Raw genomic sequence first — 72,089 nt, 5'->3', positions numbered from 1 at the left:
GGATCATTCGACATCATTCCCATGATACCCTAAATACAAGCACTATCTTTATCTGCATATTGTGGGATAATTATAAGCTGTGTTTGGCAACTATGTGGGGACTATGTTTAAGTTTCTTTATTTTGTTGCAGATTGCATCTATAAAGTTTGGTTTGTGGGATCGTATCTATTCTACCTCTCAAGCAAACAGTAAAGAGGGGCCATCAAATGCAAATTTGGGGACATGTGCACTTGATGGGAACACGGATGTTGATCCAGATGAAAAAGATGTTTTGGAGGGTAGTGTCTGTAAGTTACAAGCTTGTTTTTAGTATTAGTTTCCTAATATTATTATCCATTAAAAACTGGCTTTGTCTTACAAATTTTCATCCACTTCGTGTCTCAAAGGGGTGTATGGATGTACTTTTAATTGAAGTGATTATTAGAACTTGAAGTCACAATTTAAGGATTTGGTAAAAGTGATCATAATTATGTTCTTTCTAAATTAAGGGTCAAAATAATCAGGTAACAACTCCTTGTAAGAAAACTAAATATTGAGTTAAATGTGTAATCATGTACCTATCCCTAGCTTTAATAAACTGATTATGATTCTTCACGTTGATGTTCTTTCTTATATTCACTTTCCAGGCATTGCTCTTGAAGATGTTCTGAAGTATATCAAGGCATATTTTGTGTTCCCAGATCATGATCTAGACAAAGTAAGTTCTTATCCGAAGAAACAGTTGATCTTTCTAAGGGAGATCTGCAAACTAGAACGATGTTTAACTCAAAAGTTTTCCATCAAAGACTTTGAGATCCTTGGATTTGGACACATTTTCACTTTCTTAATGGATCACATTTCACTACTACCAACCACATGGCAAAATTGCTTCTTGATCACTGACAAAGATGAAAAGCCTTCAGTTAAAGTTTTCATGAGCCAACCTTATCTTCTTGAACTTTTATCTGAAGCTGCTAATAGCTTACAAGAAAATGAAACCTTAAGCACATTGATGGTTTCCAAGTTATTAAGAATGCAATACCCTTCTGCTGGTCTTACATTACTAGAAGATGATTTCACAGCAGATGTTTTGACTACTATGAGCAAGAATGGTCATAATGTGAGCTCAAATGTTGTGTTGTTTTCTTCAACTTTATCTACTTTTTGGGAAGATAAGGGTTTCTCAGCTTCCCATGTTGGCACGAAGGATACAGTTGAAGTTTTACTTAGGGCTCCAATGTTTGTAGATTTAGCCACATGGTCACACTGGGACATTAAGTATGCACCTTCTTTAGGTCCTCTTGTGGGTTGGTTGTTAAGTGAAGTAACCACCAAGGAGTTGCTTTGTTTATTGACTAGAGATGGGAAAGTTATACGAATTGATCATTCAGCTACTGTGGATTCATTCTTTGAAGCTTTCCTCCTTGGATCTGCTTTTGAAACTGCCCTAAAGCTGCTATCTTTGATTTGTTTATATGGTGGTGAACGAAATGCACCCCTTCCTCTTCTAAAACGATATGCAAAGAATGCATTTGAAGTCATTTCGGACAAAAATGACCCTAAAAAAGGCGCAAGGTTTTTCCTTGACTGTGTGGGGTTACTACCTAAAGAGTTCCAAAGTTTTGCAGCCGAGTTGTTGGTTTCTGCATTTCGTTCAACCATCAAAGATGCTCATCATGTGATCTTAAGTGAATGCAAATGTAAAGAGGATCATCTGATGATCCATGAGCTTGGATTACTTCTAGGCATAGTGGAATGGCTTGATGATTACTGTACATGTTCTTTTGAATCCAAAGAATCATCAAAGAGATTAGGTTCAGAAGATGAAGTTATTATTACGCCCCTTGAAATCAAACAGGCTACTGATGATTGTAAAAGAGATAAGATGAAGATTGATAGAGTGCAAAGTGGTGATGGGAGTTTCATACGGCCTATGTCAGACTCTGAGAGAGAGAATGATGCAGCTAATATTATCGAGTCCATTAGAATCCAAGAATTTGGTCTGGACCCAAAAATTTCAAGCTCAGAAAGTAGCATTTTGAAAAAGCAACACGCTCGCTTAGGAAGAGCACTTCATTGCCTATCACAAGAATTATATTCTCAAGACTCCCATTTTCTCTTAGAGCTTGTAAGTTTCCAGCTTTATATATCCACCACAACAAACTACTTTATTCTTTACGTTTTCCACATATTTACACACTTAAAATTTTATTTTGTAGATTCAGAATGCTGATGATAATGTCTACCCAAGAAACGTGGAGCCAACTTTGACATTCATTCTTGAGGATAAAAGTATTGTTGTCATGAATAATGAGAATGGTTTTTCTGGTGAGAACATCAGAGCACTTTGTGATGTTGGAAATTCTACCAAGAAGGCATCTAATGCTGGTTATATTGGCAAGAAAGGAATCGGATTCAAATCAGTATTTCGGGTAATGTCAAATGTCATGCTTCTTGATTAAAAACTTTTTCTGAACAAAATTTTCTCTTTTTGAGTAAAAAACCAAAGTCTTCAACTTCCTAGTGTCTGACAAATTCTTATTGCCCTCATTTTATCTTTGTTCATGTTTTTAACTGATTCGGGCTCAAGTCCTTTCATCATCTATAATTTTCTGAGACCATTACTTTGATGATTATGCAGGTTACTGATGCTCCAGAAATTCATTCTAATGGATTCCATATTAAGTTTGACATAACCGAGGGTCAAATTGGTTTTGTTTTGCCAACAATCGTGCCTCCTTGTGATATTGAGTTGTTTACAAACCTCGTTTCATTTGATACTACTGATCAAGTGAATATACACCAATGGAATACATGCATTGTGCTTCCCTTTAAGTCAAGCCTAACAGAAACTTCTGATTTTGATAACATCACATCAATGTTTTCCGATCTTCATCCATCTCTATTGCTCTTTCTTCATCGTCTACAATGTATCAAATTCAGAAACATGCTTACTGATTCATATATCACCATGAGGAAAGAAATCGTTGGAAATGGACTAATCAATGTTTCCCATGGGAACAAAACATTGACTTGGTTTGTAGAATCCCAGACATTGCATGCTAATGGAATCCGAGATGATGCCAAAACTACCGAAATCTCGATTGCTTTTCCACTGGAAGAATCAGAAGATGGTAATTACATTCCAAAGATGGATCAACAGTATGTTTTTGCGTTTCTTCCTCTTCGAACATATGGTTTCAAGTTTATTCTCCAAGCTGATTTTATCCTTCCATCTTCGAGAGAAGAAGTTGATGGAGACAGTCCATGGAATCAGTGGCTGCTATCAGAGTTTCCAAGCTTGTTTGTGAACTCTGAGAGATCTTTCTGCAACATTCCTGGTTTTCATGATTGTCTTGGAAAGGGTGTTTCTGCCTTTTTGAGCTATGTTCCCCTTGTTGGAGAAGTGCATGGTTTTTTTGCTTCACTTCCAAGAATGATCATATCAAAGTTATGCACGTCTAACTGTCTTCTTCTAGAAGGGGACAATGACAATTGGGTCCCACCATGTAGGGTTCTAAGAAACTGGAATGAAGAGGCCCGAGAACTTATGCCTGATAGCATGATTCAGAAGCATCTTGGCCTCGGGTACTTGAATAAAGATATAGTTATATCCGATTCACTCGCAAGGGCATTGGGGATCGAGAACTATGGACCTAAAATCTTGGTTCAAATGTTATCTTCTTTATGCCTTACGAAAGAAGGTCTAAGATCAATGGGGTTTAGTTGGCTATCATCTTGGCTTAATTCTTTCCATGAAATGTCCCTTCTTGGAGTTAGCTCTGATATCATGAATACCCTCAGAAGAACACCCTTCATTCCTCTTTTAAACGATTGTTTTAGTTCCATTGATGAGGGTATGATTTGGATGAATTTGGAGAAAACATCTGATAGATTGTTTGCTGATCTTCGAGTTGTTAATCCTGCACTTTTTGATTGTTCAAACACCGGGAACTTAACTCAAATTCTTTCTAAAGTTGGCGTCCAAAAGCTGTCTGCACATCAAGTAGTAAAATCACACGTCTTGCCAGCTATTTGTGACAAGAAGAATACAGTGAATAAAGATCTCATGACAGAATACTTATCGTCTATCATGGTTCACCTACAATCTTGCTGCTCAGATTGTCGTATGGAAAGGGAGCAAATAATTTCAGAGGTCTATAATAAGGCTTATATTTTGACAAATCATGGATTTGTTCTACCTTCTGAGGTGCCAATCCATTTCAATAATGATTTTGGAAATCATATTGATACGCGTAGGTTGACCAATGGCATTGATGTAAAATGGTACGAGGTTGATCAAATTTATTTGAAGTATCCAGTGGATAGTTCTATACTCAACTGGAGGAAATTTTTAAATGAACTACAAGTCACTGATTTTGTGCAAATCGTTCGAGTTGAGAAGACTGTTTCTGGATCAACAATTAGTGATTGGGAGTCTCCAGAGTTGGTTGATTTGCTGGCGAAAATTTCGGAGAGTGGTGATTGTAAAAAATGCAAACATTTATTGGAGATTCTTGATACGATATGGGATGATTATTTTGGTGATAAGGTTTTAGGTCTTTGCAATATGGATGGAGAAAGCAAGTCTTTTAGGTCTGCAGTTGTTACTGCTCTTAACAATGTTCCGTGGGTGGTTTCTAGCATGGATGAAGGGCTTTATTGTCCTAAAGATTTGTTTCATAATTGTGAGGCTGTGAGGTCGATTTTGGGTGATAACGCCCCTTATGCTGTCTCAAAGGTCAATTTGCTTACTCTATCAAACTTTTTGCTTCTTGATTGAAACCTTTTTGTTTAACTTACAACTTGTTGCATTCTTTGTATGCAACAGATTCAAAGTGAGAAGCTGATTACCAGCATTGGTTTTAAGGTTACTGTTACTCTTCATGACGCCTTATCTGTTCTTGAAGTCTGGAAAAGATCAGCCACATCTATGAAAGCGAGGTATGTTATTCTATATGGTAACTTACTTTTAGTCCTTTATCATCCATCCTTTTTAACAGATTAACGCTTTTCTTATCAGCATACCACAGATGTCCAGGTTTTACTCGTTCATATGGAATGAATTGGGTTCTTCAAATCAGAATAGCATGGTGAACTTAGGCAGTGATGAAGCGTTTATATTTGTTCCTTTTTCTTCTGATTCTTCAAGTGAAATTGTGCCTGGTGTGCTGTTATCCCCTCATGAGGTGTATTGGCATGATGGTTTTATCAATCCTCAGATCAAATTGAGTAAAATGTTAAGCAGCTTATATCCAACACTTCATGACTTTTTTGTTAACCAATGTGGCGTAAAGGAGAACCCTCCACTTTTAGATTACATTGCACTCTTACGTCATTTATCAACTGTAGATACTCCAACAAAGGCTGCTAAAAAGGTAAAAGTTAATCATGTGTTATTGTTTGACACAATGAATTGTCTAAAAACATCGATTTCTACAGGTTTTTGATGTTTTTGTGATGTGGGGCGATGGGATAAAATCTGGGCTACTGAGTTTGGAGGATGTTGAGATGTTAAAAAAGAATCTTGAAGAAAAGGATACAAAGGTGCTTCCCACCTCAAACGATAATTGGGTTTCATTACATCCATCATTTGGGCTAGTTTGTTGGTGTGATGATGAGAATCTTGCTAATGAATTTGAGGACATAAATAATATTGATTTTATTCGTATGTGTGAGCTCACTGATGAAGAAAAAGAAATGCTTCAAATGAAAGTTTCTGTTCTCATGAAAATGCTAGGAATCCCTTCTCTTTCAGAGGTTCTCTCTCCTTGTGTCATTTTTTTTTAGTTTTATAATTATATACATTATCTCTTGTAACTAAGCCAGTTATTATTATCAACTGCAGGTTGTTACTCGTGAAGCAGTATATTATGGACCAGTTGACAATAGCTATGAGACTTCTTTGCTGAAATGGGTTCTTCCATATGCTCAACGTTACATATGTAACATGTATCCTGAAAGATATCTCCAACTGAAGCTGTCTGGATTTGAAAAACTTAATCGACTGCAAATTATTGTTGTAGAAAAGCTATTCTATAAGAACGTTATAAAAAGATCAAAGTTGGCGTCCAAGAAGAGACATGATAGTAGCTGTCTCTTTCAGGATGCGATCTTGTATGCAACGCCTGATTCGGATTCTCATTTGATATTCATGGAGCTTTCTCATTTTCTGATGAACGGGAATCCGGAATTGCACTTGGCAAATTTCCTTCACATGATCACAACCATGACTGAATCAGGTTCCACTGAACAACAAATAGAAACTTTTGTGTTGAATAGCCAGAAGGTGCCAAAACTCCCAGATGACGAACCAGTATGGTCAATTCAACCGACAGAATGGAATCTGGAGACATTCTCCACAACACGTGTCGCAAAAAGAATCAACAACCCCACCACACCATCTTCTCAAAGCAACAGAAACTGGCCACCGGCCACCTGGAAAACCGCCCCCAAATTCAATTTGAATGATCTCAAGATCAAAGATGTTGCTAAGCAAATTGAAAATTCGAACCATAAGGATGATGGTGGAACCGGAGGTGGTGACTGTGTTGATGGGGAACCTGATTTGGTTGACCTAGATCCTCCGGCGAGTTTTAGCGAAAGGGATCAGCTTTCACATGGGACAACGAATGTTCAGCAGGCGGCTGTTACAGGGAGACGTGGGGAGGAAGTGGCGTTCAAGTACTACATGAGGGAAGCGGGTAAGAATGTAGTGAAATGGGTGAATGAAGGTGGTGAGACTGGGCTTCCGTATGATATTGAAGTTTGTGATGAGGAAAACCGGAAGGAATATATCGAAGTCAAAACAACTGATTCTGCAAATAAGGACTGGTTTGAGATATCGGTTAGAGAGTGGCAGTTTGCAGTTGAAGAAGGTGAATGTTTTAGCATAGCAAGGGTTGTTTTGTCTGGTGGTGATAAAACAGGTCGAGTTACTGTGTTCAAGAATCCGGCGAGGCTTTGCCGACTTGGCCACCTGAAACTGGCTGTTTTGATGTCGAAGCAGCACAAGGAAGAGTTTGATACGGTGAACTAGTTGGAGTGATGGTTTCATCTCTTTCTATCTTTTATCAACCATATTATTGTAAATTATCTCTAGATTTCTTTCTGTTTAAACAAAAACTATTTTAATATTATATTGATATGGAAATCAAACGGGCAACAAGCTGTGTCGCTTCCCTTTCTGGTTATTTTAGAGGTGGTAATGTGGTTTGGTCCTGTCTCCCGTCCAAGAGCCGGTTATGACAGTCGTTGCATGATAATCTTGGTCGATCATGCACAATGAAGGACTTCATTGTTCAAAGCCCCTCTTCATCATACCACACCAACATCTTTATCTTTTATATTTTGTAGAGTATGGTGCTAAATGTATCCTTTTGACTTTTGAGAGTTTCATGTACAAAACACCTATTTTTCCATGCACATCACTACATATCAAATTATTAACTATTTAATTAAATATAACAAGTCAATAAAACAAATATTATAGTTTGATAATTTTTTTGGAAAAGCAATTGCTTATTTTTTTGGGATAAAGAAACGACTCATAATATTTTATTGTTAGGATTTTATCAAGTTCATATTTTGAAGCATTTTGGAAGAGATGAACGTTAACCTTTATGGATCAAGTGCTCTGCCTCGAAAACCACGACGCAATCATGGATAGGATATTTTTGATGTTGGTGGTTGTTGAGTGGATGTCATAGGGGTTATACATAGTTTGAGTTGTATAGCATTAGAACTCGGTATGACCTTATTGTATGGTTCTTGTTTGATTAATTGTTTTCGGATTATCTGTTGGATTGTCTATCTTACTTCCAGGTTATGTATGATTATGCAATCATAAAGCGACCGTCAAAATTATAGTAATAGCTTTTGTATGATTGTATGGTGTGTTGATTTGTATGTTTGAGGAGTTGATGGTGGATCGACACTAGAGTCAAGAGCCTAGAATACTTGTGTTGATGACTAGACATATACTAGAGTCGTTAGTCGTTGTTGATGACTTGACATGCAGTAGAGTCGTTAGTTGTTGTTGATGACTAGACATGCACCAGGTTGTCGTTGATTAGGTGCATCGACACTAGAGTCGAGAGCCTTTGTCTGCCTGTATGTATTGTATGTATGGTGAGATATGTGGTATACTGGGGAACTCACTAAGATTTATATTTATGTTGTTAAGTTTAATGTTTTTTTTTCAGGGTGATCGAATGTGATGAAGGCTCAGGGGTGACTGTACATCGCATCGGTGTCAAATCGTTATCTTGACTTCCACATGCTTTATAGAAAAACTCTGGTTATACTTTATGAATTTCATTCAAATCAAAGCTAAGATATGTTTTCAAAGAATGGCCCTTTGAATGCTTAATACAAATTTAAATGAAAATTTTGGTTTGAAATTTGGGACGTTACAGTTAATTCGTAAATTGTTCAAATGACCATAAGAACAAAATGGGAAATTTTAACATTTTGAAGCGTTAACTTTATGACTCAATAGATTAAGTTATGTAAGCATTTAGTCAAAAGCGACTTTATGGATTTGTTAAGCTCTTTCCCATCTTTAAGTGGATATAAAATTCCTAAAATTAGACTTAAAATTAGTAAGTCGTGACTAGTTGAAGTTGGAATAGAAAATAGCCATAATCTGGAATGCAATGCAACAAGGAATATGATAAAGCAAGTTACACGGCACGTATATGCTTGTTATGCACCGCGTAAAGGTATTTTTATGTAACACGGTAATGTATATTGTTATTTGGGAGAGAGCATCATACTATGTCTGAATGCGACGTGTAACATGCACTTGATGCGATGCATAGAAAGTATGTTGTTGTAGACACGAGGTCACTTAAACATATGCATCTGATACATATGATCTACACGGCGCGTAGATGCCGACTCTATATATGTATGAGTTGTGTAGATCATATCAGTTGGGGTTATTTCTTTTAACCTCGAACCAGAGCATGACTATGGCAATTTTTAGCTGGAGAAAAGAAATCCTTCATGTAAGAACAAGGAGATACAAGAACTAAGCTACTAAGTGAGTTAAGGTATCCCCTCTCCTTGTTATTAAGCTTATGTGCTCAATTAAAGTAAAGCTTGAAAGAGTTGTTAGGACTCAAATTGAAGCTTGAATTCATGATATGATATTACTAGTAATGCGAGGAACATGATTATAGGTTTAGTTGATGAATTCCACATTTGAATTTTGTTAGGTAAGTGTGAAGATTTGAACAATCTCAAGTCAAATATGGCATGTTATTCAATAGTCGAATGGATTGTCAAGACTCATAAACGCTTGTTATGTTTATGGATTTGAAAATCACTAGATGAAGACTTTTGGTGAAGGAAAGTCAAAAATATGATTTAATCTTCACGTCTCCCTTTCTTGTCTTTTCAAAGCTACAGTGCAGGTTGTCATAATAATTATGTGTATGTGTATGTGTGTGTGTGTATATATATATATATATATATATATATATATATATATATATATATAGAGAGAGAGAGAGAGAAAAGATCAAATGAGAACCAAAAAAATTAGGAACCTTTTAATAACCATTTTCATTAAGGGTATTATTGTCATTCTAACATTAACACTATCAAAACACACAAACAATTCATTTTTACAATCAGGTCTATTATTTAGATTTTAAAACACTCTCAAACTCTCCAACCATTTGTAAGAACACACAAACTCTAATACCACAACCACTAGCTCCAACTGTCAACACCATTGTCACCAGCAGGGCACCACCAACGACACCATTGTCACCTTCAGAGCACCATCACCGGAAGACTGTTGTCGCTTCCCTCCATTGTCGTTCTATGATAAGTGTATTTTATGCACCTATTTTGCACGTCTATTTATACATTTTCATTGCATTTTACTTCATAATTCTTGCATTTAGTTAATTATTTAGGCACTTGCATGCTTTATTCGGAATGCCTGGTATTTCATTATTTTTGATTGATTTTGTAGGAATTATGGAGCTTGGAGCATTGGAACTTTAAAGGAGAGCTTGGAGTTTGGATCTTGGAACTTGGAGCATTATTAGAGCATGAAGAGAAGATGGACTGGTCATGCCATGGAAGAAAACATGAAGGCATAACCCGAGTCGTTGCATATAATCATAACAAAGGGCTACATTTGAAACACGATTCGTGTCACACCGACACAGGTCGTGTTTGTCCTTTTTCATCTTATATTTTTTAGCAACATGATTCTGGGTAAAGCTAGACCAAATACAGAGTAAAGTTTGAATATTTTTTAGTTTTTGCAAGAAGCACAACCATGCCAAAAACACATGGTCAAAATAAATGGCCATGCTAAAAACACACAGGCAAAAGGCATGTCCATGCCAAAAACGCATGGTCTTATGGCAAGCACGTGAGCAGTTAGTTATGAAGCTAAATTGGAGGAAATCGTCATTTTACAATCAGGAACGGTTTTGGGGAGAAAGATCTGGCGATTTTGGGTAATTTTTAAGACTTTTGAAGATATCTAATCATTGCAAACACTTTTGATTTCTATTTGTAAGCATTAAACATTTCCAATTCCATCTTTTTGTTGGTTGATTTGTTCTTAGCTACGTGTGGCTAAGAAACCTTAGTTTCTAGTTCTTGTTCAAAACATGTTGATTACTTGACTTGAAGCATACGACTTGATATTAGATTTATGATTATATTCTAGTGATTATGTTCTTGTTTAAACTAGAATCCTTGAATTTGATTTACGTTTGAATGACCACTTATATGAATTGAATTCTTGTGTAGTTAATTAACTTTTAGGGCACCTAATCGTTCTATAAAGTTAATGATTGGTAACAAATAATAGGTTTTTTTACTGTACAACATATATCACATGTTTTCACACTTCTGATAGTTTGAGAAAAAATGAACATTGTTGGGAAGCTTGTACAAAACTTAATGCAGTTTTTCAATACAATTTAAGAGCGTGTTTAGGTTGAATTAGTGAAGCTAGGTCTAGTCAAAGAGCATGTTTTGGTTAGATAATTTGGAAATATAGAGGTATTAGAGCGTGTTAATATCTTTCAGTACCAACTTAGAATAACAATCATGAATTGCATCAACTCATAATCAAGTTAAATGATAACATTAAGAACTAGAACTAGAATCATTCCAACAAATTGTTTACAAATCTATTTCCTTTTCTGCATGTTTTCAAAGTAGATTGTTATATTTATTATTTAACTTTTGCGAACAAAACCCCCCCTTTGTGACCAAAGTACCTTGCGCAAAGAGGTATAGACTTTCATCCCGTGTCTCTTTGGTTCGACCCTGCTTGCTGTGTGCTACTATTTTTAGTGCATTATAGTAGTGTATTTGGAGTCCCTTGTACCCCTATTATTTGTTGGGTTTGACATGCCTAACAAATTGGCTCCGTTTCCGGGGGCACAGTGTTATTAATTGTTTATGACTGGATCTTTTCGTATGGGTACATCATTGCCAATTGACACAGAGATAAAGAAGAATACAAAGAGGTTACGGAAGCAAGCCAAGCTCCGTAAGAGGCAACCGGGTTCCGAGACTTCTTCATCATCTACCCCTCCGATCATCAACATTTGGGAGGATATACCCCACTCAAGTGTGTCAGAAACCAAAACAGAAACCCTCTCACTCTCACCTTAACTATCCTCATCCAGAAATACAACTCCACCATCCTCACCTACTCACAACATCCCATACTCTACACCCACAGAAACCTCAATTCCTACTTCTATCATGGGAGACCAAGGAGGAAACGGAGGTAATAATAACAACAGCAACCGTGGTCCACAAAACCCACCTGAACAAACCCTTCGCCAATCCATTCGCCAATGGGCGAGGCAAGTGGTTACTCAACAACCTTTTTGCATCATCTATCCAGCAACCACAAACCTTGAACTAAAATTTGGCCTCATCCACATACTCCTACATAAATTACAAATTATGATATTAAAGAAAAATTGGGTCGATTACCAACTATGGTTATAGTTAAAGTATATTTATCTCATAATTTTTAATAAACAAAGTATAAATTGCCACAATATTACACAATCCCATTTTCGAAACGAATCTTTTTGTAAATTAATTTCAATATGTTATGATCATATATATCTTCGTATATAAAATTTTAATACTATTGAGTTTACCATAATTTTTTTTACCTAGATTGATTTCAAAGATTAAACATCTTCATCAAAATTTTATTAATTAACATCGTTTACTAATTTCAAAAGCATAAGTTTAGAGATAGTTATCATACCATTTAATACTATTTTATATTTTTCTAAATATATAAGAACATGAGATACATGTAAGTGAATATTAATTCATTAATAATTAAAATTATCTAATAACAAGTCAAATGATGAAACAAGACACTGGAGAACATAAAATAACTCCTTATTCGAGTTGATTTGTTAAACGTTATATAAAATAGCTTTTAGATTTGGAGCGTTTAGTTTAAACTAAAAGTTACACGCTCGTACCGCCAAACGAAGCTTTTTATTTAAACTAGAGCGTTTTGTCAAAAGCTAAAAGCTAGAAGCTTTCAAACACTTCCAAAAGCTCCGTGCCAAACACGCCCTTAACCACTTGAAACAGGATTAAAAAATTATGTTGATACGTCGGCGTTAAAAGACCATATAAATTATTAAATATATTTCGGTGCAAATTCGCAATAACCCAAAATAAAAAGGAAGGAAGGAGTTTAGGTCAGTAGATTAACAAAATCTCTCCGCGCCGGTTTTTCTCCAAACTGCAGTCCCATTATGTACGGACCGCCACCGCGCTTCAGCCATCGTGGCGGCGGCCAAGGGCAACCTCCGCCGCAACAGCAAGCACAGCCGCATATGAACCCTAATTATCTTCTAAACAACAACTATTACCTCCAACCCCCAAACTTTCCGATGTTCCGTAGTTTTCCCGTAGAAAACCCCAACATCCATACCCAAAACCATAATTTTCCCATTGAAAACCCCAACTTTCATATGCAAAACCATAATTTCTCCATTGAAAACCCCAGCTTCCATATGCAAAACCATAGCTTCACTCCTCATAACCAGTTGTCAAATAATAGAGTGATACCGCATAATGGAACTATGGAAAAGATCGATAAAGCCGTTGTAAAGGCACGCCGTGAGCTCATTGCCGCCGGAGAAAACGTGTCGGCGTTGAAGGTGTCACAGGCTGCCCTTGTAGTACTTCAAGCTGATTCATGGGATTCACTAGGGGTTCAGATGCAACATGTACCCTGTCTATACCGCCTTATGCTGATAGAAGGGAAGGTAAAAATATGCATCTAAATGATATTATTATTGCTAAAATCTTGGTTTATTACTTTGATAGTTATAGTTCTGCCACTCTTCCAAAAACGGGACACCTTTCAGTTTTTGGTATCTCAATTCCATTGCTTTCTGACTTCAAAGTTAACATACTGATAGAGGCGATTTTTCTTGTTTTTCCCTTCAGATTAATGCATTTATCCATTGCTTTGTTGAGGTCTGGAAGATTACCACTTTATTTGATTTGGAGATGGCAATCTGCAAGAACGAAGGAGTTCAGCAATTTGAAGAGCTTGAATTGGGACCTCTCATCAGGCATCCTCTTATAAATCATTATTTTTGTGTGAGTTCTGATTCAACGGCAGTGTTCAAAATATCTTCCCGAGAGATAATTTCTTTTCTTGTAGAATATATGGACATTCATAAAGGCAAAGAGGTTTTAGTTAATGAATTTTTGGATTTCATCGCCAACAAGCGATCAGTTGATAGCAAGGAAAAGCTTCATGTGCGTATCCAAAGTTTGGGGTATGTTTTGCAATTCCTCTTTAGTATATTAGTTGCAAGCATTACACATCTATACAGGGGTAGTAATAGTATACATATTATCTTTGATAACTTCTTATTTTATAAAAGCAGTTGCCATATGAATGTAGTTACTAATTCATCATACTTTGTTTGTGCTTTTCATGCAATATATACCTTCTCACTCTTGCCCTTCTGCTTTTTACCTTCCCTTTACCCCATTCTCTTCTTTCTTTAGGATGCATATTACTCTTATTCGGAAAGCAAAGCCTTTGGAAAATGCCACAGTAAGCAAGTATCTTGAAAGTTCTGGCAAACAGAAGAAAAAACGTCCTCTTTTCACATCACAGAAAAAACAGCTTGATGAAAATTTTGGTGCCATATCCCAACGCCTCAAGTCATTTTCTTCTGAAAACGGGAAGCACATACGATTTCTATCAAGTTCAGAAGATGAAGGCGTTGATGTAGAAAGCGATGAAAATGAAGATGAAACTTGTTTGACTAGTCAAAGCAAAAGCAAAAACTCATCTCGAAGGAAGAAAAGTTCTGATAGAGTTAGCACTTGTCCTTATCCCTCTGTAAATGAGGAGAAGACACGACTTGGAATCACAAGTGAAAAGGAAGAGAAACCTAATGAAGCTGTAGCAAGTGTGAATAAAAAGAGAAAATCTGATGAAATAGAATGCAATGATTTTCGTACCCTCAAATTGCGTAAAAGAGATGTTGTTATGATGAAGAATGTGAGCCTAATTGACTATGGACATATAGCTGATACACTAAGTAATGAATCTATTATGACATTTGTCACTTTGTGGAAGGAGGCATGCAAAGGGAAGAAAGCATCTGAGGTTTGTTATTTTCTTTTTTGTTTGCACTCACGTATTTGAGTGTTTCATTGTCTATTATGTTATTTATATGCCTAAAAGTATCTTCACTTGTTGTGATTGATAGGTATTCATTCAGATGTTTGAGTTCTATGGACCCTCCAAACTTCCAAAGAAGAAAAAAAATAAATCGAAATCGAGAGAGGCATCAAATGAGACATCAATTGTAAAACTTTGCCAGTCCTATCCTTTGATTGGATTAATGAATGTTGCGGTTAGTAAGTCATCACTAGCTCATCAGAATTCATGTCATTTTCTTAGTTTCTTGGATGATAAAAAAGGTTCTTAAATAAGTAGGGGAAAGGTTGATTGTTATTGTGTATTTGGAAAACTTAAATGAATTGTTTTTGGTGCTATATGAAATGATGGCTCAAACAGATACACAGTTACAGATTTTGACTTCAAAAATTGTTGCAAACCATCTAACTTTTCAAAAAATCTCTGGAAAAGAACAATGTTTTTAGCAACTAAACTAAATATGAATGTGATTCCTTCCATTTTCTTAATTTTCATTCCTTACCCATGTGATGTTTTTTCATTCCATCATGGAATGGAATGAAAATTGCAATATAGTCCGTGCAATTTATGTAGTTTATAATGAAAAATCTCTATAAAACTTCCAGGTAAAGTCTATAAAAGATGGAATGTGGGATAGCATGTATGACACTCTCCAAACTTTTGATCAACAAAATGCTGAGGATCATACTGAGAATGCAACAATGCAGACAGAACAAGCTGCCAGTAAGCAAGTCTTAAAAGAACATTGTGGTGAGTGTTTCTGTAATTACATCATAATGATTTTAACATTATTTTGATTCACCAATTCAACCTTTTGTTTGTTTCTTTACCTTATACAGAAGTCAGCCTTGAAGACATTTTGAAGAAAGGTTTTGAATTTTTTAAAGATAATCATGAAACCCTTTTTAAAAGTCTTTACAAGTGTGAGGTATGGCTAACTCAACAATTTGCTGTTGCAAACTTTGAGTCATTAGGACATGGTGATTATCTCACATTCCTTGAAAGAAACATTTCTTCATTTCCTCCTTCATTCCAAAAAATCTTTCAGAGTGATGGGAAACACTGTAAGCCTTCTTTAGAGGCTTACATGTCTAATCAGCTATTGAATGTGCTAGTAGCACAAGCCTCATTACAAAACAAAGATTTAACCACTAAGAATGTTGTGGAGTTGCTTACAAAGCAATTCCCTTTGATACCTTTCAAATTAGATAAAGAAGGTTCTTTAAAAGCCCTTGAAAATGTTGTGAAAGGCAACAAAAGTAATCCTGTTTCAAAGGGTGTGCTTTTTTCAGCTGCTTTATTAGGCCCTTCTGTGAACAATCAAACACATGTTTCTTCTAAAGATGCAATTGAAGTGTTAATTAGGGCTCCAATGTTGACAGATTTAAATACATGGTCACATTGGGATGTTTTATTCGCCCCTTCTCTTGGCCCTCTTACTTTGTGGTTAATAAATGAGATTAAAGCGAATGAGCTGCTTTGTTTGGTGACTAAAAGTGGAAATGTGATACGTATTGATCATACATCCACAGTGGATTCGTTTCTAGAAGCTTCCATTCGTGGGTCCTCTTTTCAAACAGCAGTAATTCTTCTATCTCTTTTTGCACTTTATGGTGGTGAAAAGAATGTTCCATTATCTCTTCTAAAGTGTCATGCTGAAAAAGCCTTTAAGGTCATAATGAATTATGATTCATCAAAAGACAAAAGTCAACTCAATAACAAAATACCCGTTGCATCTAAGTTTATGCTAGAATGTCTGGCTTATTTACCTGTTGAATTCCGTTCCTTTGCAACCGATGTATTGCTTTCTGGATTCCGTTCCATTGTTAAAGATGCTTCTTCAGTTATTTTACATGAATGCAAACACACAGAACACCGTGTAATGCTTCATGAATTAGGGTTCTCTCTTGGTGTAATGGAATGGATTGAAGATCACCGTATCTTTTCTGTTTCTGATTCCATTAAGTCATCTGAATTTGATCAAAAAGAGGATGCATCTACCAGTTATACCCCTGTTGAAAGGAAAGGAGTGTTGTCTACAAAGGGTAATGTGAAAACAGAGAATTGTCAAGTAACTGATGTCATTGGCAAAAAAATGGATCACAAGAAAGTGAAGAAACATTCATCTAGAAGTAATAATGAAAAGGAATCTGCCAAGATTATCGAGTCTATTAGGAGAGAAGAATTTGGGTTGGATCCAAGTATAAAGGAGGAAGACACTATTTTGAAGAAACAACATGCTCGATTAGGTAGAGCATTACATTGTCTTTCTCAAGAGTTATACTCTCAAGACTCACATTTTCTACTCGAACTCGTGAGTGCATCTTTTTCATTTACTTTTATTTTCATGTTTATGTTGAAGGGTAAAATGGTCATTTACCTGATACATATTGGACTTAATGGGAAAAAAGAAACTTGCCCTTTAATATGCTATTGTTCTTTTGTGTAAAACACTCGTTTTCTCTCATTTGTAGGTTCAAAATGCTGATGACAATGTGTACCCATGTGATGTGGAGCCAACTTTGACCTTTATTCTTCAAGAAGAAGGTGTTATAGTCTTGAATAATGAGCAAGGATTTTCTGTTGAAAACATCAAAGCACTTTGTGATGTTGGCAATTCAACAAAGAAGGAGCCTAGTGCAGGGTATATTGGTAAAAAGGGCATTGGCTTCAAATCTGTATTCCGGGTATACTATACTATTCTTTAACTACTCGATTTATGCATTCCATTCTTTATTTTGGTTTAGAGTAAATTACATTTTTGGTCACTGAGTATAGCTATTTTTGCAAATTTGGTTCCAAAAAGTTTTCTTTTGACGTTTTGGTACTTGTAATTGTTGTTTTTTATAACAAGTTTGGTCCCCATTTCATTAAAATAACTATATTGTGTTTTATATGAATTTTTTTATAAATGTTTATTATTATAAATAATTGTGGGATGGGCCCCACTACCACCATCACCCGACTCCATTATTAATTTTTATAATAATCTTTGTAAAAGAGCAGTCAAAGGGTAATATGGTCATTTTACTTGGAGCATGGACCAAAATCGTTAGAATACTTTAAAATAAGGACCGAAACGTTTCAAAACCTAAAATAGGGACCAAAGTTGCAAGAGAAAACCTTTTATGACTACATTTGCAAAAATTGGCTATACTCGGAGACCAAAAATGTAGTTTACTCTTTGTTTTATGTTTACTAATAAAAACTTTTTTTTAATCTACTTTTAGGTTACGGATGCTCCAGAAATCCATTCAAATGGGTTCCATATCAAGTTTGACATAACCAATGGTCAAATCGGTTTTGTTCTACCAACAATTGTCCCACCTTGTGACATTGATCATTTCAGCAAATTGGTTTCCATGAACAATGAGAAACACTGGAATACATGCATTGTGCTTCCTTTCAAATCAAAGAAACACGAACCCTTTTCAGTTGAGAATCTCATTTCCATGTTCTCTGATCTCCATCCATCCTTGTTACTCTTCCTTCATCGCCTCAAATGTATCAAATTCAGAAATCTTTTAAATGATTCACTCATTATCATGAGGAAAGAAGTTGTTGGAGATGGTATTGTAAATGTTTCTTTTGGGGAACAAAAAATGACTTGGTTTGTGAAATCCAGTAAACTTCAATCCAATCACATTCGCCATGATGTCCAAACAACTGAAATATCAATGGCTCTTATGTTGGAAGAAGATTTGGATAATGGAAACTACATTCCAAAACTGGATCACCAACCTGTTTTTGCTTTTCTTCCTTTAAGAAGTTATGGATTAAAGTTTATAATCCAAGCTGATTTTATTCTCCCTTCATCAAGAGAGGAAGTAGATGGAGATAGTCCATGGAATCAATGGTTATTATCGGAATTTCCAGATTTGTTCGTGAGTGCTGAAAAATCGTTCTGTAGTCTCCCGAGTTTTAAGGATAATCCCGCAAAGGGTATTTCGGTCTTTATGAGTTTTGTCCCTTTAGGAGGGGAGGTCCACGGGTTCTTTTCTTGCCTCCCACGTATGATTCTTTCCAAGCTGCTTACTTCCAACTGTTTCCTTCTAGAAGGGGACAACAAGAAGTGGGTCCCACCATGTAAAGTACTAAGAAATTGGACCGATGAAGTTCGTGATTTATTACCTGATAGTTTAATAAAAGAGCATCTTGGTGTTGGGTACTTGAATAAAGATACGGTTTTATCAGATTCTTTAGCATGTGCTTTAGGGATTGAAGAATGTGGGCCCAAGATTCTTCTTCAGATCATGACATCATTATGTCAGAAACGTTCATTAAAATCAAAGGGAATCAATTGGCTATGTTCTTGGCTAAATGTTTTGTATTTGATGTTGGTCAATGTTTCTGTTTCTGATCATAGTGATGATGTCATAAATACCCTTGTTCAGTTACCATTTATTCTTCTCTCTGATGGCAAATATTCATCAATTCAAGAAGGTGCAATATGGTTGCATACTGATAAAGTCGATAGCAAACATGGTCTTGAAGCTTTTAGGAACTTGTACCCCAAACTTCGAATTGTCAATTCTGCCCTTCTTAACAATACCCATGTTGAAAACATAACTCAAATGCTTTACAAAGTGGGTGTTCAAAAGTTATCTGCACATGAAGTTTTAAAAGTGCACATCTTGCCAGCTATTTCAGCTGAAAAAGTTATATCAGAAAGTAAAGAATTGATGACTGAATATCTTTCTTTTATCATGTTCCATTTTGAGTCCTCATGCTCTGACTGTATACCAGAAAGAGAGAATCTATTCTCACAGGTGCGTGACACTGCTTTTATCTCCACAAACCAGGGGTACAAAAGACTTTTCGACGTGCCAATTCATTTCAGTAAAGAATTCGGGAACACAATTGATATGAGGAAGTTGATTCATGGCACTGAAATGCAATGGTTTGAGATTGATAACAGCTATCTGAAGCACCCGATTTCCAAATCCTTAAATGGAGCAAAATCAAAATGGAGAAAATTCTTGCAGGAGTTGGGGGTGACTGATTTTGTGCAAATAGTGAAAATTGAAAAGCGAATTGCAGATATACCACATACTATTCTCAAGAACATGATGTTGGATGATGATTGTATATCTTCAGGGTCCATTGTGGAAGATTGGGAATCTCAAGAGCTAACAGGTTTGTTGTCAAGTGGTGATAGGAACAAGGGTAAGTACCTTTTGGAGGTACTTGATACACTATGGGATGATTATTTTAGGGATAAACTTACAGGTTTTTGCAGCATAAATGGACATAACAAGCCCTTTAAATCTTCCATTTTAAGAACCTTTCATAGTGTCCAATGGTTGGCTTCTAGTATGGATGATCAACTTCACTTTTCCAAAGATTTGTTTCATAATTGTGACACGGTTTCTGCAATTCTTGGTGATTTTGCACCATATGCTGTTCCAAAGGTATAATATACAATGTAAAAAAAATGTAAGTACTACTACTAATAATAATACTTGTGATGTTTGTTGTCATGAAATAGGTTAAAAATGTGAAGTTGTTAAGTGATGTTGGGTTGAAGACTACAGTCACTCTTGATGATGCTTTATCAGTTCTTCAAGTTTGGAGAACATCTAAGAAACGTTTCAAGGCCAGGTATTTCAGTTTTAATCCTTCACCGATATATAATTAGTTCTCTTCTTTTTGTTATATATAGTTTTTTTATTTTTTTATTCTCTTCTTTGACAGCATATCTCAGATGACCAAGCTTTACACATACATATGGAATGAGATGAGCATCTCAAGACACAAGATTTTGGACAATTTGAATTCTCAAGCTTTCATATTTGTTCCTCATTCACATAATTCCACAGATGAAGTTGTATCTGGTGTATTCTTATCTCCCCATGAAGTATTTTGGCATGATTCCATCGGGTCAATGGAACAATTAAAGTCAACAACAGTAGACCAACATTTGACTAATAGTCCTCTCAGCAAGATGTTATGCAATGTTTACCCTGGCCTTCATTATTTCTTTGTTACTGAATTTGGAGTAGCTGAAAATCCTCCTCTCCTTGGCTACCTTCAATCTTTGCTACAATTATCATCCACAATTTTGCCATCACAAGCAGCTAAAACAGTGAGTGTCACAAATTGGAATCTTTTTAATTTTATCCATTTAATCAGATAACATTTTTTTGTTTCATGTGTTAGGTTTTCCAAGTTTTTAAACAGTGGAACGACGGAATGGAATCTGGGATTCTGAGTTCTGAAGATATTGGCTACTTGAAGAAGAGCATACACAAAAAGAAAATGACAATACTTCCAACTGTACAAGATAAATGGGTTTCTTTACATGAATCCTTTGGTCTTTTATGTTGGTGTGATGATGAACATCTGAAAAAAGAATTCAAAAACTTGAACAATGTCGATTTTCTATCTTTTGGGGATCTTAATCCTGAAGAAAAACAAATCCTTCAGGATAAGATTTCTGTCTTACTTCGGAATCTCGGAATCCCTTTGCTTTCTGAGGTACATCTTTCTCTCTTTCTCTCTCATACACACACTGGAATCTCTCTCTCTCTTACACACACTCGGGTTTTACAGGTTGTGACACGTGAAGCAATATACTATGGCCCAACAGACAGTAGTTTCAAAGCTTCATTAATAACGTGGGCCCTCCCATATGCACAGCGTTACATTTACACCAATCATCCAAACGAATATTCTCAATTCAAGAACCAAAAACTCCGAATCATTGTGGTGGAAAATCTGTTCTACAAAAACATCATAAAAAGATTCAAAATCGAATCCAACAAACGCCACGACTGCAATTGTCTCCTACAAGACAACATCCTATATGCAACCCGTGATTCCGATTCCCACTCCCTGTTTCTCGAGCTTACCCGTTTCCTAATCCCCCGGAATCCCCAACTCCACTTAGCAAACTTCCTTCACATGATCACAACAATGGCAGAATCCGGTTCCACCCAGGACCAAATGGAATCCTTCATTTCCAACAGCCAGAAGCTATCAAACCTCCCAAGTCAAGAACCACCATGGAGTATCGCCGCCATGTCATCGCCGGAAAACGAAATTCCAACCACCTCCGGTTTGCCATTAGACCCTCCTCCAAAGCCTACTTCCGCCTCCAAGAAGTTTGGAACCAACTCGAGTTGGCCACCTGTCAACTGGAAAACCGCACCAGGGTTCGAACACGCGTTGAAGACAAAACCGTGTAACAAAAGTGAAGTAATCGAACATGATGATGACTGGATCATCGAAGAGAATGAAACCTTAAACACAGCTCCAATGATCTTGGAGGAGAAAGACAAATTGGATTACGAGTTGGATTACAGAAAGAATAACGAGTCATCATCATCATCATCACATGGGATTGTGAGAGAGCAGTTAAGTTTGGGCCCGGTGGGCCAGGGGACCCCACAACAGGTGATAACGGGAAGGACAGGTGAAGATGTGGCTTTTAAATATTTTAGTGGGAAATTTGGTGAGAAAAATGTGAGATGGGTGAATGAGGTAAAGGAATCTGGGTTGCCTTATGATATTGTTGTTGTAGGGGAGGATAATAAGAAGGAATATATTGAAGTTAAGGCGACTTCAAGTGGGAGGAAAGATTGGTTTGAGATAACAGTAAGAGAGTGGCAATTTGGTGTTGAAAAAGGTGATGATTTTAGTATTGCACGTGTGGTTTTATCAGATGGGAAGTTGGTTCAGATTACTATTTATAAAAATCCGGTGAAATTGTGCCAGGAAAGACAACTTAAGTTGGCCATTTTGTCAGGAAAACAGTAAAAAGATTGCATGAAACGGTGATCACAAATGTTCAGGTGTTAGTGATAGGAGTTACAATTTTGACAAGATGAGTTTTTAGCATTTGTATTTGTATGTTTTAAAAAGAAAATGACTTGGGTATTGAGTTCTTGAAATCCCCAAATTATTTACGCAAAGATATTACTATTATTTCAATATGAAACCCAAAGGGACTGATCGGACAGAATGATGACCCACCCAACTATTCTCCTTATGTCCTTATATTCCAAAACTTGTAAGATGATTGATTCTAGAGCTCATTATATATATGATGCAACTTATTTTATTAAATTCACAAAACTTGTAAGATGTTTGTTTATAACGTGATTTTTGGCCCAAAAAAACATGTATAGAGAAAAATTATACTAATATTATATGCGCAAAATTTATATTTAAAATATAATTCCGACCTGCCGGATTCGAACCAGCGACCTAAGGATGGCCATTGGCTTGTCGCCTACTACAGTCCTCCGCTCTACCAACTGAGCTAAGGTCGGATTTGTATTTTAAAAACCTCTTATCATATTATAGTTTAATAAGTCAGCATCTTGGCATTAGATAATGGCACGAATAGTAGCCTTTTATTTTGTTGCATTTAAACCTTATTATTATTGATTAAACTCATTTAGAAACATCATGACATTTACAAATTTCAATCACGCCTCCACAAATTTCGTTAAACTTATTTAAACCTGCGCCAATGGCGAATGTGGTTTTTACTAGTTAGGGATTAAAGAATATGGACCCACGATCAACAAGTTTTAAAAACGTGCCACCCTTTTGTATTTAGGCCCGTTTAAATTTTAAGTTTTGAAAGCGTGCCATCCTTTCGTATTTAGGCCCGTTCAAATTTCAAGTTTTAAAAGCGTGCCATTCTTTGGTATTTAGGCATTCTCTAATACATATAACGAGAGGGGTCGTGGTCTACATGGCGGGACCTTCGTGGTCGGGCATGGTCGTGGTCCATAGTGCTCCATCCAACGATCAACAACAACCGATCAATGCCAATTCTTCCTTTAACCTGTTGACTAGCCGTTGAACGGCTGGATTTTTTTTTTTAAACGGGTAAATCTTACCAATATAAACATAACATTTACATAAACACATACATGCAAACCGTTCATCTATTTATACTCTTTAAAAAAAATCATATTTATGGATTTCTTTACGAATTTTGATTCAGATGACGACAGAGAATTTATCTTGACGTTCATCAATGTTGTGCAACATATACATGATGAAGAACGTACACATGTTACGCATACAAGAGTGGTTGTCAATCGTCCGAATCTTGTTTCCGTCTACATAAAACTATATTTTTATGTATTAGTAAGACTTTAGAGACCCGCTATGATTATTTAAACAAAAACCCAATGCTAGAGGAAGAATGAGTTTTAGTAGTATACAAAAATGTGTGGCTACATTTAGATATTCTATGTTTTTATTGTATTTTGACTTAAAAAAATTTTAAAAAAAATATGGAGTGGTGTTTTAGTGGCATATATATCATAAGTTTAGTGGTTGAATATGGTGATAATGTGACACTTACCACTATAATGGTTAGTGGTAGGCATTGTTGATGAACTTATAAAAAAATGAATAAAGGAGAAAGAACATTATATACTTGTATTTAATTTTATTAAAACCCATGTTGACTTTAAATCAATTTTGAATTTCCAACCATATTTTATTTTGGTTTAGGCCTAACAGAAATTTTAGTTTTTCCATTTAAAGAAAAAACTCAAAAAAATGTTCGACAATAAAAGCTTTTATTTTTTTTATCTTAAACAAAAATACTTCTAATCCAATAACTTTTCGAAGCTTTTAGATTTTTGGTTTTTATCTAACTTTACATATTTAAAAACTAATTTTAATATTTTGAAAACTATAACTTCCAACTTGTAGCTATTAACTATCGCTTTTCAACTTACAAAGCTTGTAGGACATGTGCCATATATACGAGGAAGAAGAAGCTTAAACCTTCCTTAAAAGGCTTTGCCTATTTCACTTATCAAAATGGATCAAGTAGGATCAAGTAATGAGTTAAATTCTTTGGCTTGAATTGTGGTATTGGGGTGAGCCAAAGTGGGCTTGGAATGATATATTGTCATTGGTCAAACATACCACCTTGGATCGGGGCACTTGAGCTCTTCTATATCAATTTCTAATTATTTTTAGGGATAATGAGTAAGATACTTTTTGAAATGTACATATTTAGTTCTTATTTTTTTTTTGTAAAATAAACCCTTATACTTTATTAATATGTACACATTAGGTCATTTTCACCGGATTCTACAGGTTTTGCTGACGTGGAAGGGTTTATTTTACAAAAAAAAAAAAAAAATAAGGACTAAATGTGTACATTTCAAAAAGTATCTTACCATATCAAGTCATTATCCCATTATAATAAGAACATAGGAAGATTCAAAAAATTCAAGATCTTTTTTGAATTTGATTGTTGTACCGACAAGACAAGACAGAGCTGTATTCTAATAATTTCTGTTTTAAGACACTATTTACTGGAGCTCAATTTGTATATTTTCTTGTTTGCAATTTTCAAGAATCAAGTATATATTTGTGATTTAATCCAATTATGCAATTATATTTGCATGTTTGTTTATGTTTTTGTTATTTACATTGATTGTGTATTCTCGATCTCTATGAATCCATTCTTTCCTTTCTGAGTCTGAATCTAATTGAGTGATGGTAAATGAAGTGTGTTAATCACTTAATTTTATTCTCAAGCTCATCTCGCAAGCATTTAGGTGTTTCAAATTAGGGTTAGTTTTTGAAAAAAAAATGAAAAATATCGAAAAAGCAGAGGCAATGTGGGAGAGACAACATGGGCATGATATGGGTGGATTCTTTAGACTGATCGGTTTGGGCAACGCCCACCGACATTTTTAGAAGAAAAAAAAACGGGTGTTATAGGATGTGGTGGTAACAAGAAGCAACAGACAAACTTATATCACGCAAAAACGGTGAAGGGGGAAGTGTTTGTGCCGTCATAACGCGCAAAAACACCTCCATGGACGTTGCCCACACCTAACAACCTTATAAAGGTTGCTCAAGTTGTTCGGAACCAACTGCATGGGTACAAAAGCTAGTAAGTTTGTGTGATCAACCTTCTAAAACCCATCTAATGTAGGAGACATGTTCTTAGAAAGGAGTGGTAAAAACATTGAGGAGATGTTTGAAACATGGAAGATTGGAATGAGATCCTATAGCCCCATAGTCTCCACTTCAATTGTACATGCCTTTTGCTTTTGGATCGGGTCTCAAATCGGTTTGGACTGGGCCTTCAATTGTATTGGGCGGGCCTCATACATTTCTCAACAACTTATTTCTATGAAGATTTATGTGAAATCAAAACCTCGTACATTTCTCAACAACTTATTTCTATGAAGATTTATGTGAAATCAAAAAGAAATCTGCAAAGCGTACATTTGTTTTTAAGGGATCAAAGAGAAAGTGGCATGGCATTTGATAGTTCTAGAGAGCAAATGTTACACAAAAAGTATCATTGCTAAAAGCTGATTTGAATTAAACTAACAATAAAGGCAGGAAAGATTTTACTTACACGAAAAATAGAGAAAAAAAATCCGACCTGCCGGATTCGAACCAGCGACCTAAGGATGGCCATTGGCTTATTGCCTACTACAGTCCTCCGCTCTACCAACTGAGCTAAGGTCGGTTTGTCTTTACCTGGTAAAACCTGTTACTAACCCTAAACAAAAAAATTTGAATTCATTTTATATTCATAAAAACACAAATTTATTTATATCATTAGTCAGTTTAATTTGAGTTATTTCATATAAGTTATTTTATAATGGTTGAGATATGAATAACATATAGGTGCCTCCGTGGTCGGGTTGTGTCATTGAAAAACGATTTTATTGATTGTTGTGAAATAATAACCTTTTTTTTTAAATAAAATCTATATTTATATTTAATTTTTCGTGCATTAAATAGATCCTATAATCCTTTTTGTCTAAAACAAATTTGCCATCCACGGATCAAATTAGTTAAGAGAAATTAAATTGCTTCCTACTTTTTATGCCTACAAATGTTCCTACCCAATAAAATTATGACAAATGTCATCATTCCATATTTTGTTAACTAACTCATTAAGGCTATATTAGGAATATATCAAATAAAATTAAATTGAATGATGATTTGTCATAATTTTAGTGGGTAGGAATAATTGTAGGCATAAAAGGTAGGAGGTAATTTAATTTCTCGTTAGCTAATAATATAATTATAAAGACAAAATTTTTGTAAACTTCAAACCAAACATAACATATTTTACATAACATATTTTACTTTAAAACAAGTAATCTTATTTTATCATCATTCATCCATTACTTTTCTTTTGCGAAATTATGTACCTATGTTGCTCCAGGGTGATCCCGATTCTCCATCCTCCTTGCTTGAACTCCAACCCGTTTCAGGCTACTCCCATTGAAACTTTCGACAATTACTCTTGATATTGTCGAAAGTTTTGTGAACCACAAGTAACAGAGTGGTATGTCCTGTTCGAGGAAGACCATGAGAGCGGGAAAGTCTACAAGTACATGGTTCGAAGGCTAGTGCAACTAGGGTGAGCATCGGAACCAGCAATTTCGGAACCGCTGTAAGTGGTTTCGGTTCCGGTTCCTAAATACTGGAACCGATGAAGCGATTCTGGTTCCGATTTTTAAAGTTTCTGGAACCGTTATCCACCGGGTACCCACCACAACCAATATTTGTGCTAATTTTTATACATCCCTCGTTTTGTAAATCGTGATGTTTCTATGGAATATTATACAATATATCTACCCAAAAATAATGAATAACTCTATTATCAAAGGCCATTTGGCTATGATATCAAAGTGAGTGGAAATGTGTATCTTCCTAAGGGGTCCATGGCTCAAATCTTGTGATGGACAAAAATGGATAATTCGTAAGTAGGATTTAAAAGGTATGTGTGTGTTAGCTGTTCTAAAAAAAAGTATAATATATTTTTATTTACAAAACGTTTTTGTGAACTTGGTTTATGAAGGTATTCATATACACGTCTACAACCATACATAATACATACATTTGTAACGAATGTTATCGAGGTTTTCAAACTTCCATACAACAAATGTAGATTAATCATCTAAATATTAATATAGAAAATGTCTGATAAAAAAGTAATGGGTACAATATATTATATCTAACTATTTTTTGAAGTTGAGAATTTAAAAGACTTACTTGCATTATTGGTTTGTACTTTCAATGCTTAGTATGGTAATGGACTGAGTATTTAATCTTTGAGAAATTAAATATCCTCCTATATTTTATTCATACTATCATCCTACCCACATTAAATGATGACAAGTGGACTAAAGTATTATCAATTTCATTTAATATGTCATTAAATACAACACATGTCAACATTTGATATAGTAGAACAATAAGTAGGAATAAAATGTAGGATGATATTTAATTTCTCTTAATCTTTATTATATTGGGCACTACAAAAAAAACCCACATCGATCGGGGGATAAGTAAATGTAAAGAAAAAAAGAATATAAAGCAAATATGACTAACAAAACTTACTTATGCTAACATTTTATCCCATATTGAGTGGGTGACAATGTTCATGGGATGTAGCATATTATAAACTAAGAGCCGTTGATTAGATATTAGATTATGTTTATGAAATTTGTTCACTAGAACCACCACTTGGCTTACCTGCAATTGGTTTAGCCTAAACAAAACAAAATAATGTAACAAGATTAGACAACCGACAGTTTCGAAAATTGTTCCAAATCTTTAAGAACCCTCTAGACTGTTTTGTTTCCGGTTCCTACTTTAAAAGAACTGTGGTTCTAGTTTCGGTCAAATTAGGCGAGTACTCGCCTATGGTCATCCCTAAGTGCGACCATTGTAATTGTTATGGCAACAAAAAGATTTATTGTTGACAGTTTCACGAGAGTAGCCTGAAACTAGTCAGAATTCAAGCAAGGAAGATGGAGAAACCATGGTCACCATTTCACAAGACGTTGTCCTTGTTTCACATGAGGAGAAAGCATGCCTACACATAGGCACTTGTGATGACAAGTGAGTGATTGATACCATTGCATCATATCATTCCATTTCAGACTGAGATTTATTCATTACTTATAAAACTAAAGACCACGATACTACTGGGAAGATGAGAAACACTAGTTCCTCGATTATAGTTGGCATTGGTGATGTGCACATCATAACTAATGTAGGATGTATATAAGTCCTAAAAAATGTTTGACATATTCCGAAGCTTAGAATGAATATCTCTGTTGGAGCTCTTGATTGTCAAGGTTATGATAATCAATTCAAATATGACACCTAATATGGTATCTATATCTTGAATTTTTTAAAAGTCGTTATAGTCATTGCGAGGGGACATTTTATGGTACTCTTTATGAAACCCATGTAGAGTTGCTTCAACCATGTCTCAGTGTTATAGCAGATGAGACATCACCAAACTTATGAGACATAAGACTAGGTCATATAAGCGTGAAGGGATTGACATCTATTGCAAGAAATTTCATTTATAAAAGATGTTTCCTAGGTTCCTGTGAACACTACTTGTTTGGGAAACAATAAAGAGATTTTTTAGCTCCGCAAGAAAGACCCGCTCCAATTTGTTGAGTCTTGTCCACTCTAACATATTGGACCTACTAAAAAAGACTATTGGTGGAAGCAGGTATTTAGTGACATTCATCAACAATGCGTCTCGAAAGATATGGGCTTAGTGTCTTAAGTCGAACCATCGGGTCTAGGACTATTTTAGAGCTGTTCATGCAATGGTGGAAAGACAAATAGACAAGTTGATAAAATGTATTCGGTTAGATAATGGAGGTGAATACTACCTCTATGGGTTCTCTAGATACTACATGGAACATGGTATCAATCATGAAAAGTATTTACCATGAACCCTACAAACTAATGATGTAACATAAGCAGTGATAGCACAATTGTTGAAAATGATTGATGCATGATTAGGATGACTAAACTGCTAAAGCCATTATGCCATTGGGGTACAATTATATTGACCACTTGTAATCTAATAAACGAGTCACCTTTAGTTTCGTTGAATTTTAAGTTTCGGATACGATATAGACATATAAAGATACCTTATATATGTATATCGTGTAGCGACACACATCATCAACAACAGGTGTTAGAGTAAAGTTACTCACCTAGCTAGTTAGTAGCAAACTCATGCTTCAATCATTGGCCTCCGTCGCCTCTCATCTTGCCACACACTAACACATATCCAACACATAACAAGTTCCTTAGAATTTGTCAGAACCCACTACAAACTATACTTCGTGACCAATCGTCACAAAACTAATTTAACTCCGTAATAACACTACTACTTGCTTAACCCCGTAAGTTGTAAGCTAAATCTACTACATCGGGTAATTTTAGTAAATTAGGATTTATAACCCTCACTATCCAGACTAAATATTTAACCATAAGATTAATTTACTAATCTTACAATCGGTTTGTAACAACACGATATTACGAACTCTATCAATAACTCGGGTCTAACAACCCGTAACAAATATAACATCAACGAAACAACGAAATATAAAAGATACCTCAACGAATCCCGTAACTCAACCCTCGTATCCCCGCTTACTAGCACGACACTATGGTAAGAATTCCCCGGAAACACCTCCCACCCTAGTCTCTCTCCCGATCGTGTGTGCCAAAATCCCTCAATCGACACAAAACACATATATTTATATGATTGCACCACCGCGCCGTGGTCATACGCCAAACTCCGACGTTGCCACGTGTCGTGGCCTTTCACCACGTGTCACTCTCCGGTTGACACATGTCCCTATGATTCATCATTGTCCGCGCCATGGTGAACACTACGCCGTGTCGTGGTAGCCGCAATTTGACCGGTTGACTTTGACTTTTGTTGAATTTTTGAAAATAACAACATACTTTCACCTTAACTTCGAACAATCATAACTTCTTTATCTGAACTCCGATTTCGGCAAACTTTATATCCACGAAATCGTCTCTGTGAGAACTACAACTTTCTTCAATAATATCCTGCTAAACACCATTATACAACATAAAGCATCTCCATGATTTATTTCACTTGCTAATCTTATAAACAGATTATACCCCTTTCAGATAATACTATCTAAAATGAAAAACGGGTGTTACATAAAGTGTAGGACAAGTCTCATTGTCAAAGATTCCAACTAAAAAAGAAATGAATTTGATGAAATTTTTTGTCGGTTGTGAAAATGATGTCTATAAGAGTTGTATGCGAATTGGTTTCCATTCTAGATCTTAAACTTGATGTAATGGATGTGTAAACAACGTTACTCTAAGTGTTTCTCTCTAACTCTCTCAGTGTTTTGGATGACTTACAACTCAGGTTAGAGCATCTATGTTAGCCAAACCTCTTAAGATGATGTCACACCCCCGAACCAGAACGACGGAAACGTCCGAGGGCGGATGACGTCATTGTGTAGTATCATAACAATTGAATATAAATGAAACATAGCAACCCACACATCATACATTGAGATAACAAACTTACATTGTTTACATAGTGTATTTGTTCACCATTTTATAACAAAAGTGACATTAGTAAGTAAATTCCAAAATGCAACAAAATATCCAGTGTCCGAGGCTCATATACCTGTTCACTGAGTCCCTGAGAATACAAGTCGTTTTGAAAAGCGTCAACATAGAATGTTGGTGAGTTCATAAGCATGTTTGTATAAAAATAGTATGTTTCCGTGTTGTTTGGTAAAAATGTTGTATCCTTCTGGAAAATCCAACAATAAAATGAGTAGTTGTATGCACTTCTGTTTAAATCACGTGGATGTATGATCTCAGAAAATCCCATATTTTCTGATTGTGTGTATCTATAGTCTTAAACCCTAAGACCGGAACGGTAATATTGGTGTATTGAGAGCAGTGTGAAGTTTTATATTATATAAAAATAGTGAAGTAGTTTTTCCCCGTATTAAAGCTGTATTGTTAATCTCTACATGAGTCGTTACAACCATGCTTGATGTGATTGTTATGCCTATCATGACGTTCTTCAGGCGTCGGTTTCGGTAAGATATTTGTCACCCTAGACTGGCCCCGTCTAGCTGTAGCGAACAACTCAGGTGTGGGGGTGTCAATCCCCGTATAGATCTATACACAATTATCTCGCTCTCCCTCCAGGAGACTCTGGTTATAACTACAGGACTTAAAGTGTACTCTAGGTAGGTACGGTGAAGATGATGTCTCACTAGGGCATTAACAGTTCATTGTAAAGTTCTACTCTTGTTATTGAATATTGAATTAACATTACTAGGGCAAACCCATGACAAGTTCTTTATGACACGCAATTTCCTGATTTTGTAACATGCAACTTTATACTTAGTGTAATGTAAATTTTTATGACGCGCTAGTTTTTCTGTCATAACACAGTTTTTGTGAAAGCAACTTCGGTTGAGCTATTTCCATATATTAACGTAAATAGCTTTTTGTAACCATGTCTAGTTGTACCGTGCTTGTAAGTAGTAGAATACCTTGGGTTATAAACCACCCAAAAATAATTATGAAAATAGTTTTACAATTATTTTACTAAAAAGTTCTATTTGTAGTAAAATATCAACTTAGTATCATTCCTTACATTCCGAAATTTAGAGTATGATTTATGTCCACAAATGTTTACGTAACAAATATGTTATTACTTGTATTCTTCAAAATTTCGAAGAGATAATAACCTTTTTAAACAAGTTTTGTACCATGTTCATCACAAAATTTAGATGCATGTAAATATCCCGTGGTCAAACGAAATCTAGCAAGCATAGAGTTTATATAACCCGATTTTATGAGGCATTAACATGATATATTTCGAAATCTAAGCATAAATTTCTACTTAAACATGTAAGTGCATACAAATATCCAATGGTTAACCGAAAGTGGACTTGTATTCCCCCCCCCCCCCCCCCAAAGCATGAAAAACATGAAAATAGTGGGGTGTGAAGCTCACCTGGGTGTTTTTGTGGAAAGGTTTGAAGTGTTGGGAAGAGTTTGTTGAGCCAAGCACTATGATACTCTTGAAGAACAACTTGGAACTTCTAACACCTTATGAAGAGTGCACACAAATTTTTTGTGTGTAAATGGGTATGAAAGGAACACAAATAAGTGTAAGAACACTAGAAGTTTGTGGAAATACTTACCAAGAAGATAAGAATCACTTAGATGATGGAAGTATTGGAAGAACTTTACTCTTGTTTTTGAGAGAGTCTGGAGACTGAAGTAGCAGAGAGAATGGAAGGAAAGAATGAAGTGCAAATGAATTGAAATGAGTCTTCAGTCGTGGGTTATGAGGGAAAGACTTGGCATGGATATTTGATGGGTATTTGAGAGAATTGCATTGTAGTTCGGTGGTTATTTGAGTGTAAAGCCGAATTTAGCTTCCCAGTGTCACTTTTACGTACAAGAAATCAAATAAACAAGTGATATTCTCCTGAAAAGTCCTTGAATTGGCCGAACACACATTAATTTATTCAAGATATGGCCGATTTTACCCATTCTAAAGGAAATCGGTCCTATTTGTGTTATATAGGAGGAAATCGGTCTTGAGGCCCATTAAGAAAGGGTGTTCGGTTTTGAATAAGGCCCAAAACACCATTTGTAAGGTGTGTTCGGTCTTGGAAAGTCCATGGCCAAACACCTAATTAACATATTACAAAGTTACCATTTTGGCCCTTTTTGGTTTATTATGACACTTCACTAAGTGTTGCAAGCTTGTCTCAAGTGTTTTGCTTATGGGTGTACTCAAAATAGGTTCATCTTTGGCTTAACATAGTCTATTTCAATCAAGTTACATAGAGAGAGTAGTTGTGTATGAGTACAATCCTAATCCAAAATTGCTAGTTGTGACATCATCCCATAGTTAGAGGGAATTTCGTCCCGAAATTCATTCGAGAGTAGTCACTAAGAACTAGAGAAAAGGTGAGGGTACTTCTGCATCATCTGGTCTTCGCGTTCCCATGTGAATTCGGGTCCGCGTTTGGCATTCCATCGAACCTGCACAATAGGAATACGGCTTTGCTTTATTCGCTTCTCTTCCCTGTCCATTATCTCAATTGGGTCTTCAACGAAAGGAAGGGTCTCATTGATCTCGATCTCATCAAGGGGAATAATGAGAGTCTCGTCAGATAAGCTCTTCTTCAGATTCGATACATGGAAGACAGGGTGTACATTGTAGAGTTCGGGTGGTAACTGTAGCTTGTAAGCCACCGGACCAATCCTGGCAAGGACTTCGAACGGTCCGATGTATCTCGGGTTCAGCTTCCCACGCTTTCCAAAGCGTATCATCCCCTTCCAAGGAGAGACCTTGAGTAAGACGAGATCACCTACCTGGAATTCCAGAGGCCTTCGTCTTTTGTCTGCATAGCTCTTTTGTCTATCCCTGGATGCCTTCAATCGTTCCCTAATCTGGACAATCTTCTCGGTGGTTTCCCTGATGATTTCCGGACCAGTTAAAGTGTTGTTGGGTGCCAGTCCCTTGGCCAGTTGAGTGTCTCCCACCTCTGCCCAACATAAAGGTGATCTGCATTTTCGTCCATATATGGCTTCAAAGGGAGCGACCTTAATGCTCGTGTGATAGCTATTATTGTACGAGAATTTAACGAGTGGCAACTAAGCATCTCATGCATTTCCGAAGTCTATCACACAGGCCCTGAGCATATCTTCCAAGGTTTGGATGGTCCTTTCACTCTGACCATCGGTTTGGGGATGGTAGGCAGTGCTCATATCTAGCTGAGTTCCCAATGATTTTTGGAGTGACTGCCAAAATCGAGATGTAAATCTACTATCTCGGTCAGAGATAATAGACATCGGTACTCCATGTAATCTTACCACTTCCTTTATGTAAATCCGGGTCAGCTTTTCCATTTTATACGTTTCCTTTATTGGCAGGAAATGGGCAGATTTGGTCACCCGATCGACAATCACCCAAATGGCATCCAATCCGTCATCCGTCTTGGGCAACTTGGTTATAAAATCTATTGTTATTGTTGGGTCTAGAGTGTTGCGTCATATGGGCTTAGTGTCGATATTTTGTTTACCCGGTTTGGGCCTGTCCAACCGTGGTTTATCATTAGGGTTAGCGTATATATTATGCATGCATGTATAGCTTTCAGGGTATCGTTCTCATTAATTACTTCTGCATTGTAACCCTAAACACACCTCTACAGTCGAAGTTCTTTATCGAGCTCTTCTGAGGTGTGAGTTATTAATCATTCGACACCGTTTGATCCATTTTTGTGTTCTTTGATTACTTCATTCGTATTTATCTGTTTAGAATCTATCGGTCAATAACTCTATATTCCCATCAATTGGTATCAGAGCAGGAGACTGTGTAATATATACGCATCTCTTCTGTTTGAAGAATTCATTAGGGTTTCCGCTTTTATTGAATATATAGAAGTCGTCTTCTTCTCGTCGACGGTGTATCTGGTGTTCGATAAAACCCTAGTTTCAACTTTACAAGTCTGATTCAAGCAGATTAAAAGAAGAAGTTTTTCATCATGTCTCACGACGATTCTCAAGTCAATCCAATAAACATCTCCAACAGTATAGGATCCACTACGATGGTTCCCATTCTCTACACTCAAGATTATGAAGTATGGGCGCATCACTTTGAATACTATGTCGTTGGATCTGAAGACAACGACTATCTTATCTGGGAAGCAATAACATTAGGTCCGTTTGTTCACTCTGGAACAAACCGAACGGTCAAGACTCAAAAAGAGTATAACCAACTCTTGGCGGACGTAGAAAAGATCCATCAGGACGAAAAAGACAAAGTGTTATGCAACGTTAAAGCCATGAGGATGATAAGATTCACTTTGCAATCCGACACTTTTCGTCTGGTAAGTGCATGCACAACAGCTAAAGAAATATGGGATAGGTTGAAAGAATTATATTCAACCTATCTTGAGCACTCGATCCAAACCCTATTGTTATCTGAGTTCGGTGCTTTCGAACAAAAGCCTGAAGAGAAACTCATTCAGACATTTGATCGGTTCAACCATTTGCTTAGCAAGATGATGAAGTATGGTATTGAAAGGAGGGTGATCGAACAAAAGGTGACATTCATGAATGGCTTAAGGCCCGAATGGATGGCAGTGGTCTCAACCGTGAAGGCTCATGAGCAATTTAAATCATATTCACTAGCGAAACTGATGAGTATACTCAAATCTCATGAAAGCGTGGTGACAAAGGAAGCGAAGGTAGTTTCTGGTGTGGGTTCACTGGCCCTCGTTTCTAAGAGCAAGAATGTAGCAGACGAGGAGGAGGAATCTGATATGTCGGAGTGTGACCTGTCCAATGAAGAATATGCAATGATGGTTACAAACCCAAAAAAGTTTGCTCGCAGAAAGTTCCCGGCGAATAAGAACCGAAACTGGCAGGGAAGCTACAGCTCTTCTGAGAATAAGATGAAAGAAGAAAACAAAAACACCTCTCAAAAGGACGATGAAAAGAAGGAGTGTAAAATTGTGGGAGACTCTGGGTACGATTGCAACTACTGTCATGGCAAGAACCACTTCGCCAAGGATTGCATGCTAAGGAAGATGGCTGAGAAGAAGGATGGTGAAGATGACGAAGCTTACTACATGAGAAAGCTGGAGGAGATAAATAAGAAGAAAGCAACTAATGTTTCTATGAATGCTTTAATTGTGCAGGAACATGTCATTGATGATGAGTTTGGTGGAGTAGAAGTCTGGTCTACAGACTCTGAACATGAAGAGGTTCGCAGACCCTCGCATGGAAGAGCTTATGTGGCGAAAGAAGGAGTTTCTGAGTCGGATGGGAGATGCTTAATGGTAACAACCGAAAGTAGGCATGAGGAAGCGAAGCTTCAGGAAGACAAATGTTTCGCTGCCAAGCCTGTGAGCGAAAAGATCAACGATTGCGATCAGTTGATCAAGAAGGTACAATCTATCCTAGAATCACTCAAAATACCAGTAACAAACTACGAAAAAGAACTAAATGAATTAAAATTCAAGTTTTCTAACTTAAGTGGCAGTCTTATGCAAACTCGCTTAGCAAATTCTAACCTAACTGACCAACTCACTAGGGAATCTTCCACGAGTGAGGAGAGAAGGATGTGGATTCAGCAGAAGGAGTTAGAGTTAGTTAGGGCTAGGGATGAACTTATTTATGTGCAACGAGACAATTGAAGTTTTTGAAACAAAGAAAAGTTTTCTGTTTAATTGCTAAACGCTTATACACTAACATCACCCAGCTACATCTAGATTGTGAGATAGGTAAAAAGATTCATAAAATGATTTTGCCCTTCCTTGAATTTAAGGAAGACGAAGTCATTTCTGAATGTGAATCAATAATGTCCTCAGGCCACATCGGTCTCACAAGTACTTCATCCAACTTTCGGTCTTATATTAAGTATCGATGTTCGGTTGAAGGTAAACTACCCAATAAAGCCTGTAACTGAAAAGATGCCTTTCAATGTTTCTTTACAAACATTTGATCGTAATTCACGGGAAACCACACAGACACTTCTCAGTCTCTCTTGACTTTGAAGGAAGAGATTCATGCCCGGGATCCACAGTTTCGTGTCTAAATAGACATCACATATATCTCACAAATGTTTTGCTTTATTTCTTTTTCTTTGGCACACTCTTGAACGAAGATCTTTGTGATTTTCCAAACTCTTGTTTGTGGTACTAATGGCATTTTTCAGCTATGTGCTTTCGGTTCTAACAGAGATGATGGTTCCCTTTCTTAACACGAAGCGAACGAATGAGTCTTGTTTGTGGCTTCAAAATTGAAGAGACAGTAATTGGATAAGCATTTGAATTGGGCACGTGAATTTGAAACGTTACTATACCCATGCCTACTGACGTATATCTAGGGAAATCAAGCTGTCAAATCGCGCTTTTTCAGGCGACATTTCAGAGATCGTATAATCATCACATCGGATATTTTCTCTCTCCTGGCAACGGTATAAAAGGGGGCTCTCACACCTACTGTTCCTCCTTCATTCTTCACCCTCTCTATTGCAATCAACCGGCGATATACGACTGTTCATCTTCGTCTTCACTACAACAATAGCGGAAGCATCCTCTCATCAAGATCAAACTGCTTCATCAACTTTGCTAACGATAAAGCCCAATCAGAATCTCATCATTCAACTGGACCCCTTCCTTTATGATTCGTACATGCTTCACGTTGTCGAGTGTCTCAAGTATTCTCCATTGGTGATTGCTCTTACACAAGTCGAATTAGTTCCCATGTCCCTTCTATCACAGGTCTATTTCACTGCTTCCTACGACAAACGCAAGGAACAGATCTACTTCGATATCTTTGATCAACGGACATCTGTATCAAAAGCCCGCTTTTGTTCACTACTAAATCTTTCCGCAGATGCTTCTGTCATCTCACCAGATTTCATAACAACTACTCAGTCGTTTTCGATGTTCTATGACATGGGATACACTGACGTTCTAACTACTATAACGAAATTCAAGAAGTCCTGTTTACCACCGCAATGGAATGGTCTGCTTACACTTCTTTACAAGGGGTTAGCAGAAAGGGTTGTGGGGTCCGATGGTGCAAGTAAATGTTTCATGACCATCCTTTATGGTCTCTACAATGGCATCAATCTGGATTATGGTTCTCTCATCTGGTCTCAACTGGTGCAAAGCCTCAACTCCTCATCTAGAGATTCTGAGATTTCATGTGCTCGTTTATGGACTTTAGTCACTCACAGAGCTATTGAGACCTTTCACATTCCAGTCATGGCGGATGCTCTGTTGTCTTCTATTGGCACTTTTCACACGGCAAAATTATTTTTGCTGACCCTACTAAGTTCCACTATGTCGGTTCTATTCCTGAATCAATGAGCCGATGTGTCTCTAAGGAAAGTAGAGTCATGGCTGAGTACAGAAAATTGCCTCCTTCGGGTCCACGACAACTCACTCCTCAGATGCAGAGTGCTTTGGAGATTGCTGACAAACCGGCCAAGAGAGGGAAGAAACCAGAGACTAAGAAAGCCGAGACCGAAGGTTCCTCATCTCCTAAAAAGCGTAAGGCTGATAAAGCTGCACCTTCGGCTCCCAAAAAGAAAAAGGTCAAGCAGATGGCAAAGCGTCCAAAGGCACAAACGCCTTCTGTTTCCAATGAAGAGGAGCAACAAGACAATGAAGAAGAGGAAGTTCAACACGAATATTCACCAAGGGGAAATACTCCTCCCCGATCTCCAACTCCTGACGAACAGGTTCATGTTTCTACTCCTCCTCCTTCTCCAAAACAAACCACTATACCAATTTATGTCGCTCCAATTCCACCACCTGTCACTTCTCAACCTACCACTACTGCTCCACTACCACCACCAATCTTTTCTCAAGATACAACAACCATAACCACTGGTCCTTCGGTGTGTGTCAATGTATCTGATACAGGGCACATACCGCTGGCATTACAACCCCTGTTACCACTAAACCTCTCTCCTCATCACCTTCAACAGATTCTGAGCCCATTCTGGGAGGTGAAGACTTTGAGTTTGATTCCACTTATTACAGTCCTTATCGACTTCCAAGTGAAGATGCTGATGATGCTCCGGTGACTAAGCTACATTTACAAGATATTCATGACAAGCTTGACAAATTGCTTGGTACTTCAACAACTTATTCCGATGTTGTTTTAAAGGCTTTTCTTGATACTGCTCTTCAGCAATATATAGACTCAATTGATAAATCTACAAAGGCTGTGGAAGCTTCTACATCTACCTGAAAGAACGCAACAACAGAAGTCACATATCTCGTTCGTGAGTCAAATATCTTTTTGGAATCACTCAAAGCCCATGCCGGTTCCAATGCTGCAAAGGTCAATGCTTCTGTTGATTCTCTCTCCCAGTCCCTTCAAGAAGAGAAAGAAAAGTTCGATACTGTTCGCACTGAGTTCCAAGCTGATCACACTTCTCTTCTCACTTCGGTCAACTCTCGCCTTGATAAGTTTCAGGTTGACCTTGCCACGGAAAAGAAGCTTATGGACGAACTTGCTCAAAAGACTACACAGCTTGAAGTCCAGTCAGCTCTTCTTTCTCAAGCCCAGACTGAAATTGCATCCCTTAAGACTGAACGGGCAGTTCTTAAAACTTGTGTTGGGGATGTTCTCTCGATTCTTAGTAATCTTGTTAATGCTTATGATCCTATTCTCACCCTTACCATCCGAAATCACTTGACTGCTAGACTTCTTCTTGCTATTCAAATATTGAGTCAGATTCAAGGTGTTACAGAGTCTGTGGTCACTCCGCAACAAGGGGGAGAAGTTGATCAAAATCCTCCAAATCCACCCAAAGTCATTATCGAAACCGAACCGAAGGTTAATGCAGCTTCGGGTTCTGGTGGACAGGAAAAATTGAAAGGTGTTGTGGAAGATAGTGATGATGAAGAAGAGGAAACAATTGCTGAGGCTTTAAAGAGGAAGAAAAGGGATAAAGAGCTCAATGAAAATCTGAGGATAGCCAGAGAGGAAGAAGAGAAAGAGCGAAAGCAGAAAGAAGCTCAAGATTCTCTGGTTTGCAAGCAGGCTCTCTTTCCCCCTTGGACCCGGGAAAGATTAATCAAAGAAGCGATTGAGTATCCCAGTACTCAGTGGCTGGAACATGTTGCCTCTTTTGACTGTGAAAACTCAAGGGATTCTCAATTTGACATGCCCATCACATGTAGGGCATTCGTGTTCCATTGTTTTGATTCCACGGTTGAAGTCCCTTCACCTTATCCACAGGTTGATCAAGATCTAATCGACTATTATCTTGAATTTGCCCAACCCCAATACTTGACATGGAGTGCTCAGGAAAATAACCTCTGTCAAGGTATTGAAACCGAACGCTGCTGGGAAATTTATCAATGTGAAGTTCAAGGTGACCCGAGGTTCGGATAACTCGGTTCATATGGTTTCATTAGCTGATCTTCCAAACCTGAACCCACACGATTAGATTCTGCTGTTCAACATTTTGCTTACCAATCAACATCAGTATGAGCCGATCCTTGCTCATCTTAAAAGAATGTTGGCTTCCTACATCCATGAAGTTGCCAAGTTGGATCAGGAGATTGCTCATGTTATGAGAAAGAAGCCTATTGTGAAGCCTATCGGGAAGCCAAGTGATCTAAATAAGATGAAAATGGGCAACATAGATCCGGTTCATCACACTGTAATGTTCACTAGAGGCGAAGGTGAAAAATTCCTTTTCGCTCTTGTAGATAAGCACCTGTTCTCCACAACTTGCTTGGAGCACGTACTTGATATAACTCACAGGTGTAAACAGAACAGTGATTCGGATAAGAAGAACTTCTATGACATACTTCGGTGGTATATAGCATTTCGTCACACTCTTTTGGCTATTATACCGAATGTATTCAAGACAGTGAAGAAGTCTGCTCTTACTTAACCGAACTAGTATCTCGCCTCTATTGACGCAAAGGGGGAGATTGTTGGGTCTAGAGTGTTGCGTCATATGGGCTTAGTGTCGATATTTTGTTTACCCGGTTTGGGCCTGTCCAACCGTGGTTTATCATTAGGGTTAGCATATATATTATGCATGCATGTATAGCTTTCAGGGTATCGTTCTCATTAATTACTTCTGCATTGTAACCCTAAACACACCTCTATAGTCGAAGTTCTTTATCGAGCTCTTCTGAGGTGTGAGTTATTAATCATTCGACACCATTTGATCCATTCTTGTGTTCTTTGATTACTTCATTCGTATTTATCTGTTTAGAATCTATCGATCAATAACTCTATATTCCCATCAGTTGTCCTCTCCCATTTCCACTCGGGTATTTCGGGTTGTTGAAGTAGACCAGAAGGCTTTTGATACTCCACCTTAACCTTGGCGCAAGTCAGACACTTGCCCACGTAAGTTGCAATTTCCGCTTTCATATTTGGCCGCCAATAGTGTTGTTTAAGATCCAAGTACATTTTATCAGAGCCGGGATGGACGAAGTACCTTGTTTTGTGTGCTTCATTCAAAATCACGTCCCGGAATCCACCGAACTTCGGCGTCCAGATCCGGTCCATAAAGTGGTAGGTTCCATCCCCTTTGAGGGTTAGGTTCTTATCCATCCCACGTAATGCCTCGTTTGCGACATTTTCTGGTTTCAAGGCTTCCAGCTGAGCCTCTTTGATTTGTGACGACAAGTGGGAATGGATGGTCATCGTTAGTGTTTTCACTTGGCGACCCGAGTATTCCTTCTGGCTTAGGACGTCAGCCACGACATTAGCTTTGCCCGGGTGATACCTGGTCTCGCACTCATAATCATTCAACAGCTCGATCCATCTTCGCTGCCTCATGTTCAATTCTTTTTGGTGCAGGATATGTTGGAGGCTTTTGTGGTCTGTAAAGATAGTGCACTTCGTCCCATAGAGATAATGCCTCCATATTTTTAAAGCGAAGACTACCACTCCTAGTTTTAGGTCGTGAGTGGTATAGTTCACCTCATGGGTCTTCAGTTGCCTGGATGCATAGTCTATAACTTTCCCTCGCTGCATAAGCACACATCCTAACCCCTGATTAGAAGTGTCGCAATATACCACAAAATCTTCTATTCCCTCCGGTAGAGACAAAACCGGAGCACTGCAGAGGGCTTGCTTCAAAGTATGGAAGGCAGTCTCTTCTTTCTCTACCCATGTGAAAGGTACACCCTTTTGTGTTAGTGTGGTAAATGGCTTGGTGATCTTGGAGAAATTCTGAATGAACCTCCTGTAGTATCCAGCGAGACCCAAGAATTGCCTGATTTTCGTAGGTGTTCTTGGGGTTGACCAGCCCTCAATCGCTTTGACCTTGGATGGGTCTACGTGAATTCCCTCTTCGCTGATCACGTGTCCCAGAAAATCTACTCTGTGAATCCAGAACTCGCACTTAGAAAATTTCGCAAATAGTTTCTCTGCCCTTAGCGTTTCCAAAACCTGCCGTAGATGCTGGCTGTGTTCCTCCTTGCTCCGCGAATAAACCAGAATACCATCTATAAAAACTATCACAAAGTTGTCGAGGTATGGTCGGCAGACTCGGTTCATCAGGTCCATAAATGTTGTCGGTGCATTTGTTAGACTGAAGGGCATTACAACGAACTCAAAGTGGCCGTAGCGAGTTCGAAAAGCAGTCTTGGGAATATCTTCCTCTCGGACACGCAACTGGTGATAACCGGATCTTAAATCTATTTTGGAGAAATAACTTGCTCCTTGCAGCTGGTCAAATAAATCATCGATCCGGGGAAGGGGGTATCGGTTCTTGAGTGTAAGCTTATTCAGTTCCCGATAATCGATGCACATTCGGAAAGATCCATCATTCTTCTTGACAAACAACACCGGAGCTCCCCAAGGAGAGAAGCTCGGCCTTATGAATCCCTTGTCTAGGAACTCGTCAATTGGCTGGATAGCTCTTGCATTTCAGCGGGGGCTAGTCGATACGACGATTTAGCGATTGGCGTGGCTCCGGGCACCAGGTCAATCCGAAACTCGACCTGTTGTTCAGGGGGTAATCCCGGGAGGTCTTCAGGAAACACATCTGGAAAATCACACACCTCCGGGATGTTTTTGATGTTCTTCCCTTCCCTTTTTTTATCCACCACGTGGGCTAGGAAGGCATGGTTCTTCTTGTGTAAGCACTTTTGTGCTTTGATGCACGAAATGAGGCGGAGGTTTGCACCGGGATGACGTCATTGTGTAGTATCATAACAATTGAATATAAATGAAACATAGCAACCCACACATCATACATTGAGATAACAAACTTACATTGTTTACATAGTGTATTTGTTCACCATTTTACAACAAAAGTGACATTAGTAAGTAAATTCCAAAATGCAGCAAAATATCCAGTGTCCGAGGCTCATATACCTGCTCACTGAGTCCCTGATAATACAAGTCGTTTTGAAAAGCGTCAACATAGAATGTTGGTGAGTTCATAAGCATGTTTGTATAAAAATAGTATGTTTCTGTGTTGTTTGGTAAAAATGTTGTATCCTTCCGGAAAATCCAATATTTTCCAATAAAATGAGTAGTTGTATGCACTTCTGTTTAAATCACGTGGATGTATGATCTTAGAAAATCCTATATTTTCTGATTGTATGTATCTGTAGTCTTAAACCCTAAGACCGGAACGGTAATATTGGTGTATTGAGAGTAGTGTGTAGTTTTATATTATATAAAACTAGTGAAGTATAAGTTTTTCCCCGTATTAAAGCGGTATTGTTAATCTCTACATGAGTCGTTACAACCATGCTTGATGTAACGACTCATGAAAAGTCCTTGAATTGGCCGAACACACATTAATTTATTCAAGATATGGCCGATTTTACCCATTCTAAAGGAAATCGGTCCCATTTGTGTTGTATAGGAGGAAATCGGTCTTGAGGCCCACTAAGAAAGGGTGTTCGGTTTTGAATAAGGCCCAAAACACCATTTGTAAGGTGTGTTCGGTCATGGAAAGTCCATGGCCGAACACCTAATTAACATATTACAAAGTTACCATTTTGGCCCTTTTTGGTTTATTATGACACTTCACTAAGTGTTGCAAGTTTGTCTCAAGTGTTTTGCTTATGGGTGTACTCAAAATAGGTTCATCTTTGGCTTAACATAGTCTATTTCAATCAAGTTACATAGAGAGAGTAGTTGTGTATGAGTACAATCCTAATCCAAAATTGCTAGCAAATGACCTTAGACCCAATAAATAGAGCATCTATTTTAGCCAAACCTCAGTGTTTTGGATGACTTAAAATAGTTGTTATCGCATTTAACATTGACTTCCCCCCCCCCCCCCCCCAATATAATTTTATATTTTTATTTCGTAGAAACTGAATGCATAGATTTGATTCGAACCAATCCCTGCGGATTCGATCCCTATTACAGCTACTATAATTCATTTTTGTATGTTGTCGTATTTAAGGTTATTTTTATTTGGTGGTCTTGACACCCACCACATAGGAAATCAGTAGAGCGATTCAGAAAATAAAATTGCATTTTTCCAAAGAAAACAATTATTGAATGCCAAAACCCTAGAAATCAAGAGAGTCAATGAAAGATTAAGTCTCGAAATTAAGAGACGAGGATAAAGTAATTGGAGATTTAAAAATGAAAAGAAATAATGCATGAAAATTATATTTTTCATATATTGGTATGTCATACATATATACCCGATAACTACAAGATAAGGATAATATATACCAAGAGAGTGTTTAGGAGTTTTTATTTAAAATGATAAACACTTTTTATCTTATTAGCTTATTAACTTATAACAATATGAAAACATAGTTTTTTAAAAAATGTTTTGATTAGCTTATATGGTGTCAAAACGCTATAATTCTTTTTAAAAAACTCTCTATCCAAACATTCATTTTAACTTATACCGATATGGAACCGGTAATAAGTTATAAAAACCTCATTTTTTAAGCTTAACCCGCCCTCTAAATTCAAACTAACAAATAATAAAGGATAAATTGAAAGTAATAAAATAAGAAATTCCACATATTTAGAAGGTCTTATTTGAATCATAATTAAAGTCAATTTTGTAACAACTTTTCTAAAAGGTAAATATATGAATCTTATTGACACACGTCAATCACGAAACAATTATTATTGGGCTTTTGAGACTGAACGTAGTCGGAAAACAATTGTATAAATTTTTTGGTAACATTTAATCAAACATAGTTTTAACAACAGCTTAGATAAAAACCAAAGGTTTTGATTCTTGGTGAAAACGGTAGAGCACACTTGAAAAACGGCTGTTAATGGTTAAGTGAAAAAAGAAAATCAGTATATATATATATATATATATATATATATATATATATATATATATATATATATATATATATATATATATATATGTCCTAATTAAATTGATTAAGCAAAAAAAGAAACGTGTATCCTGATTGATAATTGTATAATATTTTTGGTTGGGTGTACAATTGGGTATCATTTACACAGTGTGACTAGAAGAAAAAGTATAGAAAATGTATGGAATCAGGGATGATGATGAGAGCGGAGTTTGTTGGCTACATATAGCAAATGACTTATATTTGTTGTTGATGGATAACTCTGAAGTAGCTTCAGATTGGCTGTGAAATCACCAGCAAGCAAACGCCTCCTCACAAGAATCAACATCGCACAACAAACGCGTAACAATGTCTCCTGCCAATTCCCATTCATTACAATTTACTTAATTACCAAATTCACATACAAGGAGTGAGTTGAGTTGAGTTGACTCACTTGTGGACCTTCAGGGTCGCTTAACAGGGTGTCCCATATGTGAAGACTGTCTGTGAAATTGAATTCTTGTGTCAACAGAAGAGTGATCCATCTAAATGCATAGAATTGTGGATTCACCTGCCATACACCCAACAACACAAATATCAATGGAAGGAAATTGCTATTTCTTGTATTTAAACCAAATAAGAATTTGTTACTTTTGTGGTGATGTCAAGATGTCTCCATAGCTCTTCATCATGTTCCTTCAAGAGGAGTGACAGCTTTAAGATGGTTGAACGGATGCCAACAACACTATTATCAAGTTGCTGAACAAAATTATCGCGAATCCCACTTAATAACTCCACAAAACAAAAGAATGTGTCTGCTTCAGCATTCCTCTGCACAAATACCCAAAATAACTAAATAAAACAAACTTCTAACAGTTGCATATAAGCATTATGAAATTAAAAAAGGGAGAAAATTGTATTTGCTTACAGAGTAGTCCTCATCAGGGTCAGTTTTGAACACATAGAACAAAGGGGCCAATATTTCATTCATCCCTTGCACATATCTTATCCCTGGGTTCAGCTTTGCGTAAACGATCAGTATATTTCTCAAAGAATCCTGAAAAAGGTAAAAGATTAATTGCTTAGCCATAAATATTTATCATAATTGCTGTAAGATGAAAAGAATCAAAGGAGAGGGTAACTTTTTTTCTAATTACCTGATTGGCTTTTGAAGAAGCAGAGTCATCACAGAAAAAATCAATGTCTGGATGAGTTCGTTTCACATCACGATCTATCTGATCAATAATTTCAGTATCCTACATTTCCATAACTTATAGACATTAATTAAGTGGCTCTTTCTTTTTGACTTAATGAGGACAGATATATTTCAATCTAGACCTGATAACATACATATGTTCTATGAAATTATACCTGAAAGAACTGATTCCAAACGCTAGTCTTCCCTAAGCTTAAAGGGTGCTCTCCATGAGGTATTTCTGACCTTGGAAGTAAACCCTTGCCTGCACTTGTGTTTTCACCATTTTGAAGAGATGCAGAGTCTTCCAATTTCCTTGTGATTTCTGACTGACTAGCCACAGAAACATTTAGCAACTCGAATTTGGTGCAAACAAATGCAATTTTAGAAAATACTTAGCATCTCTTTGAAGAACATATTATGTGCATCATGAGATGGATGATTGCATTAAGAAAAACTTACTGGATTCATCAAAAAATCCTCTTTAAATTGATTGTACTGAGACCTCTTCTTAGCCAACTCTGAGGACCAAAGCGCCTTATCACAGGGAAGATAAGCTAACAACAGCTGAAAGCATAAAAGAGCTAAAAGTTAAACCTCTTAATCCAGATTGAACGATGGTAAGTGTAGAAGAAGTTAAGATGATGACTTCATATTTGCAGAATAAATTATGCCTCACAAATCTACCACTTCCCTTGTACAACACAAAGCAAATCCATCCAAGACAGAATGATGATTTAGGTCATTTCATAGACAGGAAAACAAGCAGCAAGTTCTTCATACCTTCCATACAGTTGAACGAATGCCAGCACCATCCGGAATCCCCTCTGAAGCAAGTCGACGCAGTTCTCGCATGTTTATAATCTTCCTCGAAAGCTGCATTTTACAAAGTAAAAAAACTGCGATTAATATGTGCTTCTCATATCACCACTAATTTTGCAATCCTCTTTATAGTTCTTAGGTGCGAAACTCAATTAACAACTATGAATGCTACAAAGAATTTCGATAATTTTACAGTTTCTAGAAATTAAAAGCAAGAAATGATGCTGGTTCTGTAAGTAAAGAATTAAGCGAGGTCTAACCGCTTGTATTAGATTGGTTTGGCGAGAAGCGTCTTCGACAGAAGAACTAATGTCATTATCACTACCGCTGCTGCGTGTCAATGGACCCCTAAAATCCGTCCTCGGAGTGTGTGCGGGTTTTGTCGGAGGTTCGGGCCTGATAAAAGTAGGAGGCGGAATCGGAACAGGTGGTTGAATCACAGTAGACGAATTATAGGAATAAACGGAGGGGGATTTGGATGTGTAACTGCCAAGGAGATCGTGGTGCGACGAAGAAGGCGGAGGCGGCGATTGGGATCGTGATTTCGACGGTGGAGATACGACAGGGGCTGGAGAAGACAACATAGAATTGTTGAGCCAATCTGGAACTCGTTTCTTCACCATTAATTCGGGTTCCTTCTCAGCTAGGGTTTCGATACTCTCAGTGTAAGTGTTTGTGTGTGTGTTGGTCTGTTGTTCTTCCGAGATGATCGCAGGCTTACTGCTATTGCTCCGGCTTTGTGTCATCGTTCTTCCTCGAGAATCGTCAAATTGCTTTCTTCAGTGCTGTCACGTGACAATTTCTTGTTTCAATCAGTAGTCACGTGATATAGCGAAACTTGTTATGCTTGGTTTCGGAATGACTATCGTTCGATATCTATACAGAAAGCCATTTCATTAAAACTTTAAATATCCATTTTTCTAAAACCAAAGCTTTTATTTTTTTTCCCCAATTAAAATCTTTTATTTTTTTTATTTTGCTCGATTATTACGGTTAATAAACAGGCAAAACAGAAATTTAAGAAGGTGTTGGTTTTTTATAAAATAAAGTTTTTGTTTAATCGAAAAATCATCAAACCTTGAGTAGATGAATGCAACTGCGTCTCATCTTTTTTTTTTTCAAAATTAATTTACTTAAACCGAAACAAATCACAATGAATCGTAGATATTCATAATCGAATCATGATATGTGTGATAAGAAGTGAATTACAAAAATTTGAACGCTAAAAGCTTCAAGTTAGAGAACTAGATGGATGATTACTTACATTGAATCTTTGATTTACTAATAGAAACATAGAATGTATCGGATGATCTATCTACTTAAATCTCTCTAAATCGTCACACGTTTTCTTCTTCAGCTCAAATTGTTTCCTATGAGGAGAGATCGTGAGAGTTGGGGATAAAACTCTTTAAATCGTCGCACTTTCTCTTCTCCAAGCTCAAATTGTTTTAAAAGAGGAGAGAGTGAGAGTTGGGGATTTCAAGCCACGAGTTTAAGACTTTGGGAAAACTAACCATTCAAGTTCTTAGTTCCCACTTTAACCCTAAATAACTCCAATTTCTCAACTAAGTTTATATTTACATCACTGACCCTAAATAACTAACGTCTTAGCATTATTAGTCCATTAAGGTTAAAATATGTCAAATGCAAGTTAAGCATGTCTTTTTCTTAGTAAGTAAGATATTTTCTAAATTTTAATTCTTTATTCTCTATATTTATTTTAATTAATAATGAACTTCCAACATAACTATTTTATTAATTTTTAATTAGTTCTAATTTACTTCTTTCATATAATTTTAGTAAAATTTAAAAATTATCCCTAAAAGACGAATGTTACATAATAGTTTTATGTGGGAACATCAAAAGACTTACAAGAAAAGATAATGATTGTATATAGGATTAGACGAGGAGATGTGATTGGTATGGTTTTTAATAATGGGGCGGGAGTATGGTATGAGGTTAGAGAGTTGTCTTAGGGTTCTTTTATGGGGTATGTGATACATCGTAAGTATTATTGGAGAGATAAAATTATGGTGCAAGTTTGATCATATGGGGTTTTTTATTAAGGTTATTCATATTATAGAGATCTAACTCACCTAGGGACAAAAAGAATTTGAATAATATATGGTGGATTTACAACATTATATTGGTGATAGAATGAAGAAAAATGTGTGACACTTGTTGGAACTCATGCATGTAAAAAATTGAATGAAAATCTTGCTCATAATCTAAGCCACCGACCCATTTCCTTATTTGAACATGCATGCAACCTCCTTATTTCTCTCATTTTCACATATCCAACGCTCGAACTCCCAACCCAATACTATAATACCTTAATAAAGAAAAATTCACAAGATCAAGCCTATACCATAATAATATCTCTACTATAACACTCATAGTTTATTCCACGCACACAAATATATATATATATATATATATATATATATATATATATATATATATATATATATATATATATATATATATATATATATATATGATAGCTCCCTAATCTAATCCTACATATTAACAATTAATCTATTCTTGTAAGTTTCTCGATTTTCCCATATATAACTATTACCATTTTTATTTTTAGTCTTTCGATCTTTCTTTGGGGGATAATAAGGCATGCTAGTAAGGTTGACGAAACGCGGGACTATCATCTTGGGTGATTGAAACATCCAATGTCTCACTTTACATAAACCATGACATCCAATGTCTCACTTTACATAAACCATATGTTACATCTTTTATCAGAAGAATATCATTTGCATACATTCATGGCCTTTGCTATCTCAAATTAGAAACATTATCATATACCAAACATCCTACAAAACAGTTTTCGGTATTATATAGCCATATAACGATACCCCATCTAGGAAAAAAATTAAATTCATTGGTCATTTGGGAAAGTAGTAAGTTTTTATAAAAGACCTATAAGTTTGACGATCTTCTAGTTAACTAGAAAACATTATGAAATCACTATAACTTTTACAAAAAAAAAAAAATATTTTTCCTTTTATCGGAAGTTAAGATGCAAACTGAATAATCGATCGAAATGAAAAAAAAAGAAGGTTTTAAGTGGGAAAATTAAATTTTTTGGTTTAAACTAAAAAGATAAAAGATTTAGGTCTTTTATGAAATTAATCATTTCTTATTCTAAATTTTATTTAAAAAAAAGATTTATTTTCCAAAATGTTAACGATTTAGATTGTTTTAACAATAAATGATGTTAGATATGCATCTAAACGTATAAAAAGAAAAATGAGATATCTCCAGAAAAATCCCAATATTTTGAAATTTTTTAATAAAGTCCTAAATTTTATTTTTTGAACAAAAAAGTTCTGACATTTTCACATTTTTAATAGAAAAGCCCAAGAAATTGACTAATTTATTCACTTTAGTCATTTTTGACCTGTTCAGCAGGTCATGAGACAAAATTGTTAATTTTTCGAAAATAATGGTACTATTTCGCAGATTTCGTCAAAATTTTTATATAATGTATAAACATATTTCTTACATATCTATATCTATTTTTACGTATTTGTGTATTTTTTAAGTTTTTATATGTATATATTTACGTATTTTTATGTATTTTAAATGTATAAACGTATTTTTTTTTTACTTATTTATATGTATTTTTAACCATTTTAAATACTTTTTATGTAATTTTATGTGTTATTTTTTATGTGTTATGTATTTATATGTATTTATGTGTTTTTTAAAGCTTTTTATATAGATGTGTAAGTATTTTAAATGTATAAACGTATTTTTTACGTATTTATATCTATTTGTAAGTATTTTACATATTTTTTATGTATTACGTATTTATGTATTTTTTTACGTTTTTTATATAGATGCTTTTGTATATTTATGCATTTTAAATATATAAACGTATTGTTTTACGTATTTATATGTATTTTTTAAGTATTTTATAAATTTTTGTGTGTTTTTATGTATTATGTATTTATATGTATTTTTGCGCATTTATGTATTTTTTTAATTTTCTTATATAGATGTTTATGTATTTTTATGTATTTTAAATGTTTAATCGTATTATTTTTACATGTTTATGTATTTTTTACTTCAGGTCATCTTCACCATTTCATCTAATTTGCACTGCTTTTTCGAGTATGTCTAGATTGTTTTACTACATACCCATATATTTTAAGCTTTTCTCATTCGATGTTTAATTTCAAGATAAACTAATGGGAAAAGCTTAAAAAATGTGAGTATGTAGGAAAACCATCTAGACATACGCGAAGAAGTTGTATGAATTAGATGAAATGGTGAAGGCGACTTGAAGTACAACTTCTTCGACTATGTCTAGATGGTTTTCCTATATACTCATATTTTTTAAGCTTTTCCCATTAGCTTATCTTGAAATTAAACATCGAATGGGAAAAACTTAAAATATATGGGTATGTAGTAAAACCATCTAGACATATTCGAAAAAGTTGTACAAATTAGATGAAATGGTGAAGACGACTTGAAGTAAAAATTACATAAACACGTAAAAATAATACGATTAAACATTTAAAATACATAAAAATACATAAACATCTATATAAGAAAACTAAAAAAAATACATAATACATAAAAAACACATAAAAACACACAAAAATATGTAAAATACTTAAAAAAATACATATAAATACGTAAAACAATACGTTTATATGTTTAAAATACATAAATATACAAAAACATTTATCTAAAAAGCTTAAAAAAATAAATAAATACGTGCTAGAATCCTCCCAACTCCACCGACATTTCCAGTTTTTGGACAATCTCTCTTGAAATGCCCTACATCACCGCATTGATAGCATGCTTGACCTACTCCAGCGGCAGGTACTTGGTTAATCGGTTGGGGTGGTGTTCTACTGAATCGGGCAGTATGCCCTTTTCTGTTGCAGTTATGACACTGCATTTCCCGACAATTTCCATTGTGGTGAAAATTGCACTTGTTGCACTTGGGGAGATTACCAGCATAAGGCTTAGCTGGTACAGGGTTAGCAGGAACAGCAGTAGGTACAGTAGCAACATGGACTGCCACTAATTGTTGCTTCTTTGAGGGTTCCTGAGAAGCTTTGCCCTTCCTCTTATTCCAACATTTCTTCTTGCTGTTGTTGTTTCCCTTAGGTTGTTCTGGGGAAGTAACCACAGAGTTTTGACGAGCTCGATGGTTAATGAGCGACTGTGCCAGCTCTTTGGCACTGTCAAATGTAACAGGCCTGGAAGCAATGACACTGGCTTGAATCTGGGACGACAGCCCCCAGATGTACCTCTCGATCTTTTTGCTCTCCAGAGCAACCATTTCTGGACAAAGTATCGCCAAGTCACAAAATCTATTTGTATAGGTTGTTATGTCTGAACCAACCATTGTAAGACCCCAGAGCTCTTGCTCAAGTTTCTGAATTTCCCATCGAGGACAGTATTCCCGAATCAGCATAGTTTTCAAGTTCTCCCAACTTATAGAATTAGCCACTACCAGGGTTAGTGACTTAATATGGCCGTTCCACCATGTTAAGGCTCTATCCGAAAAGGTACAAACAGCAAACTTGACCTTGCTACCCTCTGGACAGGAGCATATTGCAAAAATTGCCTCAGTCTTCTCAATCCATTGTCTTAATGCCATCGCTCCTCTAGTCCCATTAAAGGTATTGGGTTTGGCGTTTGAGAAGTCTTTATAGGTACATTCTCGTGAGTGCCTGTGACCTTCACCGTGGTTGATAGGATGCACACCAACTCCTGATCCGCTAGCACCAGGGGTGTTGATATGAGACATAGCAGCTGCAACAGCTGCCGTGACCGCCGCCTGAAACATAGCAGCGTCGAATTGAGGAGGTGGTGGCGGATGTGGTGTCGGTGCTTCATTAACATTGTTACGCCTTGGGTTTCTCCAAGGAGACATCTTTTACTATAAAAGTTAAAAGATAAAAAGATGGTAAGATATCAAGAGTGAATATGAATTTGATATCTCTGAACTAAAACATTTAGTTCAACATGAATCTTGTAATGAATTGGAAATAAAAGTCTACTACTAGTACAACTTGCAACAAAATAGTATAAAATTGAGTGGTTATTTTTCAAAGAGTATAAAAATGCATGTCGATTTTATTGGCATATTGAATACATAAAGTCTGGAAAACTTGACCCTAAACAGGTCTACAATACACCAAATTACTGGAAAAACATCGACATCAAACCGACCTACCGAAAATGAAATTTTCGCGGTCGCACTAAAAAACATGAAAAATAACGCTAGAACATATCCGTAGACTTAACTATAACCAAAAGAGTAAGCAGAGGGCGAGTAGAGTATAATCCATTTCTTAAAACAAAAGAAAGGATAAGTAGAGCATCTCATATTGGCGACGGGCATCACTCGGACGAACCCTCAATTCAGCCAACTGACGCTCCACATTAAGCAGATGTCTTTCATACACTGTCTAGCGTGCTCGGAGCTCTATGACTTCAGCTTGAGTTGCAGCTAGCTCTTGCTGCAGAGTCTCATTGTCTCTCATTACTCTGTCATGAGCAAATTCAAGATTGCGAATACGATTCGTATTGGCATTAGTGTCTGCATCAAGCTCCACGGGTTGTTGAATGGCTGTCATTCCTAGATCAACATTTCAAGCCACTCGGCGAACCAAGATGGGAAGAATTTTGTCGGCAGAGCCTCCCTCACTTATGTTGTAGGAACTTCGGTCTCCGTTGTAGGGTAAGGGTTGACCTTGCTCCCGGCTCCACTTACCCAAGTTCTCAGCCCACGAAGGCATCGGGCCTTGAAAAGCCGGACGAGGGTTAGGATTTGGGATTGGAGCCACCAGGGGTAGATCATTGACTTCTGGCTCGGAGTCAGAATTCTCTGGAAAATTTTCTGCAAAATCATCGTCTAAGGGAATTTCATGATTCTCTTCTGGCTCTGCATCTTGCCCTTGATCGGGAAAGTACGGGTCTCCAGGTAGATGAACTCCAGCCATTGTTATCTAAGCGAGAATAGGGATAAGAGATATAGAATATAATTAGTAACGATATAAATACAAGTTTCTACGAAAGAAACTTACAGTTAACAAGTAATGTATTCTGTATGACTTATTTCAGGTATTACTATAACTACAAAGTGTATACTAATTATATATAACTTGGGTATAATCGACCTTCGATTAAATGATCTGCCTCTAAATCCACAACCAAACAAGGAACAGGAAATGAAGCTAGATCACATATTCTAAGTCTATATAACTTAAATTATATGTAACTGTAATATACCCTTAATATTTATAGTTCTACTCACAATGGTTCTTTTGTTTTCACATGTTTGTTATTAGTATATAGTACCTAAAATACTCCTATAGTATTTTAAATCTTTATGTTTTGTTCTAGAGTTCTTCTGTATATGTATAGTTGGTAAGTTTTAGACATGTCGCAACACTACCATCACTCCCAAACACATGTTGGTCATATCTCAAACCAATATAGTTGATCATGCTATATTAATCCCAGATATGATTACATAACCGCCCAGGTTTGACTGTAATGTCCAACATCCAAATACTTTTAGGTTCTTATGACTGTGATATTGTACTTTTAGGTATGAGTGTTAGTATACTTTTTGTAAAAATACTTAAATTTTTAAAAGTATACTTGTAGTCAGAGCTCTCAGCCCCAATGTATTTATAGTTTGTATATCCTTTATGGATTGATATACTGAGTTCACTATAAACAATGCTCTGATACCAATCTGTCACACCCCCAAACCAGACGGCGGAAACGTCCGGGGGTGGATGACTTCATTTGTAGTATCACAACACATGCATCATAGTAATCAAAGTACAAACAACCACTGTATTTAAAAAGTATAAGTATTTACATGTGTTCAATCATTGTATAGTGAAACCAAAATAGTTATACAAAAGAAGAAGATAAGACTCAAAATAGCTCCATCTTCTCAAAAGCTCGGGGAGTACCTGTCTACTGATTCCCTGAGAATACAAGTAATTTGAAAAGAGAGTATCAAAATAAAGTTGAGTGAGTGCATAAGTGTTTATGTTTGAAAGAATGTTTTCTGTTTCTTGAATATGTAAGTTAATCCAGAAAATCCTATATTTTCTAATGTATATGAAAAGTAGTTTTAATCACATAAAACCGTTCTGTTTGTAAACCAATGTTATGTATTTGTATTCCTTTTGTAAAACTTGTAACTGTGAGAGTGTGGCTGGCTTCACCAGCTGTTATTGAATACTGAGATGTAATACTGTAAAAATTGTATCATGGTGAACTGGTACTTTGAAAATGTACTTACGTTTAGTTAATTATACACTAACGTATTGTTAATATCTTTTTAATGGATTATTATAACTATACTGACTAGATGGTCTGACCCAACGCTATGAATGCGTTAAAACTGTTGATAACAACTGTCACTCGTAGGCGTGTATGCCTGACTGTAGCTAGTAGTCTGAGTGCGGGGTTGTCAATCCCAATATATATCTATACACACATTGTTTCGATCCCTGACTGGAGATTCTGGTTATAATGTCAGGACTTTAACTATATTGTTTAAATGAATTAAACAACCTGTATCAAATGACTCATAAAAAGCATATAGACGTTACATGTATAATAGCTATTGAAACCCAATCATTCTGAAATGAATGATTGACAGTATACCCCTGAATTAGTATATGAAAATGTATACTCTTGATTAGTTTTGAATCAAACCTTTGTTCTTGTAAAACAATGTACTTTAGTATACTTGAATCGTGAATTAATGTTCTATGATTCATAAATTATACCTATTATAATTTATATGTACTTTCTGAATTGATACTATTGTTCATGAATGCAACCCCTTGCTCAACATTTTACAAAGGGTATTTGAACTGAATGAAATAACTTTTATACTTATATACATATACGAATATATATATATATATATATATAAGTAAAATTTAAATGACACTCGGACAAATAACCGATACTTATAATCCCACATCCAAACAAGGAAAAGGAACCAAAGTGGGTTATCAGTCCTAAGCCTTTTAAATCTTATATATATATATATATATATATATATATATGATTTCTGGGGAAAAATATAAGTTTATAAAAAATTTTAAAAAAAGTTTAATATTTTGAAATACTTTTGGTGACTTGATGTCATTTTAACATAATCTTTGAAAACCAATTGAATTGATGATAACTGAAATCCATTTTTGATAAGATATTTGAAACCATTTGTTTATAACACAAATTCTTTGTGTTAGACTTGTATTCCCCCCCCCTCCCCTAAAACAATAAAAACTATGAAAATACGGGGGTATGAACTCACCTTTTGGAGGGTGATTCAAATGATGATTTGATATAGGATGCTTAGTTCCACGAGTAAAATCCCGCAAGAAAACAAGTCATATGTAGTGATTTGTATAGCATATATGCATCCAATTAGCTAAAATAATCATAGGAATGATTAGAATCCAGACTAATTTGTAAGTATAACTTACAAATTGAAGTGTTTGAAGCTAGATTGGAGGCTGAAATGTGTTTACGGCCAGGAGTTTATGGCCAGGAGGATTTACGGCCAGGTGTTCTTGATGAAATGAAGAACACTTGATGATTCTAGACCAGATTCTAAGAAGATTCAAAGGTTTTGAGGTGCTTGTTTTTCGTGTTCTTCACGTGTTCTTCGCGTTCTTTGTGAAAACTAGAAAAATCAATGGATTTTAGCCTAGTATATGAAGATGGAAGGGTGTTCTTAAAGTGATAACAAGATCGAGAATTGATACCTGTTAGATTTTGTGAAGAACTAGTGTTTACCACTTGAATATGATGAATAAAGATGATCTTGATGTGTTCTTGAGGAGATATGATGTTCTTGGTGGATGATACTTGAGAGAAAAAGCTTGAAATCTCAAGTGGAAGTGAAGAAATGAAGTAAAAACTAGTTGGAACATATATATATATATATATATATATATATATATATATATATATATATATATATATATAGTCAAGATCAAATAAGAAGGAAATTTTTGGTAGGAAGGTAAGAAGTTTTTTTTCTACATATTTTTTTCGCGAACAAACAAAATGAATCATTAGATGATTCATTTGTAAGATGATTCACAAGAAAAAAATTCTCAAAAAAACATCTCGATGATTCATTTATACAATGATTTTGTTGTTATTCACTAAAATTGTCATAAAAATGAATTTTTTCTTAATTTACTTAAAAATGAATCATAAAGATGTTTTTTTGGGAATTTTTTCTTGTGAATCATCTTATAAATGAATCATCTAGTGATTCATTTATTTTGTTCGTCAAAAAATATGTAGAAAAAAAATTTCTTACCTTCCTACCAAAAAAAATTTCTTACCGGATCTATATATATATATATATATATATATATATATATATATATATATATATATATATATATATGCGAGGGTTCACGGTACGAGGGTTTACGGCCGTGAACCTCATTTACGGTCCGAGGTCGGCTAGAGTTTACGATCGAGAACGTGCCCCAATGCGATAAGGTTCGGTTTCCGAGACGATAAGGTTCAGAGAGTTTACGGCCGAAGCCGTTCACGGTTGCGAGGGTTTACGATCCGAGGAGTGTACGACCGTAAACCCCTTTGCGGTCCGAAGTGTTTGTGGTCCGAAGTGAAGGAATAAGATGCGAAGTTTCTCGGTTTTTAAGCATTTTCCTTCTAATTTCAATTGTAGATATTTTAAGGATTTTTAACAAGTAAAGGTTATTATTATAACCTAAATAAAAACCCAAACAATAAAAAGGACATTAGTTGACCCTCGTTTGACTTTGGTTGACTAGAGTTGACTTTACAAACAGAAAATAACGGGATGTTACATCATATGACCTGCTGAACAGGTCAAAAATGGCTAAAGTGAATAAATCAGCCGATTTCTTGGGCTTTTCTATTCAAAATGTGAAAAAGTCAGGACTTTTTTGTTATAAAATAAAATTTAGAACTTTATTAAAAATTTTCCCAAAATATTGGGAATTTTCTGGAGATATCCCAAAGAAAAATATATTTTCTTTGTATCAGTAGTTTCAAACTTATTGATACTATCTCAACGAGCAGGTCCGACCTTACATTATATACATACTATCTCAACGAGCAGGCCCGGCCTTACATTGAATGAAAGTAAGCAAGGGCTTAGGGCCCCAATTCTAAGGGGCCCCACTTAACCTTGACCCAAATGTCGATTAATTAAGGGACGACTGACGATTCGGGATTCTCTATTCTCACAGACACGCACGCACACCCCCATTCCCAATTGAATTCTAAACGACTGTTTCTCTTCTGTCTTCTTGATTTTCTTCTTATTCGTGGCTCTGAAGTCTGAAAAGTGATTGATTCTTGTTTATTGGATCGTGATTTGATCAAAAATCAAAAAATCAATTCTTGAATCATGATTGTTAAAAAATCGATTCTCCATCACTGATCAATCCATTCTTGAATCTGATTATTTGAAATGGTATGTTCTTCACTTTTTCCTTTGATTCTCTATTTCTCCATTACTAATATATTAGTTAAATTACCCTCGATGTTAATGTCATCTGATGGTGTCTTTTAATCAATCTAATTTTTTGTTTGCTTCTGGATTCTCAAAATCATACTCAAAGTTGCAAACCCAAACTTTCAATGAAAATTTTGTATTTTGATTCAATGATTTGGATTTGGATGTGGAATATGGATGGGGAACTTTTTTATGATTCAAATGTACGATACATTTTTGGGTTGTGTAAGGTTAATAGAGCTTATTTTATTTTATTTTATTTTATTTTAATTTTGAATGTGTCAACCGTTTGGATTTTGTAATCATGTTTGGACTTTTGGATATTGAAATTAGGTTTGGACCTTATGGTTAGAACGAATTTCAGTTTTCATGACTTAAAAACTGTCAAGAATTCACTTTGCCAAGCAGACAAAGTAGGTATTTCCAATCTATAATCCATTACTGATTTACTTCAAGTTATCTTTTTATTGTCTTGGTGATAGTAGTTCTTAAAAGGAAAAGAAAAATTATGTCCCAAAGGGCCCCAAATTTTTGGTTCGCTTAGAGCCCCAAATAGGTTAAACCGCCCCTGTCAACGAGGAGATTATCAATAGAGTCTCCTATCAAGAAATGAACCTTTCGTAGTAAGAAACAAACCCTCAAGAATGACTAGAACGCAAAACTTTCAAAATGTCAGTGATTTTTTCAAAAACATTAATAAAATTATGGCTTTTAAGTGAAATGTTGAAAATATATGGCTTTCAAGAAATTAACCCTTCAAAAAAATTATGTTTATATTATTTTGTTTAAAATATGATCAAATACATATTTAGTTCATAATTGAATGTGGTCCCAAATGAAGTTAAATTAATGTAGCTTTCAGTTGTTTTAGAGTAATTTGGCGTTTAGTTATGTTATGGTATGAGGGTGTTATGACGTATGAAAAGATAACTAGTGCTTGACAAAATCTTGTTTTTATCGATATACATTTCATTTTAATCATTTGGTTGTTTTATTGTAATTGCTAAGGATTAATCAACACCTTGAAAATAGAAATTGAAACACCCCAAATCACATAAACCAAATAATCAACATAAACGTGGTCACATTCACTAGTTTTGGTCCAAAATCGTGGTTGGCCGACATGTTTATTTAGTAGAATTTATTTTAAAAAAAAGGACTCAACCATGAATACTATAATAAATGATTTTCAGGTCATTTTCTCAAAAAGTAAATTAATACGTGTTTGGTTTCCAACTATATCGAAAATTCGAAATACATTTTTCTAGTAATGTTTTATTAATCTACTTATTCATTATCAATAATCATCATAATTTTTTTTGGCAATATAATATTGTAAATCCGTAATTAATGATGCAAATAAATCAAGTTCTTATCAAGCTATTTAAAAAAATCAATAATTACATTAATTTTACTAGAAAGAACATTAGTTTGAAACATAATAAGGCCCTACTTATGAATCATATGTCGTCTCTTTCCCCTTGCATCTTCTACTTTACAGCTTTGATTATTTGACAATGATATAAGTAAATTCTTTAGAGCAATAATTTAGTTTTTATACAGCAAAAGTTGTACACTATTCTGATTTATGTCCATACATCTTCCTATTTTTTTTTTTATCAATAAAGTAACGCTACAACTATTAAACGCTGTCCTACAAAAAGATTTAGACAAGACATTAAGACTTGATCAATACATTTTACTCCTTTTACTAATATAACTTTATTTTTGTCCTCATAATATCAATATACCAGTATCTAACCCATAAAAGCAACATATTTACATCTTTTTAAATATAATAACAATGTACTTACATTTTCTTATTGATAAGTTAAGAGTTGTCAGAAGAATAACCTTTTTTGCAAAAACAGTTACACAACCACAAAAATAGTATGAGCTTTGATACTAACATTATTACCAATAATCTTGACATGAACAATTCCCATCCTTAAAATGATGAAACCGTTTAATATCACGCACCACAATACCCCTCCCCGTCATTTTACTCGCATACTTCATCAAAGAATGACAATCCCCACAAATTTTCAAGTTTTTCACAATCCTAATAACCTCATTATCACCACTACAAATAAGAGCAAATGCCAATGCCAATTTCTCACTATGACTCCCTAAAGCATCTTCCTTTTCTTCTTCTTCAATGTTATGAAGCACCCATTCAGTTTCAGGCATGTACCCATGTTCTCTTGCACTTTTCACAATCTCATTTAATTTCAAATGAATTTCATCTGAAAGATCATGACCACAATCACCCGCTACAAAACTAGTAACTTTTCCCTTTATTTCAATATAACTCCACCCTGGATCTTTAACCACACCTTTGTTTTTCATTTTGGATCTCACTTTTTCCACATCTTGCCACCTGTCCACTCCTGCATACACGTTTGAAAGAAACACATAGCTTCCGGGATGTTTAGGCTCGAGTTCTAGAAGCTTCTCGGATGCATATTCTGCCATTTTTATGTTCTTGTGAGCTCTACAAGCGCTAAAAAGTGCACCCCATATGACAAAATCAGGAGCTATTTCCATGTTTTTTATCAATCTTAAAGCTTCATCTAAACGACCTGATCTTCCATAAAGATCAACCATTACTGCATAATGTTTCATTGTGGGGGGAATTGAATAGTCTTTTTTCATTTTGTTATAAAAATCAAGACCCTTTTCTACATTTCCAGCATGGGAACATGCTGTTAGGATAGCAAGAAAAACAACCCCATCTGGCTTTATTCCTGGATAAAAAAATGGTTATTAGAATTTAGAATACAATTTGCTCTTAATAGAATAATACAAAGAAAGAATTGTAAATGGAACAGAAATCTTGAACCTGTTGACTTCATTTTGTTGAAAAACTCAAGAGCCTTGTGAAGATATCCATTAATGGCACAACCCCATATCATAACAGTCCAAGTATGAAGGTCTTTGTCTTCTGTTTTATCAAACACACAGCTTGCATTCTCAATAGATCCACATTTTGAATACATGTCTACTAAAGCAGTTGTGATTCCTCTCTTTATAGTGAACCCATTGTTCAAAATGTAGTCATGTATTCTAACTCCTGTGTCAAGAGCTCCTGCCTTTGCACAAGCTAAAAGTACACAAACAATGGTGTGATCATTAGGTTTCCCACCTTCCTCCAACATTTCAAAAAACATTGATATTGCCTTTTCGTGTTGCTCATTTTGTGAAAACCCATCTATCATTGTAGTCCAAGAAACCACATCTTTTTCCTCCATGGAATGCCAAAGCTCCATTGCTCTGTTGATCTCTCCAGCTTTCATTAATCCGTCAATCAAACTACTCCAAGTTGAACCATATTTTTCTGGCATTTCCTCAAACAATTCCAGAGCCTTACCCCAATTTCCTACTTTACAAAACCCATTGATCAACACATTCCATACCAATGTACTTCTTGCATCGTCCCCCCATTGAGAACTTTCATCGAACAGTTGTGATGCACAATCCAATAAACCAACTTTGGCATACATATCCACCAAATGAAGTAAAACAAACCGATCATACAATAAACCTAACTTCAAAATCTCGGTATGAATCTCCATACCAAGCCAACCCTCTTGTAACGCTGAGGTTGATTTCAAAACAAATGGGAAAGTTAAGCTGTTGGGCCGAATATTCGACCTTAACATGACAAGAAAGTAAGAGATTGAGCTCATATAGTAAGAATTATCAGCAAGTGCGCGGATTAATGAGTTGAAAAGAAACAAGTTAGGGGTTTTTGAGTGGCGGAAGATTGAAAGGGCGTAATTGAGGAAGTTGTTTTTAAAAGACGAGGAAGAAATTAGCTGGGTAACGAGTCGGGTGTTTGAGAACTGTTGATGGAGAATGATTTGGGCGTGGATTTGTTGGAGGTGTTTGATGGTCTTGGAGGCATGGATTAGAGAGATGAACTGGGTTTCGTCGGTGAAGAGCGGAGTAAAGGAACATTTCTTGGCGGGAGAGTGTTTCTTGATGTTTGTAAACAGAAGACGGAGAGCTTTCATTCCTTCGAGTCCGTTAGGGTTCGATCTTTGAGTGTCATCTTATGTTTTGTTAACGACAATAATGCATAAAATAAAAATATTATGGGATATCTCTTTTATTATTTTATCTTAATTTACGAGCAAATGTCAAACTAAAATTTGTTTAGGAAAAAAACATAAATCACCGGTAAAAATAATAATGCGGTCATTTTCTTCAAGTAAGCCAATAACACACCTTGCAACTAGTAACATTTATTAGGTCGTTTCGTTTGCTTACCAGGAAGCTAAATCACCTCTATCTCATTTAGGAATGACTAACCGGCAATAAAGGTAAAAAACAACATTGCTCATTTGCATCCATTCTTTTCCTCTCTAAAAACTAACTTTTTTTTTTTTTACAGTTGAAGAAGACGACAAGTGATGGCATGAGTTCGATTTTTCCAACCCGTTTTCTGACCCTTAGAAATGATGTATGCTTCACCTTTTAGAAAACCTCCGGTATATATAATGCACCCCGTTTCTGACCCTTAGAAAAGATCAAGGTTCCCTTCTTCACTTTCCACTTATGATCACCAAATGTAACATGATGACCTTTATTATCAAGTTGCTCAACCAATATCAAAATCTTCTTCATCTCTAGAATGAACTTGATATTCTTCAAAGTCCAATTGATACCTAGAGTTGTCTTGAGAACCACATCTCCAACACCCATGTTATCCATACACTTGTTATCTTCCAATCTGACATTTCCTTTTTAATGCCTAAAGTTCTACATTACATCTTTGGAATGACTACCGTGAAATGACGCACTAGAATCCAAGACCCCTGATTCTATTGAGTTTTCAACTAAACAAGTGGGCGCGTCCCCTTCAAAATCTGATGTCATATTCATCTGCTTCTAGCCTTTATCTATCATGACCTTTGGGCACTGATTTTTTACAAGGTCACTCTCTTTATAGTTCCAACAGGTGACATCCTTCTTGTTACTTTGTCCACATATCCTTCTCAACTTCGATCTTCCACTACCTACACCCCCTTTGTTGGACACCTTTCTTCTATCTTTAGTACTCATAAGATTATTAAAAGCTCTTTGGCACTCTATCTGGGCACATCCTCACCATAGATTAAATCACAAATGTCTTCGAATGTCAGCTTAGCATCTCCGTTAGAGCTGCTAACTGTTGTCACAATACAAGACCAACTATTTGTCAAATATGATTATAGTAACAATTCCATGACATCATCCTCAAAACCAATATCAACCGAAATCAACCTTGAGATGTTTGAATTGAAGTCATTTACATGATCAGTCATAGAGCCACCTTCCTTCATCTTCAGATTTACCAAAAGTCAAATCAAGTGGACCTTGTTTGGTGCTAAAGTTTTTTCATACATGTCAGATAATGCATTGATCAACCAATTAGTAGTTTTCGCATTGACAATGTTATAAGTTACATTCTTTGCAAGGATAACCTTACCACACCAAGTGTCTGCCAATTTAATAGATCACAATCCTACTGCCATTTCTTCATGTTTATTTTCAGAAAATGGTTCATGTGATTTCTTTTGGTACAGGTAGTCTTCAATTTGCATTCTCCAGAATTCGAAATTATGACCATCAAATTTATTGATCTTAACTCTCCCATCTTCAGCCATAGCTCTGATACCGGTTTGTTGGGAAAACAACAAAACACGTTAAGCACTTCAGACAAATGATAAACAAACTTCGATGACAATTGCAGAAAAGAACTTCTGAAAAACTGAAATAGAAAAACTAAACACGGTATTTAATTTGGTTCAATTGAATTGACCTAAGTCCACAGGAAAACGTGAGAGAGAGGATTTTATTAAACTTCCAAAAACAATTACAATCACACACAAAGGTTACATCTCACTTGAAGGTTGAAACTGTGCGAAGTGGTGATACACGGCTTGGTATTCGACACATATGGACATGTGGAAGACTCCATATGAAACACCTGGATGCGGCGCATTGTCGCATGGTTTAGCCTAATATAAATAGAATGAAGCATTTCTTTGATGTTTCTTTTTGGATTTCGGAACCAGATTCGGTAAGGGACAACTAAAGTTTATAGACGAAGATCTTAAGGCCATTTTACGAGGATACGACCCACTGAGCGGGTTAAATGTATCCTTTCGTTTTGTTATTACGTAATCATATTTGCGTAGCATATTATATGGGGTTGTTAGGCCCTTTATAAGAGTTGTGATATGGTGCTATTACAAACTCAGTGAAACTCTTAATCTGGTCGGTAAGTGTGACATCCCCAGTTTTTACGGCCAGAAAAGACCATTTTATATATGATTATTTTAAAACAGAGTATTCTTTTGTTTGTGCCGATTTTGTTCTGAAACATTATTTGAAGCATTTTCGAATAAATGGATTCTATTTACAAAACTTGGGATGTCATAACTGATACAGAAACATAAGCATAAACTTTGACAGGCCTTACAGTAATTACACTAGTGGCCTACAAACTCATTTAATCCTTTAGCAAATAATTACACTATTATCCAAATATCTTCGTATTGCTACCTGTGATATAAATAAATTGAGTAGGTCAGGTTAGGAGACATGGGGAGTACATAGGGTTTTCAACCCATGATAATATAATTAAATTTTGTTTAATTATATAACAAACAATTGACCTGATTACCCATTCTCGTTGTTCTCACTACCTGATCCTAAGCCAATGATCTCAAGGGATCTATCATAAAGGATCTCTAAGTGAACAATGTTGCTTCGGGGGTTCCTTAGCAATATGTACTACTAAGATAACCATGGGGTGAACAAAGTACCCACGTGAATAATCCATTCATACCTATAGGTTGTAGTTCTGTCTCTATGTGGTTCCATAACATCTACAGGTTGAGGACATGCTCATGTATAGTTCAGTAATATCTATAGGTCGAAGACCTGTCTCTGAATGGTCATTTTAACATCTACATGTCGAAGACCTGACCATGTAGGACTGATTGACACCTATAGGTTGAAAACTTGTTCATATATGACCTGTAAACATTATAGGTTTACAATTTTGTCTATGTTTGACTTGAAAACATCTACAGGTCTGCAAGCCTGTCCATGTTTGACCAGAATTATCTAGAATAGTCTATAGTCGTCCTTTATACCCTACTAGATGACTAATCCCTAGTAGTATAATAATACCACGCTGACTATAATCCTTTATCATATTTTACTTCCTATAACCCCTTTACTTGTTGGATTAGTGTCTAAGCCAGTAACTATATTTGGTATGTACTTGACCCGGTTGTGCATGGTCCTTTTGGGTTGCCTTCACCAAAGCAACTTGACAAGATGATTATAGAGAGAGAGAGAGAGGTTATTATGGTTTATTAATATATTTTATGAATAATATATTAAAATAGAAATCATATAGTTTAATTAATATTAGACGAGATTTAATTAAGAATTAATTATGTGGCTAAAAGACATTAATTAATTAAAAGGGACTGGAACTGTCAATTGTGTGATAGTTGATATTGGGCTGAGAATCCTTATGGATTAGGGCATGGACGAATTTAAGGAGGAGTCCATTTTAAATTCGTCCAATGAGGCCTTATTCCAGAAGGTTCTCAAGTTACTTAGGGCCTAAGTCATCCAATTAGGGTTTTGACTGAAACTCTAGAAGCTCAAGTATATAAGGACCCCTAGGGCTAGCAAAATCGGCCACTTGATCCCTTGGAAGCTTGGAGCCTACTTTTGCCTCTCATCCTCTCTCCTAAAACATCATCATCTTTCTTGTGGTGTTTGTGAGCCATTAGAGGTGTTACACTTGTGACACTAAGCGTCTTGAAGATCAAAGGATTCTTGCAACCATTGAAAGATATCATCTAAACTAGTTCATTATAGATTTCGATTCCAATGTATGCTAGATTAGGGTTTCAAGTCTTGAATGAATTACATGTACAATAGAGAAGCCTAGATCCAAGCATTAGGGTTTTTGTATGAGCACATAGGATTGTGTTTTGTGTAAAACCCATCAGTGGTATCAAAGCCTTGATTGGCTTCTGTTGTATTTGATGGTTTGTGTTTCATTCATGCTTGAAAAATTGAGTTTTTGGTCCTCTGACTGACAGACTCGGCGAGTCCCAAAGTGGGCTCGACGAGTAGGATGAACTCGACGAGTCCATAAGGGGACTCGGCGAGTCGGGCTGTCAGACAGAGGGATTTTCGGGATTTTATGCCTATTTTGCTGTGGGATAATTACCAAATCGTTGTTAACTGATAAAATACGAATTTTATTAATATTGGATGATTATCCTTGCCAAAATAAAAGATATTTTCAAATTAATTGAATAATTATTTCCTTATATGATACATGTTAATTATTTGAATTTATTTGATCATTATCTTGCATAAAATTGGATTAGGTCAAAATTAGATAATCACCATAATTAATTGTTTAATTATTTATTTGAATTTTGATCTAGTTAGTTTTGAAATGTTTCAAAACTTTCCCTCAAGTTTTGGAATTTAATTTTTGAATTATTTAATTTTGAAATTATTAAATTCCAAACCCTAAAATTTTACAAGTTTAAAATTCACCCTATACTATTATAATATTATAAGAATAATTATTATATATATATATATATATATATATATATATATATATATATATATATATATGTATAACTAAATGCTAGTCTTACCGTTAGTAGGCCTCATTCACGAAGCCGATCTATAAGGGGGTATAAGGTTATGGCCTATAAAATGTCCGTTTAATGGGTGTCCACTCTCACCCACCGCTTCCTTGATTGGTGGAGGTCGTTAGCCGAACGGGTAGGATAGGGCAACCTCATTCCTCATTAAAAGTATAATGATAAATAAAGTAACTAAATGTTATTATAAAATTCCCAATCATAGTTACTTTAGGAAAAGTGAATTTGATGCGATTCCATGGAATTACACTTTGTACCCTTGCTAAGACGTTAGTGGAGCGTGTGTGGTTAACCGGCACGCTAATTTGGCTCTAAGAAAAGGTGGCAAAGGGTGACTCGATGTTTGTCATAGATCGATGGAGCGTGTGTGGTTAACCAGCACATCGATTAGGTGACTGTAACATTGGGGGCACCATGTATATTTGCATGGTTATTCACACCCTGTTTGTGATCCTCGGTATCCCAGTCACAAACTTGAGGGGCATATCGAGATTTAAACATGCCATTGAAAAGTTCGATGAATCTCAAAAGATCTAGGAGTTTTCAATACATTTAAAACTTAATTCTCTTTTGTTTTTCATGGTGGAAATTAGTGAATCGTCATTCACTTACCTTCAAATTATTTGCAATTTAAATTACGACATCCCTCTTTTAAGTTGTAAATAATGTTGTTGGATCCTAGCCCTAATTTCTCATTTAGGTGTTTAATTGGGGATTCTTATCTAATCAAACTTTGTCTATTTTCCTTTTCAAATGTCGAACTCAAACCCCAACGCTTCAAGCTCAAACGCCTCTGGCTCATTCTCACTCATGAATTTGTGTGGGAGGGTGATCTTCGACGAAAACAATTTTAACGATTGCATCCGCAACATAAGGATGGTCACCCGCTACGATGACAAGGAGTATGTCCTCGACAAGGAGCTGAAAGAGGTGGACATGAACACTGCTACTCCCGAAGAGATCGCTGCCTTCGAGGCCCATGAGCGTGATGCCACGAAAGTCCATTGCATCATGCTGGCGACCATGAATGTTGAACTCCAAAAGTCCTACGAGGACTTCTATCCCTACGAAATTCATCAGGACTTGGTTGAAAGGTATCACCAAAGTGTGAGGTAGGAGAGGTACGAGATCATCACCTCGATGATTACGACCAAGATGAGAGATAGAAAGTCTGTCACTGCTCATCTGCAGAAGATGCAGAGGTATGTTGACTGCTTGCTGAAGTTAAATGTTAACTTCGATGAAGAGCTGACAATTGACATCATTCTTCATTCACTGCCACCATGCTTCAACCAATTTCACATGACCTACCACATGAACAAAGAGGAGGTCACGTTGAGTAAACTTCAAGGCCTGTTGAGGATTGCTAAGAGCAACCTCAAGGACAAGTCCGTTGCACAAACTCCTACTCCTACTGCTGCCCCAGTTTTGGCGATTGGGCAAGGGAAGGGCAAGAAGAGAAAGGCTCCCTCAAAGAGCCACCATAAGGGAAAGTCCCATGATGTCACCTCTTCTAGTGGAACCAAGGTTGGTCCCGCTGCACCCACCTCAAACCCAAAGGATGCAGGGTGCTATCACTGCCACGACATAGGGCATTGGAAACGAAGCTGCCCAAAATATCTGCAAGATATCAAGGATGGGAAGATCAAGCCATCCTTCGCAGGTATTTACACTATTCAATCTAATGATTCATCACATGCTATTTCTTGGGTTCTAGATACAAGATGTGGTTTTCACATTTGTTCTGATTTGCAGGGCCTGAGAAGAAATAGGGATGTGGAGCATGGGAAGATAAACTTGATCATGGGGAACAGAAGATCGTCGCCTGTCACCAACATTGGAGTTTACTCTTTAGTGCTTAGTAATGGATTAGGACTAGATTTGAATAATTGTTGCTATTCGCCAGATATGGCAAGAAACATCATTTCTTTTCATGGTTTGTATAGACAAGGATTTAGATATTCATTTGATAATGAAAAGGGTTCTATTAATGCTTATCTTAATGGTGTTTTCTATTTTGAAGCATTTCCTTGTAATGGAATATATGAAACTGTGATGGTTGTAGACAATTTATGAAATGATGTGTTGTGTATCAATTCTTCCAATAGTTTGGACAAAGCATGCTTGTGGCATTGTCGTCTTGGACTTGTCAACAAGAAACGCATAGCGCAAATCCTAAAGGATGGAGTGTTGGAGTCATTTGATCTTAGGGACGATGACGTGTGCGAGTCTTGTTTACTTGGAAAGATGACCAAGTCACCCTTCACTGGTTATTGTGAAAGGGGTGAGGGTTTATTGGATCTCATACATACAGATGTATGTGGAACCTTTAGATCCACCACAAGGGATGCAATCCGCTTCTACGTGACTTTTACCGATGATTATAGCAAATATGGCTATATCTACTTAATCAGGCATAAGTCAGAAACCTTTGAAAAGTTCAAAGAGTTTAAGCAAGAAGTGGAGAATTAGTTGGGCAGGAAAATCAAGATGCTTCGATCCGATCGAGGATGAGAGTACCTAAGTCTTGAATTCCACGACTACCTCAAGGAATGCGAAATCGTTTCTAAATTGACGCCGCCTAGGACACCGCAGTTGAATGGTGTGGCTGAGAGGCGCAATCGAACCTTGCTCGACATGGTTCGTTCCATGATGAGTCGTGCTTCACTACCTATCTCATTCTGGGGGTATGCCTTAGAGACTTCCGCCCATATCCTTAACTTAGTCCCTACGAAGAAGGTTGCCGAAACACCTCACGAGATGTGGACAGAGAAAGCTCCCTCGTTGGCACATATCAAGGTTTGGGGTTGTGAGGCTTTCATAAGACGAGACACTCACGGCAAGCTCGAACCACGTAGTGAGCGGTGTATTTTCATCGGCTACCCGCAGAAGTCCTTTGGTTATCTCTTCTATAGACCGAGTGACAATGTTGTCTTCGTTGCGAGGAGAGGGGTTTTCCGAGAGAGGGAACTCATAAGCCAAGGAGACAGTGGGAGGCAAATCGATCTTGAAGAGCTTCATGAGTCGAGCGATGAAGGAACCTCTAACACTGGAATTCAACATGAGGAGGAGACTCCTGTTGAACCGATTGACGAGTCCCTACCTCTTAGACGTTCTAGTAGAGTTAGTGTTCCGCCTGTGTTGTATGGTTTTCATATAACAAGTGAAGGTGATACGTTTATTAGTGACAGTACACTAATATATTTGGATGAACCTAACAGCTACAAGGAAGCCATGGCAGGCCCGGAGTCTGCGAAATGGAAAGAGGCTATGGACAGCGAGATTCAGTCTGTGTGTGACAACCAAGTTTGGAATTTGGTTGACAATCTGCCAGGTCGTAAGACGGTCGGGTGCGAATGAATCTTCAAGAAGAATATTGACATGGATGGGAAGGTACACACTTATAAGGCGTGATTGGTTGCGAAGGGCTTTACTCAAACTCCCGGAGTTGACTATGATGAGACCTTATCACCAATTGCGAAGATAAAGTCTATTAGGGTGATGCTAGCCATTGCTGCATTTCATGACTATGAAATATGGCAGATGGACGTCAAACCCGCTTTCCTCAATGGGAAGTTGGCTGAGGATGTTTACATGAGTCAGCCAGAGGGTTTTGTCGATGCGAAGCATCCTAATAGAGTGTGTAAGCTTGAGAAATCCATTTATGGATTGAAACAAGCGTCTCGCAGATGGAATCTTTGTTTTGACGAGAAAATCAAAGAGTTTGGCTTCCTGCGAAGCGAAGATGAATCATGTGTATATGTCAAAGCCAGTGGGAGTATTGTTAACTTCCTCGTATTGTATGTCAATGACATACTGCTCATAGGAAACGACGTCCCAACCCTGCAGGAAGTTAAGTCCTGGCTTGGGAAGTGCTTCGCTATGAAGGACCTCGGAGAGGCTACCTATATTTTGGGAATAAGGATAGTGAGAAACAGAAGTAAGAGACTAATAGGACTTAGTCAGAATACTTACTTGGATAAAGTAATAAAACGTTTTAGTATGGAGAATTCTAAGAAAGGGGAGTTACCAATCCAAAGTAATGCCAAGTTGAGTAAGACTCAAAGTCCGAGTACCGAAGTCGAGATAGCAAAGATGAGCCGAGTACCTTACGCTTCCGCAGTTGGCTCGATCATGTATGCTATGACTTGTACTCGCCCTGATGTGGCCTTCGCTTTGAGCATGGTCAGCAGATATCAAGGGAACCCTGGCAAAGCACATTGGACCGCAATCAAGAATATTCTTAAGTACCTTCGGAGGAACAAGGAATGGTTTCTAGTCCTCGGTGGGAGTGATGAATTAAGGGTGCGAGGGTATAGTGACGCTAGTTTTCAGACCGACCGAGACAACTACCGTTCACAGTCGGGCTGCGTCTTTACCTTAAATGGAGGAGCAGTAACTTGGAAAAGTTCCAAGCAGGAGACCGTAGCTGATTCAATGTGTGAATCAGAATACATAGCAGCTAGCGAAGCGTCAAAGGAGGCAATATGGTTGAAGAACTTCATCGGAGAC

The 72,089-nt window shown here is 36.3% G+C and overlaps 4 protein-coding genes and 2 non-coding genes across 7 annotated transcripts in view; 2 read left to right on the top strand and 4 right to left on the bottom strand.

The window, feature by feature from the left end:
* LOC145120569 (protein NO VEIN-like) overlaps nt 1-7,178 on the top strand; it is a 10,166-nt gene extending 2,988 nt beyond the window's left edge. Inside the window, exons 8-15 of the mRNA XM_079056376.1 lie at nt 132-288; nt 628-2,108; nt 2,200-2,412; nt 2,622-4,721; nt 4,812-4,924; nt 5,004-5,358; nt 5,423-5,740; nt 5,829-7,178. Coding sequence (XP_078912502.1) covers nt 132-288; nt 628-2,108; nt 2,200-2,412; nt 2,622-4,721; nt 4,812-4,924; nt 5,004-5,358; nt 5,423-5,740; nt 5,829-7,019 — 5,928 coding nt within the window. The 3' untranslated portion in view covers nt 7,020-7,178. The remainder of the gene's footprint in view (nt 1-131; nt 289-627; nt 2,109-2,199; nt 2,413-2,621; nt 4,722-4,811; nt 4,925-5,003; nt 5,359-5,422; nt 5,741-5,828) is intronic.
* Nucleotides 7,179-12,687: 5,509 nt separating this feature from the next.
* On the top strand, nt 12,688-22,689 carry NOV (Histidine kinase-, DNA gyrase B-, and HSP90-like ATPase family protein). Its single transcript, XM_079055513.1, has 12 exons — nt 12,688-13,278; nt 13,463-13,800; nt 14,036-14,645; nt 14,749-14,895; nt 15,305-15,449; nt 15,539-17,013; nt 17,174-17,386; nt 17,930-20,110; nt 20,188-20,300; nt 20,394-20,784; nt 20,859-21,176; nt 21,252-22,689. Exons 1-12 carry the CDS (start codon nt 12,763-12,765, stop codon nt 22,455-22,457), a joined length of 7,653 nt encoding a protein of 2,550 aa, XP_078911639.1. The 5' UTR covers nt 12,688-12,762; the 3' UTR covers nt 22,458-22,689.
* Nucleotides 22,690-22,879: 190 nt separating this feature from the next.
* Nucleotides 22,880-22,972, bottom strand: TRNAY-GUA (transfer RNA tyrosine (anticodon GUA)). The gene is made up of 2 exons: nt 22,936-22,972; nt 22,880-22,915 (listed from the first exon to the last, which is right to left on the bottom strand). It is a non-coding gene; the product is annotated as a tRNA-Tyr (tRNA).
* Nucleotides 22,973-26,076: 3,104 nt separating this feature from the next.
* Nucleotides 26,077-26,169, bottom strand: TRNAY-GUA (transfer RNA tyrosine (anticodon GUA)). The gene is made up of 2 exons: nt 26,133-26,169; nt 26,077-26,112 (listed from the first exon to the last, which is right to left on the bottom strand). It is a non-coding gene; the product is annotated as a tRNA-Tyr (tRNA).
* Nucleotides 26,170-45,398: 19,229 nt separating this feature from the next.
* Nucleotides 45,399-48,839, bottom strand: LOC145121209 (uncharacterized). Of its 2 annotated transcripts, none has more exons than XM_079056989.1 (10): nt 48,592-48,839; nt 47,588-48,203; nt 47,289-47,381; nt 46,968-47,072; nt 46,682-46,834; nt 46,468-46,566; nt 46,239-46,367; nt 45,962-46,141; nt 45,765-45,881; nt 45,399-45,686 (listed from the first exon to the last, which is right to left on the bottom strand). In XM_079056989.1, exons 2-10 carry the CDS (start codon nt 48,071-48,073, stop codon nt 45,519-45,521), a joined length of 1,530 nt encoding a protein of 509 aa, XP_078913115.1. In that variant the 5' UTR covers nt 48,074-48,203; nt 48,592-48,839; the 3' UTR covers nt 45,399-45,518. The 2 variants fall into 2 exon arrangements, with proteins under 2 accessions (XP_078913115.1, XP_078913117.1); XM_079056991.1 differs by having other exon boundaries at nt 47,588-48,112.
* Nucleotides 48,840-60,633: 11,794 nt separating this feature from the next.
* Nucleotides 60,634-62,922, bottom strand: LOC145118502 (Tetratricopeptide repeat (TPR)-like superfamily protein). Its single transcript, XM_079054205.1, has 2 exons — nt 61,718-62,922; nt 60,634-61,622 (listed from the first exon to the last, which is right to left on the bottom strand). The coding sequence occupies exons 1-2, from the start codon at nt 62,889-62,891 to the stop codon at nt 60,790-60,792; spliced, it is 2,007 nt and encodes a 668-aa protein (XP_078910331.1). The 5' UTR covers nt 62,892-62,922; the 3' UTR covers nt 60,634-60,789.
* Between the last annotated feature and the right edge of the window lie 9,167 nt (nt 62,923-72,089).

The sequence above is a fragment of the Lactuca virosa genome, chromosome 6 (assembly GCF_052849685.1).
Source record: "Lactuca virosa cultivar CGN04683 chromosome 6, Lactuca_virosa_CGN04683_v6, whole genome shotgun sequence".
NCBI lineage: Eukaryota > Viridiplantae > Streptophyta > Magnoliopsida > Asterales > Asteraceae > Lactuca > Lactuca virosa.
The sequence above is the reverse complement of the archived record's forward strand: the minus strand, read 5'-3'. Positions and strand labels throughout refer to the sequence as shown.

What these genes read in the sequence shown, in the direction of transcription:
- NOV (XM_079055513.1), top strand. Translation starts at nt 12,763, where the DNA reads ATGTACGGACCGCCACCGCGCTTCAGCCATCGTGGCGGCGGCCAAGGG. An exon ending in AAGGGAAGAAAGCATCTGAG is followed by an intron (nt 14,646 to 14,748) that starts GTTTGTTATTTT and finishes TGTGATTGATAG; the next exon opens with GTATTCATTCAGATGTTTGA. An exon ending in CACATTTTCTACTCGAACTC is followed by an intron (nt 17,014 to 17,173) that starts GTGAGTGCATCT and finishes TCTCATTTGTAG; the next exon opens with GTTCAAAATGCTGATGACAA.
- LOC145121209 (XM_079056989.1), bottom strand. Translation starts at nt 48,073, where the DNA reads ATGACACAAAGCCGGAGCAATAGCAGTAAGCCTGCGATCATCTCGGAA. An exon ending in AGGATTTTTTGATGAATCCA is followed by an intron (nt 46,835 to 46,967) that starts GTAAGTTTTTCT and finishes GTGGCTAGTCAG; the next exon opens with TCAGAAATCACAAGGAAATT. An exon ending in CTTCTTCAAAAGCCAATCAG is followed by an intron (nt 46,368 to 46,467) that starts GTAATTAGAAAA and finishes TACCTTTTTCAG; the next exon opens with GATTCTTTGAGAAATATACT.
- LOC145118502 (XM_079054205.1), bottom strand. Translation starts at nt 62,891, where the DNA reads ATGAAAGCTCTCCGTCTTCTGTTTACAAACATCAAGAAACACTCTCCC. An exon ending in CAACAAAATGAAGTCAACAG is followed by an intron (nt 61,623 to 61,717) that starts GTTCAAGATTTC and finishes TTTTTTATCCAG; the next exon opens with GAATAAAGCCAGATGGGGTT.